Source organism: Euphorbia lathyris, chromosome 3 (genome assembly GCF_963576675.1).
Source record: "Euphorbia lathyris chromosome 3, ddEupLath1.1, whole genome shotgun sequence".
NCBI classification, from domain to species: domain Eukaryota; kingdom Viridiplantae; phylum Streptophyta; class Magnoliopsida; order Malpighiales; family Euphorbiaceae; genus Euphorbia; species Euphorbia lathyris.
This window is the reverse complement of record NC_088912.1, coordinates 62,598,544-62,670,632: the sequence shown is the minus strand read 5'-3', so window position 1 is coordinate 62,670,632 and position 72,089 is coordinate 62,598,544. Positions and strand designations below refer to the sequence as shown.

Sequence of the window (72,089 nt, the reverse complement as noted above, 5' to 3'; positions counted from 1 at the left end):
ATTTAATATATATAAATATTATTTATTTATTTATTACGTCATCCGGTTCGACCAATCCAAGCCATCCGATCCGACCAAGTGACCCGTGATCCAGTTACCAATCCGGTTTGATGTTCGGTCCGGTTCTGATAACATTGGGTGTAACCACAATGTTTATTTTTGTACTTTTCCCTATAAAAAATAATAACATTTTTATAACAATCCAAACATTATTATTAAATAATAATAATAATTACAATAATTATAATATACTAATAAACAACTAATTATCAAAATAGTTAGATATATTATATGATCCGTGCAACACGCGCGTTTTTTACTAGTTAAATATAGATATTGGAAATAAGGATGGGTATCGGTTCGGTTCGGTTGTAATTGAATTGAAATTGTCTTTAAAACTAAAACCGAACCGAACTGAATAAGTTTAACAAACGAATTTAACCGAACTGGAATTTATTGATTCGGTTCGGTTACTAACTGATGACCGGCCAAAATTTATTATAATAAAATAAAAAAAAGATCTATAACAAATAAAAATAAAATGTAAAACAAAAAATAGTGGTTATAAGTAAATATATTAAATAATTAAGTGAAATCATAAAAAGGAGTAAATATTATGTATATACATTTTTTTTACAAAATACGGTTCGATCGTCGGTTACATCGAATTTTTTTGAGCCGAACCGAAATCTTTCTCATTTTCAAAACCGAATCGAGCCAAACTAAAAAAATAATTGAACTAAAAAATAATTTTGGTTCGGTTATCGGTTAATTTTGTTCATCCCTAATTGGAAACATAAGAGAATATATCATTACATTAAATGCTTATATGCAGTCCTAAAAACATATTCAATGAGTAGTGTTTGGAAGAGTGATTGAAAGAGTGCATTATATTGGAGAGACACACGTTGCTTGCTTTTCTGTGATAATATTGCCACTTTTTGACACCCCTTTTTTTGACACCAATACTATATTTTTTTTAATAAAAAAATACAATTAGATATTAAAATATTCTATTATGTAGTGTGATACTAGTAATATTTATAATTAAAATAAATTATACATAAAATAATAATTTATCGAATGTAGGCTTCATTGGAGAAGTCTAATGGATTTCTCTAACCTCCAAGAGATGGGTAATGAACTCGGATCTAACAATAAGTAAATCAACAAATTTAGGTTTACCTCTTATAGCGCAGATCCGTTGAATAGCAGCGGAAATAATTGACATTGGCTCCGTATCATCGATCTAGTAGGTTATCACACCAAACGAGTAATCTGACTAAGACTGCTTGACTTGAGAGTTGAGAATTGACACTTGAAAGGTCAGCTTCCAACTTAGCACTCAGATTTACTCAGTTTCAGTTTTAACAATTTATAAGCTGAGTAAATACAACAAGCAACACATGCACATATATATATATATTGAGAGAAAGAGTTTAGAAGTTACTCAGCACGACTTATCCTGGTTCGGCCTCTCTGCCTACGTCCAGTCCCCAGTTCCTCCTGGGATTTTCAATCCAATACTGAGCTCTTTCAAGGTAGAGCACAAACCCTTTACAAGGCAGTGAGTATGCAAGAGTACGTCCTCTATTCGTCTACTCAGCTCCTACTAAGTACTACAACCCAGCACTTAGATTTTTCTACCACTGAATACTTACAACCAAGTACTCAGCTCAACACTCTCAATATTCCTATTGATTACACACTTGTTCTTTTTCAAATAAAGAACACTTTAGATGATTACAAAACAATCAATCTAGCATTTACACAGAGAATAGAAAGGTTGGTGTAAGATCTTTTTATATTTGAGTGCTTTCAAGATTTTCTCTCTTGTATTTTTCTTTTGATACTTCGGCTGATGATCCAAGAACTATCATTGTCCTTTTATAGATGAATTTCTGAAGATTGGATCATTTGAGATGATTTAGCCGTTAAGTCCAAAACGGCTCTTTTAGCAGACAACTTCTGGTCAGCTTCAGACTGTTCCGCCATTCCCTTCCTCTGTTTTCTTCAGGCATCAGGTTTTGTCTTCTTGCATCAGATTTGTCTTTTTGTGCCCGTTGTCTTTTACCAATAATCCATAGACCCATGATTCTTGGGAATTAGTCTTATGTGTGTTTTCGAGGCTTCAATTATTAGTGCAGAAGATTGGCAGACTTTGTCCTTTAGTGAACGGATCCTTCATGCTGTCCTGACTGTCACTCAGCTTCATTCGTTATCTTCGAATGTTCAACTTCCATGCTGAGTTCCTTCTTAGTCAGCTCCGTTCTGTTTATTCAATTCTGCAGGAGTCTTCTAATTTAGTCAGCTTCGTTCTGGCAACTTTGAAAGAGACTTCTGATATTGAGTTCTACTCCACTCAGCTTCTATTCTTTCATGCTGAGTTCCGTTCTACTCAGCTTGGCTTATGCTGACTTTTGTCCTGTTTAACTTTATATATATATTTTTGCACTCAATATTGAACAAACACATTAATACAATTAAATCAAAGCATTTAAATTTAATTGTCTCTTAATCATGGATGATTTTGTCAAATCAAAATCTTGTGGAAAGGTATTTCAACAAACTCCCCCATTTTGATGTTGGCAAAATACATAATTATGGAACTCAGTTATAAGTTACCCCATGATTGATTTATTTTTGAAATGACTCCCTCGTAAGGGTTGCACATATTGTCTTAACTTAATTCTAAACCTTCCAATATTTAATTGAATTATCCTTAAGACATTTGTGTATACTGACTTAATTTAATGTTAGATTTTTCAAGATCTGAGCTAATTTGATTTAAGTCAGTTTTTCAAAAATATTAGAAGTATGTTGCTACTCAGTTTATTACATAAGTATTTTAGTGTTAATGTATACTGAGTATGTTTTACTTCTTAATTTGTTTGTTCAATTTTATCGACCAGATTGAGGAAATAGTACTTGACATAGATTAAGCAAAAAGATAAAGCAAAAAACATATATGAAAGATTCTATGCTAAGTTCTAAACATTGACTAGACTATATATAGTTCTTCTTCTTCTGAGCTTGGTGGTCAGCTTGAGCTATTCCTTTACCTTTGTCTTTGCTTCCTGCAAGCTGAGTTCCTTCTTGACTTGTCTCCCCCGTTTTGCCATCATCGGGTTTATAAATGAATGTGTCGGTGCGAGCATGAGAGGAGAGGTGAGTTGAGTAACGCTGGAGCCTCTTAGTACTTTATCGCAAGCCATCAATTATAGGAACACTGTCATCTTAGACATGGCGAGGAACCCGAAGAGAACTGCTAATCATGATGAGCAGGCATTCATGAGATTTGCTAAGCCAGGTGAGCGAGTTGGTGAGCTGACCAAAAGATTGGTGGTACATCTTGAGCAAGGCAAAGTCATAAAATATGCGCTGGGCATTGTTGATGCGCATTGCCTTCATAATTGCTTGGGAAAAGCTCAAGAGTTGATTGTTGGTGACTGGATCAACATCCATTTGTGCTTTGTTGATGTTGAGTAAACTTACTGCTTCACTCAGTTGGTCAATTGTGCACTGAGAGGAGGAAGATACTAAGTCACGCGTATTGGTCAGCTCAGCATTAAGCTTGGTAAAGCATTCTTGAAGTTCAACAGAGGTGGCAAACTCAGCATTGCCAGGTGTGCTTGATTTGGTCAGTTCTGCAGTTAACTTAGCAAAATATTCTTGAAGTTCAGCGGAAGTGGCATACCCTGGATTAACTTCTGATGGTTGTTGGATTTTGCCTTCAAGCGAGTTCAGATGGTTCACCATTGTGAGAACCAATTCAGTCAACTTTGTTATTTGGTCTTGCCTTGGTTGCTGAGTTTGAATGGTGGTCATAACACTTACTAGATCCTTGAGTCCTCTTAGTTCATTGAGAAGCTGAGTGATTCCAGGCAGTTGAGAGGACTCAGTATGAGAAGATCTAGCAGCATCAGCTTGAGGAGGGTTCAATTCTTGAAACAAGGACTGAGCAGAGGCAATGATGCGTCGGCCTGACTCAGTGGCATTCAAGTAGGTGAATTGAGCCGCATTTGTCTCAGAGGCTAGAATTGAGCTTGAGGGTGGAGGAGTTGGCTGTTTGCCAAATTGATTACCCTGATTGGTGACTGGACTTTGATGCAGATTATCTTCAGGAGCTGAGTTGTCAACATGCTGAGTTGGCGGTGGAGTTTGATTAATCATGTTGATTTGCTCATCTTGAGTGGGTGAAGTTGAAGCAGGATTTGTATCATCTTGAGCAGTTTTTGGATTCTCCGGAGTCTTAGCTTGTTCCTCAATATGAGTAACAGAGGCTTGGTTTTGCACAAGATCCGTTGGAGGAGACTCAAGCTCAGCATCATGAGAGAAATATTTGAACTGAATTTTGGACATTTCAGCATCAATATCTTGAGGAGGAGAGTCTGCAAGGAGATCAATAACTTGAGTTTTATGGGCTTTCTTCTTAAGCCGCTTGAACCTTTGTTCCTTGGGAGGAGAAGGGTCAGCATCAATGTTCTCCTCATCAGTATCAACTGTCTCTTCTACCATAGTGGGATGCTCATGTTGCTCAACATGATCCTCAACAGCAACATTTTCTTCTTCCTCAACTCTTTGCTCAACATCACCCTGAGGTTGCTCAACATCAGCATGTTCTTCCTGCTCAGTATAGACGTTTTCCTTAACATGAGTTTCTTTCTCGGCTTCCCTTTCTTTTTCAACATTTGCTTTCTCAGCTCTTTGCTCAATTTCTTTCTCAGTTTCCTTTTCTAGGTCAGTTCCATGACCTTTGGAGGATACAACCCAATCTAGGGGATCAGCTTCAACTGTCTTTAAGGTATTAACCTTCTTCCTTTTCATCAAAGGGGATTCCGGTGTTCCCTCTTCTTCATCCTCAGGCTCTTCTGGCCTTTTTCTCTTCTCTGCCGACTCAGCTTTCTCCTTAGCCTTGTCAGCTTTAACTTTTTCTTGAGACACTAGTCTCACTTTCTTTGGGACAGCATGGATGTCTTTGGAGAATGTTTCAATGGCCTTTCTCTTCTTCGTCTTCTTTTCCTTAGGTGACTCAGCAGGTGCCTCTACTTCTTTCTCAAGCTCATTTTCAGGCTCAATTTCTAGCTCAGCTTCATCATTTTCCTCAGCATCTACAACTTCTTCATATCCTTTCAACGGTTGATTGTACAACAGTCCAACCAGCAGAGCTGTTGTGATCTCACTTCCCAAAGTGTCAGTTTCATTTATGGTCTCAATCTGTTTATCCTCAATGATCTTAGTGATCAGAGAACCCAGCCTGAGCTTCTTTCCACTGCGTTGAAGGGCCCCAACCAGAAAGACGGGCATGTTAAGTGGAGTGTAGGTCAACATGTGCCATATGAAGCACTGTTCAAAATTGGAGGCAGATGAGGCTGAGTTGAGTTTGGGGAAGATGAAGTTGGTCAGCATATAGTGAGCCATCTTCTGTTCTTGCCCCATACAGGTGCTAGGTATTTCACCTTTATGATCTTTGGGTTTGCAGAACCCCGTAATCTTGTCAAGCTTCTCCTTTGGTACCTTCTCTTTTGTTGTCCTAAATTCTATTCCTTCGTTTGGTAAATCGAGCAAAGTAGCTAGATAGGCAGGGGTTATGGTGATTTTCTGACCTTTGACTGTAGTCTCCAAATAGTCAACATCTTCTTCATCAACAAACATGTTGGAATAGAACTCTCTGACCAGTCTAGGGTATGTTTTTCCGGCGAGTGAGAAGAGACCGGTCCATTTGTTCTTCTTGATCCAGTCGCAGAATGGCTTCTCAGAAGTGACGAATCCTGGAGAAAACCATCTGCACTTCAGAACCTCCAAGTTGTTGACCTTTTTATGGACCTTGATCATATTCCTTTCTATTTGCTTTGAAGAACCAGCGGGGTCAGCTTGAGTGGGTTTGCCAGAGGTTTGGCCAAGCTGAGTGGTGACGTTAGGGATTTCATTTTTGCCGGAAGCCATTATTACAGATGAAGGTTTTGAGGTTTAGAGAGAGAGAAGCGTTCGATTACAGAAGATCGTAAGCGTAAAGAGTAATGAGTGGGGATTCTTCCACTACTTATAGAGTTTTGAGTCATTAATGAACTAGCCATTTTCATCTTGGGACTTTAATCGACAAAGATTCTGCCATTTATGACAGGTTCGGCGCATGGTTATTCATTATTGCTTGCGTTCTTCTAGGCATGATTTGTTACACGTGTCATTGTTTATCGGTGCAAGTGGGCTTTTACTCAGTTTGCCAGAATATGAGTCGTTTAAGATATTGAGTATTTAATTCTACGTAGATGGATTTCCTATCTCTTAGTAACTCAACATACGTTAATCACACAGCATGTACATTCACTCAGCATAAGGTGATTACTCAATATGTCTATCTACTCAGCACAGAATATTTACTCAGCATATGTATCTACTCAGCATAGACTATTAAGCTCAATGTGCAGTAGTTACTAGATTGATATCAGTCAGCGTGACAATCACTCAACATTTATTCAAATACTTAGAATTATTGAAGAGGATTAGACATACCGATAGCTTCTCTTAGTATGTTAAATTGTTCACGAGCCAAGGGCTTGGTGAAGATATCTGCAAGCTGTTCATTTGTTGGCATATAGGTCAGCTTGATCTCACTCTTTAGTACGTGATCTCTGATGAAGTGATGCCTTATGCTGACATGCTTCATCCTGCTGTGTTGAATGGGATTCTTGGATAGATCAATGGCACTTTTATTGTCACATTTGATCTCTATTGTCTCAGTTCTTACTCCATAATCCTCAAGCTGTTGCTTTATCCATAGGACTTGAGCTACACAGCTTCCAGCAGCAACGTACTCAGCTTCAGTTGTAGACAGTGCAACTGATGACTGTTTCTTGCTGAACCAAGATACTAGACAGCTTCCAAGGAAATGGCATCCTCCTGAAGTACTCTTACATTCTAGCTTATCCCGTCCATAGTCAGCATTAGTGTATCCTATGAGTGTGAAGTCATTTGAGGCTGGATACCACAAACATGCATCAACTGAGCTCTGCAAATATCTAAAAATTCTTTTTACAGCAATTAAGTGAGATTCCCTTGGGTCAGCTTGATATCTTGCACAATAACATACTGAGTACTGTATATCAGGTCTACTAGCAGTGAGATAAAGTAAGGAGCCTATCATACCTCGATAGAGTTTACTATCTATTTACTTACTTCTCTCATCTTTGCATAGGACAGTATCAGTACCCATGGGGGTTGATATGGGCTTACAATCTTCCATATCAAATTTCTTTAACATCTCCTTGGTGTACTTGGACTGACTAATAAAGATGTCGTTCTTACCTTGCTTGATCTGAAGTCCAAGGAAGAAGTTGAGTTCTCCTATCATAGACATTTCGAACTCAGTCTGCATCTGTTTGCTAAACTCTTGACACAAAGATTCGTCAGTAGCACCAAATATTATGTCATCTACATAGATTTGTGCAAGTAGGGTATGTTTACCCTTTTTTTTAATGAACAAGGTTGTGTCAGCTTTTCCTCTGACATAATTCCTGGTCAGCAGGAAGTTGGTCAACCTTTCATACCAAGCTCTTGGAGCTTGCTTCAGGCCATATAAGGCCTTCTTAAGTTTATAAACGTGGTTTGGAAATTTTGGATCTTCAAAACCGGGAGGTTGATTAACATATACCTCTTCGTTTATAAAACCATTAAGAAATGCACTTTTAACATCCATTTGATACAATTTAAAGTTCATAAAACTAGCATATGCACACAATATACGTATAGCTTCTAACCTAGCAACTGGTGCAAAGGTTTCACCATAATCAATGCCCTCTTGCTGACTATAGCCTTGGGCTACAAGTCGAGCTTTGTTCCTGATTACATTTCCATGCTCATCTAGTTTGTTTCTAAAAACCCACTTAGTTCCTATGGATTTTTGATTCCTAGGTTTAGGTACTAGATCCCATACCTAATTTCTCGTGAATTGGTCAAGCTCTTCTTGCATAGCATTGATCCAATACTCATCATGCTCAGCATCAGCAAAGTTCTTTGGTTCATGAACTGATACGAAAGCAACGTTGCTAAGGAATTTCCTAAGCTGGTCTCTAGTCATTACTTTGTTGTTTGCATCATCAAGGATAGACTTTTCTGAATGTCCTCTTGGAATTTTTATCTCCTTGGGTAATGTTGAGTTGTTTGGAACAGGTGTTTCTACAATCTCTGCAGGGACAGATTGGTTAGCAAAGGTAATTTCAGTTTCGATTTTACCTTTGGTCAGTTCTTGTGCTGGTGACTCAGCATGTCCATTCTGGTCAGCAGAAGCTGAGTTGGGTTCTTCCTCTGTGTGTTGAGTTGTTCTTCCTGCAGGGTCAGTTTCATCGAAATCTACATGGACTGACTCTTCTACAACTTGAGTTCTTTTATTATAAATTCTATATGCTTTGCCGTTTGTTGAGTACCCTAAAAAGATTGCTTCGTCAGCTTTGGCATCAAACTTTGCCAAATTATCTTTAGTGTTGAGTATAAAACATTTACACGCAAAGGCACGAAAGTATCCGATATTGGGCTTTCGTCCTTTCCAAAGTTCATAAGGAGTTTTCTTTAATATAGGTCTTACCAAGGCCATATTCAATATGTAACATGCTGTATTGACAGATTCTCCCCAAAAATACTTTGGAAGCATATTTTCACTCAGCATTGTCCTGGCAATTTCTACTATTGTCCTATTTTTCCTTTCAACAACTCCATTCTGTTGAGGAGTTCTAGGGGCAGAGAAATTGTGGTCAATACCATTAGTTTCACAGAATTCATCAAACATTTGGTTTTTGAATTCTCCACCATTATCACTTCTAATGTGAGCTACTCTTATGTCTTTGTCATTTTCAAGCTTTTTGACTAATGAAGTAAACATCTCAAATGTTTCATCTTTGCTACTCAGCAAGATGACCCAAGTATACCTAGAGAAATCATCTACAATAACTAAGGAAAATTTCTTACCTCCCATGCTGAGTGGCTGGATAGGTCCGAAAAGATCCAAATGTAGTAATTCCAATGGTCTTTTGGTTGAGACAACCTTTTTGCTATGAAATGACTTTTTGATTTGTTTACCTTGCTGACAAGCATTACAAAGTTGATCTTTTTCGTACTTTAATTTGGGTAATCCTTCAACTAATTGCTTTCTAGCTAGTTTGGCAAGGAGGTCCATGCTGACATGCCCAAGTCTCCTATGCCATAGCCAGGAGTTGTCCTCTTTAGACACTAAGCATATACTTTTTGAAAATTATTTTTCCAAACTCAACATGTAAACATTTTCTACACGAGGAGCTGTTAAAATCAAATCATTTGTTTTTCCCTCGAGTATCTGACACTTAGTATCATCAAATATAACCTTCCTTCCACTCTTACAAAGCTGAGCTACGCTTAGAAGATTATATTTGAGACCTTTAACTAAGGAGACTGACTCAATTTTAGGGTTACCTCCGATAGTTCCTGAGCCAACTATCTTGCCCTTCTTGTTGTCTCCAAAGCTTACACTACCTCCTCGTTTAAGCTCTAGTGTGATGATATGAGTTTCATCACCTGTCATGTGTCTTGAGCATACGCTGTCTATATACCAGAGTTTTGATTTCTCCACGCATGTCAAGCTGACCTGCATTTTAAACTATTCGTTTTTAGGTACCCAATTCTTTTTGGGTCCTTTCTTGTTAGTGTAAACAGGTGCAAAGTCATATTTTAACTTGTGACGACATACTTTTGTAGTATGGCCACTTTTACCACAAAAGCCACACATAGTTACCCTTTGAGGGTGATGTTGAGTGTGGTCAGCATTGTTGTGCTGAGCATGCCAGCATACCTTGGTAGTATGACCTTTCTTACCACAGAAGTCACATTAGACAGTCTGTTTGTTATGCCAGCACACAGCTTTTGTGTGTCCTTTCTTTCCACAACAGCTACATTGAGTAAACTGTTTATGCTGACCAGTACCTGAGTACTCAGCATGGGGTTTATTCTTAGTCGAACCTTTTATTTGGTTCTGTAAAGTTGTGACATCCTTTCTAAGTTTCTTTGACTCAGTTTGAACCTCCGTGACAAACTTATGTAAGATTTTCATGTTGGTATGTAAATCTGAGTTGTCCTGGAGGAGATATCGGAGGTCACTCAGCTTGACCTCCTCAATCTCATCGCAGCGCCTGCTGAGTGCCTTAATCTTTTTGTTACACTTCTTAGTTAGTGTATATAGGTCACTCAGGGCATTTACCATTTCGTTTCTAAGCAAAAGTAAGGATGTTACCTCATTGTTGTTTTCCTCCTGCTCAGAATCTCCAGAGAGGTCAGCTTGCTCAGATTGAGATTGGTCAGCTCCATCATCTGCCATAAAACATATGTTGGCTGTTTCATTTTGCTCAGCTTCAGATGATGTCGACTCATCACTGTCACCCCATGTGGCCACCATTGCCTTTTTGCTACCATTCTTATCTTTCTTCAGATTAGGACAGCTTGACTTAATATGCCCAGTTTGATGGCCCTCATAACATGTGACAGGCTTGGAGCTGTCCTTTTTGTGTCTGGTGTCACTAGACTCAGCTTTATATCTGTCTCCTCTCTTGTATGGCCGCTTACTATTTCTTTCACTTCTTCTGAACAGCTTTTTCATTTTTCTAGTAAACGTGGCCATTTCCTCATCATCAGTTGACTCAGCTTCTGTGGAGTCAGCTTTCATCACTAGTGATTTCTGTTTCTTATCCTCAGATTTTTCTTTAGCTTCAAAGTTTTTCATGGAAATTTCATGAGTCAGCAAGGAACCGATCAGCTCATCATATTTGTATGTGGTCAGGTCCTGAGCTTCCTCTACAGCTGTCTTCTTAGCTTGCCAGCTTTTGGGAAGACTTCGTAAGATCTTCTTCACTTGTTCTTCTTCAGTGAAATTCTTACCGAGTCTTTTAAGCTCATTTATTATGTTGGTGAACCTGGCATTCATTGCTGAGATGTCCTCATTGTCAGTCATCTCGAACAGCTCATACAATCGTATGTGTTGGTTCACTTTGGATTCCTTGACCTTGCTGGTGCCTTCATAAGTCACTTTTAGCTTTTTCCAGATCTCCTGTGCTGACTCACAACCTGAAATCTTATTGTATTCTGCAGCATCTAGAGCACAGTGAAGCATATTGATAGCCGAAAGCATTATTTTGTAATTTTCTGAGGTCATCCTCTGTCCACTCAGTTTCACTCTTGATAACTTTCTCATTATCAACAGTTTTATAAGGTATATATAGACCTTGAACTATTGCAAGCCATGCACTCATGTTTGTGGCTTGAATAAAGTTCTTCATCCTATTCTTCCAGAATGTATAATTAGACCCAAAGAATAGGGGAGGTCTAGTGATTGATAATCCCTCAGGGAGTATCTGTGTTGTTTGGTTTCCTGGGAGGAAATGAGTGCTATTCTCACCCATTTTTCGGGATCAGCTCAAGATTTGTTAGATCTTTGAGTAGTGAGCTTATGCTCTGATACCACTTGTTGGTCCCTAGTAATTAGTTCCAAGGGGGGGGGGGTTAGGAACTAATGTAACTTTTTCGCTTTTAATTATGCTGACTTAATGTTATTTTAAGAGTTTGATAACTCAGCGTGTTGGTCAGCACAGACGATTGATTAGTCAGACAGTTTTAGTTCTATGCTGACTAAGACTGCTTGACTTGAGAGTTGGGAATTGACACTTGAAAGGTCAGCTTCCAACTTAGCACTCAGATTTACTCAGTTTCAGTTTTAACAATCTATAAGCTGAGTAAATACAACAAGCAACACATGCACACACATATATATATATATATATATATATATATATATATATATTGAGAGAAAGAGTTTAGAAGTTACTCAGCACGATTTATCCTGGTTCGGCCTCTCTGCCTACGTCCAGTCCCCAGTTCCTCCTGGGATTTTCAATCTAATACTGAGCTCTTTCAAGGTAGAGCATAAACCCTTTACAAGGCAGTGAGTATGCAAGAGTACGTCCTCTATTCGTCTACTCAGCTCCTACTAAGTACTACAACCCAGCACTTAGATTTTTCTACCACTGAATACTTACAACCAAGTACTCAGCTCAACACTCTCAATATTCCTATTGATTATACACTTGTTCTTTTTCAAATAAAGAACACTTTAGATGATTACAAAACAATCAATCTAGCATTTACACAGAGAATAGAAAGGTTGGTGTAAGATCTTTTTATATTTGAGTGCTTTCAAGATTTTCTCTCTTGTATTTTTCTTTTGATACTTCGGCTGATGATCCAAGAACTATCATTGTCCTTTTATAGATGAATTTCTGAAGATTGGATCATTTGAGATGATTTAGCCGTTAAGTCCAAAACGGCTCTTTTAGCAGACAGCTTCTGGTCAGCTTCAGACTGTTCCGCCATTCCCTTCCTCTGTTTTCTTCAGGCGTCAGGTTTTGTCTTCTTGCATCAGATTTGTCTTTTTGTGCCCGTTGTCTTTTACCAATAATCCATAGACCCATGATTCTTGGGAATTAGTCTTCTGTGTGTTTTCGAGGCTTCAATTATTGGTGTAGAAGATTGGCAGACTTTGTCATTTAGTGAACGGATCCTTCATGATGTCATGACTGTCACTCAGCTTCATTCGTTATCTTCGAATGTTCAACTTCCATGCTGAGTTCCTTCTTAGTCAGCTCCGTTCTGTTTATTCAATTATGAAGGAGTCTTCTAATTTAGTCAGCTTCGTTCTGGCAACTTTGAAAGAGACTTCTGATATTGAGTTCTACTCCAATCAGCTTCTATTCTTTCATGTTGAGTTCCGTTCTACTCAGCTTGGCTTATGCTGACTTTTGTCCTGTTTAACTTTATATATATATTTTTGCACTCAATATTGAACAAACACATTAGTACAATTAAATCAAAGCATTTAAATTTAATTGTCTCTTAATCATGGATGATTTTGTCAAATCAAAATCTTGTGGAAAGGTGTTTCAACATATAGGACTACCTTCGGCTATCTAAGACATGAGATTTTATTCAAGCAACTCTGATTGAAATCTCAGATTATAAACAATCTTTTATATACATATTTATCTACTCATATGTATATTTCTATCCTGCAAGCTAATGAACCTAGATCCATTGTTACTGCAAGACATCGTCAATTATTGAGCAAGTTATCGTTTACTCAAAAATTCGCCTCATCCTTATCTTTGTCACCATAATTAACAAAATTAGGGTAAGCGCTCGTGTGTGTGAGATGCTACTCTGTCTGACATCCTCAATTGCAAACATGTAACATATAATATTTACATATATGTGTATTATAGGTGATTCAAAAAGACACTTTATTGAATTTGAAACACATGTCACAAAAGTTACATATAGTAGAAATATGTTTAGATCCTAAGTAATCCCTAGGACCTAATATGTTTCAACAAAACATCTTTCTTAACAGGTTTCGTTAGAGGGTCAGCAACCATGTCATGAGTCGAAACATATTTCACACAAACTTCTTTGCGTGCAACTAATTCTCTAACAAAATGATACTTAATCTCAATGTGCTTTGCTTTACTATGAAACCTTTGATCCTTAGAAAAAGCAATAGTAGATTGACTATCACTATTGATTATTATTGGAGAGCTTGTTGTAACAACGTTTCGGTGATCCGTGAATCTATTCAACCAAATGGCCTCTTAGGTTGTGGATGAGTAAGACACGTACTCAACTTTCATGGTGGATAATGCTATACATGTTTGTTTCTTGCTACTCTAGGAAATTATCCTATTTCCGAGTAAAAAGACGTAGCCGAAAGTGGATTTTCTTTCATCCAAGTCTCCTGCCTAGTCTGCACATGTGTATCCTTTGAGTAGAAGATTCTTCCCTTGGTAACATAAAGAATAGTCCACCATTCCTTTGAGATACCTTAGTATTGTCTTTATAATAAACAAATGAGCTTGACCTAGGTTGGATCGATATTTGCTTACCATCCCAATAGCATGGCAGATATCAGGCCTAGTGCATAACATTGCATACATAAGGCTTCCAACAACATTCATATAAGGAACATTTTCTATTTTCTGGATTTCTTGTTGTGTTTTAGGGCACATATTTGAGCTTAGAACATGATCTTTGCTCATTGGGTTATCTATGGGTTTACAATCTTGCATATTGAATTGCTCAAGAACTTTGTTGATGTAAGTCTCTTGAGATAAGGTCAACAGTTTCATTGAGTCATCCCTTATGATCTTGACCCCAATGATATATACTACTTCTTCCATTTTTGGATCGCTTGGTATAAACATAGTGGTCTTATTCAATTTGATTGAAGCCATTTGATGTCATCTCATCATGAAAATGAAGGTGCCATTGCCTTGAAGACTATTTGAGGTCATAAATCGATTTGATCAACTTGCAAACCTTTTGTTTACAGCCTTCTTGAACGAAACCTATAAGCTATTGCATGTAAATTTCTTCTAATTCTCCATAGTTCATATGGAGTGGAAATTACAGATTTGGAGGGCACTCGATTTCGGACGTAGGTTGTCGTGAGCAACGCATCTCCCCAAATGAAATGGGTAAGTTAGCCTCAACCATCATTGACCTAACCACATTGAGAAAAGTTTTATTCCTCCTCTCGACAACACCATTTTTTTGCGAAGTGTATCGAATTGTCAACTGATGTTTAATTCCTTTTTCATCACATAAAGCATTGAATTCATTTGAAAGATATTCCTGACCTTGGTCAATACACAAAGCTTTGACTTTTCTATCTAACTAATTTTCATCTAAGTTCATGAACTTTTTGAAACAACTTAATGCCTCCGATTTATGAGACATGAGATAAAAGTGACCATATCTAGTATAATCGTCAATAAAGGTGATGAGGTAGGAGGCCTCGTGCCTAGCCCTCACATTCATTAAACCACAAACATCTGAATGGATTAATTCACCACTAGAAAACTGTCAAACTGTGACGGAATAATGTGACGGGATTATTTTTGTCACAAATGCAAGACGAAATTCCATCACTAAGCATTTCATCAAAGCTTGAGACAGAAATTTAAAACGGAATGAAATTTTCTGTTAGAATGAACTGACGAGCGAACCTGCTTAACGGAATGTGAAGACGAAAATTATTCTGTTTTAGTGCGCTGTCATTTTTGGAGATGATTTCTATCATTTCGTCAAAAGGAAAAAATAATTTCATAATTTTATTTTATCTAAAATATTAAATAATTAAAAAAATATAAAGTTGTTAGGGTTTTTTCTCTTCTTCATTGGTTCATTCATGTACACGTTCTCCCTTTAGACGATAGCTCCTCTCGACGGATTGCGACCAATTCTAGGTTGGGTTCACCATCTTCACTACTCACTACAAGCTTCAAGCTTCTTTGTATATTCCATAAAGACCCACCACTCCACTACTTAGCATTGATGCTTCTTTCAGTATCAATTTCTATCTTCATCTTCTTCACTTCGGTATTTGCTATCAGGTACATTTTCAAGTTTCTTTCTTCTCTTTGTTTGATATTTTCTTTTGTCTTCTTGCTTAATGGCCACTTTAACAACAATCAGGTTTAACTCAAGCCCGAATTCGATTACACATGGATTATCGCAGAGGACCCTGTACAACTCCAAATTGCAGATTCATTCTTCCTAAAAAATGCGAGGGTTGTGATAAAATCGTTGGACTGAGTTGTTTGTCAAGTAAGTATTGCGGATAATATGTTTACCGATGCGATTTTATTTCTTAATCGAATTCAAGATGTCCGTTATACATTTCAAGAAGGAGGAGTTTCATTTTCTGCTCATGTTCTTGTTCTTTCTACTTCTGTTTTGTTGTTTTCATCTTATTTGGATGTATTATTGGCTCAATTGAATCATATTGAAATCTAATTGATTTAAATGAACGAATTTGTGTAATTTTTTACATAATTCAAATAATTGAAACTGTAATGCTATAAAAAGGAAAAAGTGAGATTTAATCTCTAATCATAATATTAAATAGTAAATCTGAATATTTAATCTATTGTCGACAAATAATAGCAACACTCTTGATTTCCTTTTTTCCATTTTCTCCCTTGATTGTCAATACTAGTTTTCAATTGTATTTTCATCTTTTTGCTCTAAACATCAACCCGTGATCCTTAAGATGTTAGAATCAAGAAGATAGAGTTGCCTATTTTGACAGAAACATTACAGTATTATAGATATTGAATGACTTGGTTGTTTCAAATTACTTTTAATTAAGATCAGACTACTTTGAAAAGAATGCTTTGAATAAGAGTGTTTGACTTAGGGGGTCAAATGTTCAAAGCATTAGCTCCACCATTCTCTTTTATATCATTTATTGCAATATCAATCTCAGTCTATGCCGTTTATAATGAATTCCTGAATTATAATTGCGAGGAAGATGGGGTTTATGGAGCATACAAAGCATTTTAGAATGTCAGAGAGTTAGTGATTTTCTAATTCTAGTAGCCTATTTTTCAACCCCTATTCAGCTTCTTTACCTCACCAGCTGCTCAAACCTTCCATTCAAATGGGTTCTTTGTGGATTGACTCATTGCTTGGACTTATTATGAACCACACTCTTTTCAATTGATGTTGTTTCTCACCATTGCCAAATTCCTTACTTCTATGGGTTCATGTGCTACGTACTGCAATTACACTTTTAAATTTGATTCCTCTTTTTCTCAAATAGAAAGTCAGAGAGCTTTTTTTAAGCAAAATGTGTTAGAATTAGATCAAGACTTTGTTTCTATAGTTTGATAGGAATGTTTTGAAGTAGAGATTTTCAGTCTGATTTTTGTTTTGTTCTGTGTATGGAAATGCTCATGAGATTATCAGGAAGTATAGGCTTATATGTTGTAGTCAGTTCTTCCAATCAAGGTATGGATCATCAGTTGCAATCTACTTAACTTATTTGATTTGTTTAAGAAATAAAAATTTATAATTGGATTTCACCTAATGCATATATTGGTATCTCTGGTTTTGCCTAAAGTACTTATGCTCAAGATCTAACTTGTCTGTCTATGTCCCCCCTCCTTATTAGTTACTATGTTATGTGAATATGGTCGCACAAATGCTTCCTACTAATCTGTTATGCATGGGTTCAACAACTACAATTTAATATGTGTATAAGTCTCATGGTTTGGATTAACTTCAATAATTTATTTCACTATCTGTGATTTTTAACTATTGTGTTTTCTTATTGCTCGAATTATAACCCAGTTGTACCATTTTTTCCTCAGAAAAAATGAATGCCTTCTTGTAACATGTATTCGTTGTTTGTAGTGTGTAACTTTTTTTTGTGTGTGTAACATCGGAATACATTTGCACCATTTATTTCCCAACTTTTGCTTTGTATCTTGGCTTATATATTCAACTTAAGTCAAAATGTGTTAGTTGTGTGTAACTTTTATTTCGTTAGTTCAATTAATTGGTTGTTTGTTGATTATGTTCTGTTGATAAAAATATATTCTTTTTATGGAACAGATGCATGCGTTTCAAAGCATTTTGAAGGGGCGTCATCAAATGTTTTTGGTATTCATTAAGCACTTTTTGAAAGCTAATTTTGTATAGGATCTAAAAACATTTTAGATTACTAGAATATTATGCAACTAATTAGCCTAATTTTGTAATTCTGATTTTATATTTTTTTGATTTATATTAATATAGTTGAGTTTAAATTATATTCCTATTTAGAATATTGTTTGATTTATATTAATATATATACATGAATTATAAAATGAATATTCATTTAAATGTATTATTTAGTATTAAAAAAATAAAAACATTATATTAAGACGAAATTCTGTTAGCAAATCGAATTTATGATGGAACAAAGATTGTGACATTTAGTTCCGTTGTGTATCTCGTCATAACTTCATGACGGAAAAACCGTCAGTAAATACGTGGCGACGTCCTAACATTTATTTCCGTCTCGAATTCTGTCTCATAGTGTGATGCAATTCCATCACCAGTCCGTCACAATGTTCCGTCACAAAAAAACGTAACCGAAATCTACATCGATTGGTATAACCACGGTTTCGTTCCGTCACAAATTTTATCTCTAAGACGATTTATTGACGGAAACATGCATTTTATGACAGAATTTTCAGTTAGTGTTTGACAGTTTTCTAGTAGTGATTATAAAGGGTAGTGGGCTTTAGCCTTTTCGAACGATTTTCTTAACATTTTTTCTTTTAAGCAAGTCTCACATGGTAGTAATTCGATGTGGTTCAAACTACTTAAGAGGCCTTCTTTAGCTAATTGATTCATACGACGATCTTGGCCTATGTGATTCAAACGAACATGCCATAATAATACATCTTTATCAATAGAAGAAGAAAAGACATTATTAAGGGAAATGGATTTATTATAAGTACTTAACTCAACATCCATGGCAATCAAACCATTCGTAAAATAACCAAATCCATAATAGGTATCTAACAAACACAACTTCAAGCTATTATTGTTAAAAAAAAACAAATTAAAACCCATGTTCATCAATTGTGAAATAGAAATGAGATTTCAACGAATCTTAGGGGCATAAAGAACATCATGTAGGAAGAGAGTCTGACCTCCTTGTAAAACCAACCTACAAGTACCAATCCCTCGAACTTCAACCTTCGAGTTTTCCTTCATTGGAGAAGCCTAATGGATTTCTCTAACCTCTAAGGGACGGATAATGAACCCAGATCTAACAATAAGTAAACCAACAAATTTAGGCTACCTTTTGTAGCACAAATCCGTTGAATAACAGCAGAAGTAATTGACATTGCTTTTGTATCACCGATCTAAGAGGTTACCACACCAAAGGAGTAATCACTATTGATTCACGAACTAAGAACGAAACTCGAAGATAAAGGGAGAGAGAGGGGGCGCATAGGAGAGAGAGATATATTCTCTTTCTCCATTATCATGTGTCAAGGTTTTAGCCTCCCTAACTATCTATTTATAGCTAGGTTAAAACCCGGACCCTAACCTTAATCCTAATCAGACTAGGTTATGGACGTGCCATAAATGGATCAGTAAATGGGTCAAAGCCCGTTTAATCCATTTATCCCTACATACTATAGTGGTAATTTTTGAAATTTCTTAAAATTGAAGTATTTTTAAAAAATATTTGTCAAAAGCAAAGCGAAAGAGAGAAAAAATAAAATATTATATTTTAGGATTATGCGATAAGTTTTTTTTTTTATGAAAATGCATACATCATTTCATAAATAAGAAACCAATAAGAACAATAAGAAAAGTAAGCAATAAAACCTTATATAAGTAAAGACTGTGCCTAGTACAGAATCCGTAAATGTAAGAAAAAAACTACAAGAGCAAAATAAACCATTAAAGAAAGTGTTTCTTCAATGAAGGATTTTCATGAGCAGGTAACTGGCAGAACATTAATCAGGAAGTTAACAATAGCGGTCCTTTGATTTATAGGAAAAGCATCATATAAGATGTGGACATAAGTAACAGATGCAAAAATCCAACCCCTAAAATTGTGCCTATCATGAATCTAAAAAGTTGGAAAGAAATGAAAAGTTTAAGATTATTTACCTTTCGTTTGCACCGGGATTCCTTTTTACACTTACCCATGGTGGAACGAGATTGCCGAAAAGAGGTTCGCCTTCTTCCTCCTCTTCCTATCGCCGTTCGCTTTCTTCTCCTCCTCTTCCTTTTGTCGCCGTTCGCTTCTCGTTCTTTCTCCTCGCCGTTCGCTTCTCCTCCTGTTCTTATCGCCGCCGTCCGCTTGCCGTTCTTCCGGCTCTTCCTATCGCCTCCTATCTGCGTTTGATATGTTTGGGAGAAGAACGGGGAATGGGAAAGACAAGGGCAATTTTGTCCAAATACAATGAAACTGTCTACATTTGTAAAAAAGTCGGAGAACTAGACTGAATATGTAAATGAGTTTTAAAATAGGGCTACTTTTGTAATTTTCCCAATTTTAAAATGAGTAGAGTAATTATGTTATTAAAATGATAATGTAAAAATAAAAATTTAAATAATAATAATAAAAAAAATGTGTTTGGTCAATAGCACATGTGACTAGAGTATTTACATTTTTAAAGTGAAAATGTAAAAAAAAAAAAAGAAGAAAAAAAAGTGTGTTTGGTCAATAGCAAAGGCGCATGTGTCCTGTGGGCGTGTGGGATTATATCTCCGACGCATAAATTAAAAAAGAAAAGGGAAAATTACAAAACTGGGTCAAATGGGAGGCCCATTTACATATTAAACCCATTTACTAATTCTACTACATATCTAGACTGATTTTGTGTGACTTTCCAAAAATACCCCTGACCTTCCCACTTCCACCACTTGCGAATTGCCGCTCCCTCTATATCCTTGGTTATGCGAAAAGTTGCTCCAACATTAATGATTTCAAGACTTTTGATCTTCCTTTATTCCTTTAAATTGCACGAAATCTGCACCATTTAGTCAAAATCATAATGAATTTCTCTTTTTCATCTCTTCATCTCTTGATTCTGCAACTTTCCAACCCTAGAAAACGAGTAAATGGGTTTTCATCTTCCTGTTCGTTGCTTGGTTTCTTTCTTCTTGTTACCATCAAAGAAATGGTTTTTCTACGTTATTTCCTTTGTTCTTCCCATGTTATCATATTGTTATTGTCGCTTTTGGGGATGAAATGGGCGAAAAATGTAAGTATCTGTTTGTTTTTTCTGCGTTTTTTCATGAATTCACTTCGCAATCGATGGTTTCGCTAAGCTTTGCGAAGAGAACGAGCCTGAAAAGTGATGATCTACTTCGTGAATTGATGATTTCGCGAAGTTCTGCGAAGAGAAAGAGTCTGAAACGTATGGATCTACCTTGCGAATCGATTAGTTCGCGAAGTCTGCGAATAGATCCTCACGTTTCAGACCTCGCAAACTTCGCGAAAGTAGCGATATGCGATGTAGATAGTCACATTTACATTCGCATGCTTCGCTAATTTTCATTTCGCGAAGCCAAAATCGTCTTTTTTCCTAACTAATACGGTTAATTTTTTCTGTAGATGGTTGAATACGTAACATCCCTTTCTGGAAGGCGGTGTACTGGGCTGCAGGGGAGATGATTTTCCTTCCTGTATAGGGATGAACTTCCCCAAGATTGACACATTCACTCCTGAAATGATTCGTTAGGAGAGGTTGTGTCAATCTCGGGGTGCACCATGGGACACGTCCATCCTATGGTGCCAATCTTCAAAGTGGACCTAACTTAATCCGGTGCCAATTTTGAAGCGGATGCGTAATCTTGGTACCGGATTAGTTAGTTTCACTTTGAAATGATTAGTTAGTAGAGTTCATTGTGGCAATCTTGTTGTAAATTTTGATAATGTTATGATTTGAATGTTGTTATTGTGGCAATCTTGTTGTAAATTTTGATAATGTTATGATTTTAATGTTCGAATCCGTTGTTGTTTGCCAATTTTTGTTATATACCACTTCGCGTATTAGCTTCAAATCATATCCAGCATTCGCATATGCGAACTAAATTCATCAAGCAAAACAAACTCCAGCTTCGCAGGCTTCGCATATGCGAACTAAATTCATTAAGTAAATTAAAACATTAACTTCGCAGGCTTCGCATATGGGTGAATATGCGAAGTCAGACGGGATGGGGCGAGCTCCACGTAAATATTGAAGGTATTTTTGGAAAGTCGCACAAAATCAGTCTAGATATGTAGTAGAATTAGTAAATGGGTTTAATATGTAAACGAGTCTCCCATTTGATACAGTTTTGTAATTTTCCCAAAACAAAAAGAAAGCAGCAGCTTATCAACGAATAGCCGTTTGATGAAAGGTTAAGGAGTGGTGTGGGAAGATCACCGTCAGCTCACTCTCCAACTCTTTGCTTCTTCTTGGCCAGGCGTCCTTCTCTGTATGATCCTCCTCCTTTTTATTTTATTTCTTTTTCCACAATAAATTTCAAATTTTAATTTTCTTTTTGTCCCATTTTAAACTAGAAAAGGAAGAAAAGAAATTTATAAAATGGACTTGCAAATCAAGGTAGCCCAAGCCGTACATGTCCTCAATCATGACGCCGACCCCTGTAATCGGGTGGCCGCCAATCAATGGCTTGTTCAGTTTCAGCAAACTGATGCTGCCTGGGAAGTTGCCACTTCTATTCTTACCTCCGATCACTCTCATCTTCGTCATCAATCTTTTTTCTCCGATTTCGAACTCGAGTTCTTTGCTGCTCAGATCCTCAAGAGAAAGGTTCTTCTTCTTATTATTATGCTGTGCTCTATAAATGTTTTGCTTTTCTTTTTCTCAATGAGGGCATTCTATTTCATCTTCCATACTGACGAGAGGGTTTTAGGGTTGACAGGATTCTCGTCTAGACTAGGTGATAATACTCGATTTTAATTGAGCTTTCCTTTTTTAGTAGGCTGCGTTCAAATTGGTCATGGTTACATAAAATTTGGGACTTCACATTTCTCTTCTTAGGCGTTCTGTAAACATTCATTTGACAAGTTGTAATTTTCTTTCTGAATTGAAGACTTTTGTTGATAGTTCACAAAAAGTGGAACGATGACAATGCTCCTCTGTGACATCTTAAGCATGATATGCATAACGAAAGAAGCTTAGAGTTTATCTATCAACCGCAAGATGAACCAAAACCATGTGACATCTGAAATTAACCACCACCTTTCTTTTGGCTTACTTTCTATAACTACTTGAGTCTATTTGTTTAGGTTACGTTAATATGTTGGTCTTTCCTTAAATAAAATTCTTATTATGGCCATAATTAAATGGATGTGAAAGAATAAGGAAACTAGTGAATTTCTCGAAATCCTTGCTTATCTCAGCCATTGACAATGTTAATGATGAAATAAGATGTTCCAACTAATTGCTAGCTAGAAAAGCCAGAGGGGTTGTTGAGATGCATTCAATTGAGTTGGATATGTTTTATTGGGCCTCTAAATGCAAGAAACTAATATTGCATGTGTGCTTGATCAACGATATAGGTCTTTTTATATTGATAAATGTGGTTGAAGTGATTGGTTTCAAAGGTTTGCTTTATTTAGTTATTGGGCGTGGAGTAGTTGAAGGACACTTAGAATTGTATGAGTTTCACGCTAACAAGCAAAAGTAGGAAGTTATGGGAGAGTATTAAGATTCGGTAAATTCAATGGAGTAGGACAATAGACGGTAGGACTAAGAAGAAAGGTAAGTCTGAGATTATCCCATTCTTTTACAAAATTGAAAAAAAGAAGCCTTTTCTTGTAAGCTTAGCAGGACAAGATCCACCAGGTAGAAAATCAGGTAGTTCTTTCTTGGAAGGTAATAATGGTAAAAGTTCGACAAGGCTTTTTTTATTTTTTGGGAAAGATCAAACCCAATACCAAAAGAGGATGGATGATGATAGATATCACACTGAGAAACAAAAGAATTCTATTTACAAGGTTTTATACAATATTTTTGGCTTGTTGGAGAAATAAGAAGAGAGAAGTGATTTGATAACCACCTTTAATACTAAGTTTTATCATATAAAACGATGAGGAGAGTGAGGAGGATGTCACTTACATGGTGAATGCAAATTCAAGAAAGGTTTTACCTAATCATAATATCTTAGCTGAGTTGAGTATGAAAATGAGAAGATCATAAGTAGGTTTGTTATGGTCTACGACATGGAATCTGCACTTTTAGTTTTTATGGATCTTGATATTTTCCCTTGTGCATTCTTCAGTGAAGTTGCTCAAAGGAATATCCTTATGAGTTACAAAACTTGATTAAAGGTTGTTACTTTGCAAATTTTACTAGTGTGTTGAAGTAATGCTCCACTTGTCATTTTACATGCCTATTTATCTCAATAGATGCGGTAGACTGCTTTTTTAAAAATACTAGCTATCTATTGTACAATTGCCAACAAACTTTTAATTCATAATACAAAAAGTAGTGAACTTTCACAAGTACAGCAATAGAAGTCCAGTTGGACAAAATCCCAAGTTTGGTTGGGTTGCCCATGTTGCAGCCAAAGAAAAAAACCTTCTCAATTAAAGGTTACTTTGGCAACCATGTGACTGTTTTGCTAATTTTGAAGATTTTCTCTTTCCTAAAACAAAGGTGTCTGTTTTTCTTTGTCTTATTTAAACTCTTCACTTTTTCTCTCTCCTTCCAATGAATTGCTCAATCTTCTCTTTGTTTTTCTCATCTAAGAACTTTGAGATGTCTACTTGGTCATTTCTGATGCTCTTTGTGAATTTCATTGTATTTCTCTTTCCCCGATTATAGACTAGAATCTATAAAATAACAGGAAAATAAACACGTGCTATTTGTCATTGTTTTTTAATCTTCCACACTTTATGTAGTACCTTCAAGACCACCTCTTCTTCCCACTTTATATCCCTTTTAGAGTGAAAGAAGTTCGCATGTAAAGCATCCCAACCAAATCTTTAAATTCTTCTTTTCTCTATTATATCAATGTCTGCCACTATCTCCGTCTTTAAGCTTGCTGTTGCCAGTACCAAACTTCTCTCTCTAAGCTCCCTCTCTTGCAAACTTTCATTTGCTTTCTCCCTGTCAAATACCAAATCAAACCCCTCAAATTTGAATAGTTCTTTACTAGAACAACTTCTCCTCCTAAAATCTGTGCCACCAATTTTGTTAATGTCAAATTCTCTGATGCCACACCTCTTATTTTTATGCCAACAACTAGTTATAGACTCACACCACTTTGTCACTCATTTCCATGAAGAAATTGGTCCTCATCACTATTCTCAGAGCCTTCATCCCTGGTTGTTCGAAAAAATACTTGGAATCCTGCAGAAGTGTGCTGAACTAGAAATAAAAGGAGTTGATGCAATTGATGCATTTCAGTCAACAATGCATTTGTTATGAGAGCTTGAAAGAATTTGGGCATTAAGGATTGAGTTGTGCTTCTGTTTGATGGAAATCGGGAAGTTACAAGGAAATAGGGTGTGAGCTTGATTTTAGTAAGAATAACTTTTTGGAGACTTTCGTCAAAGTTTGCATAATGTAATTGCCATATCTCAATCTAAGGAAGCTTTGGTCTGATGCTGTCCAATTGAACTTTCACTATAATTTTTGTTCACGTGTTTCTGTTACTAATTGAACTAATTTGACAATTCTGTGCAAACATAAATGTTCAAGGACTGCCAATGAAATTAACCTTAACATTTTCACTTAAATGGTTGATGTGGATAATTACAAATAGACTGCTGCCACTGTAGGTGATATGAGGGAAGCAGCAGAAAATTGTTGGGTGAAGTGGAATTTTCTTTTGGTTGTTTGTTTTGATTCTTTTGAAACTCTAAAAGGGTGGAATATAAGTTTAAGTGGTGCTTTTATTTGTTCAAAATGGGGGAAATTATAAAGAAAATATGGTCTGACCTTGATTTGAGTAATGATCACTTTCCGGAGACTTTCTTGAAAGTTCTACGTAATGTGATTGCCACATCTCAATCTGGCCAAGCTTTGATCTGATTCTGTCCTTTTGAACTTTCACTATAAGTTTTGTTCGCCGTGTCAGAGATTAATATAAGATCTATAATTGAGCCTTAACTATCAGCTTAAGCTTCTAGTTCAATTGGTTTCATGACATGGTATCTGAAATATAAGATCTATAATTGGGCCTTAACTATCGGCTTAAGCTTTTGATTCAAACGGTTCCATGACACACTGGTGTTTCTGTTACTTAAGGAAATGAATTTGACAATTTTGTTTCAATAAAAAAAAAAACTTTAAACTATTGCCAGTATAGGTGAGATGACAGAAGTAGCACAAAATTGTTGGTCCGAGTGGAATTTTCTGTTGGATTATTGGTTTTGATTCTTTTGAAGCTCCAAAAGGGAGGAATGTAGGATGCAGTGCATTTCGTATTTGATAATATGGCATTAAAAAGAAATTAGATGTAGCCATGCAAATTGGATATCTGCTGAATCTTAAATAGTTAATTTAATTGCATTTGCTTTATTTAGTATGCTGCAGTCTTAGATTGTCAGGAAATGAAATGTGGACATTTAAATTAAATGGTCATCAGCTTCAGCTTGGATTGTTGGGAATTATTTTTGTGCTTTGTATCACGAAAGCTTCGATAATTTAGTTGATATTTGATGAATGATACCAGCTCCAGGCGATCATAAACAGGAAAACCAATGAAAGATGTTATATACACACACACACACACACACACATGAATCAGCAGGGCCTTATGTTTACCCTGAAGTTTCTTATTCAATTTGAGCTTCTGGTCTTCCTCGTTCAACTTCCTTAGGAATACTCATATGCAACAATGACTCTTGATTTGCATTTTCATATTGCAGATCCAGAGTGAAGGAAGTTATTTGCAGATAAGTATTAAAGATGCTTTGTTAAATGCTCTTCTTGTGGCTGCCAAAAGATTTAGTTCAGGCCCTCCTCAGGTGCTTCAATTTTTTCCTTCAAGTAGGGCACTTGGTGCTCCTCAATTTGGAACAGATGCCGTGTCTGGGCCAACTGTGGGGATGTTAGAATTCGATTATGTGTTTTTTCATTAGTGCTGCATTTATGAAGGAAGGTGGGGTATGTTTTTTGATGATCTCTTGGGCAATCTTATTGACAGCTTTTGACACAAATCTGCCTTGCCCTTGCTGCCCTTATTCTTCGTGCTGTTGAGCATGGAAAACCTATTGAGCAGCTTTTTTACAGCCTTCAGACTTTGCAGAACCAGGATGATGATAATGTTGCCATTCTGGAGATGCTTACTGTCCTCCCAGAAGAAGTCATTGACACTCAAAATACTGATAGAAACATTAGTCCAGCCCATAGGGGCCAGTATGGCCTAGAGGTTTGTGTTCTTTCTTTTTGTTTTCGCACTTCTGCTTCACCCCGTCTTCCACCTTGTTCATTTGTTTTACTTTTGAGTTCTGTGTCTCCTTTGGTCTAATGTAATTTGATGCAGCTTCTTTCACATACTCCAACGGTTCTTGAGTTCTTGTTGGAGCAATCTCAAAAACCATATGATGGTGGTATTCAACTGCATGAAAAAAACAGAAAAGTTCTCCGTTGCTTACTCAGTTGGGTAAGGCCATTATTGACAGTTTGTTTTATGTTTCCGTTTATGTTACCAATTGATTGATTTTCTGTTTACTCTGGAGTGGAATTGTTTAAAGCATTTTTCATTTTCTTTTTGTATAAAAGTATTTTCCTAAGATTTCATGGTTCTTCATGAATATCTTTATTAGAGTTCTGATATTCTTTTTCTTCTGTTAAGGTACGAGCTGGGTGCTTCTCAGAAATTCCTCAAGCGTCCCTACCAGCACATCCACTTCTAAATTTTGTATTCAAATCTTTGCAGGTGACCATGATAGACTTAAATATTTAACTTAAAGACGCGGACATTAACTCACGCAACAAAACTTTTTTTCCCTGGTGGTTATAGGTTTCATCTTCATTTGATTTAGCAATTGAAGTGCTCGTTGAACTAGCCAACCGACATGAGGTATGCTCGTGGCGTGTGAATGGATCTTTACACACTTTGAAATTCAAAATGCAGATATTTATGTACTCATTTGTTCATGACTTGATGTGTTCAGTATAATTAGTGAGCAGCTAAATACCGCACTCAAATTACTATCACCGCCTTCATTTGGACTTTTTTGCCCTTCTCATAATTTTGATCAAAAACTAAAAATTTTCTCTCCAAAATCATAAACCCGAAAAACAATAATTGAAATTATGAAAATAATTGATGTGTAACAACCTGAACCACGAAAATGGACGATTACGAGTCGGAAACATTAAAATTTATGTTTTTTTATCAAAGAACTCATGAAAATAATACATATTTTTCATGACGATTTTGTATTTTTTGTCACAAAAAATTGGGGAATTTTGCATTTTTCGTCATAAAAAATTGAACGATTTAGTATTTTTCGTCACTAAAAATTTTACGATTTTGCACATTCAAAATTTGGCCTAAACGGATGCGGCATCCGTTCGGCCCATGGTGGGGGCGGACGTGACACTCCGCCCCACCAATGGTGAGAACGGATGGCGCATCCGCCCGGCCCATGGTGGGGGCGGATGCGCCATCCGTTCTTGCCATGGGTCGGTCGGAGTGCCGCGTCCGCCCCCACCATGGGCCGAACGGATGCCGCATCCGTTTAGGCCAAATTTTAAATTTTTCTCAAATTTTGAATCAAAAATTATGCAAAGGGTAAAATTGTCAACAGATGGCGGTAGTAAGGAATTTAAGGGCGGTAAATAGCAATACCCTATAATTATCAGTTTCCATTTGAAGAGGATTTTAGATTTCAAATATTTTGGGCTTAAGTAGGACTAAAATATGGCTTGCGCACTTGAATCTCAGTGAAGCTGGAGATGCAGATGATTATAGAGTAAGATGCAATGGCTAAAATATCTAATCGGACTTTTTTGCTTAATTTTATATTTGTGATTGTTTTTTCTACATAACTAGGGTAGGATAGAAGAACGTTGGATTTCTTGATGTGAGATTTGTAATTTATATGAAAAATGATTTATCGATGCAGATAGAAAACTCTAGAGACATCAAAACTCTAGAGACATCAAGGTTATAGAGCTAATAAGCCTAGAAGCATTAGGACTAACCTTTTGCATCATTTGGTGCTTCATGAGCTCTATAAATGCAAGGAAGTTTCTTTCAGTAAGTTAGATTCTCATCTAGTACATCATCTTCGAAACAGTAGCGTGTTCTGTAATTTCATATTTGGTGGAATAGGCTCTATGACTTCGGAGTTGATTTTGTCTCATCTGCACTCCTTGATTGTCTAAAAGAATGTTAGTTTCAGGCTCCACTTATTCCACAAAAATAACTTTTCTGCAGAAAAACAAATGCTGCAAAATTTTACTTTTTGCTTTGTTAGTTTCAATATTAAAATTTATGTGAAGATTATTTTCTGTTAGCTAGTGTATACAACAACAACAACAACAACAAAGCCTTAGTCCAGAAATGAATCGGGGTCGGCTAACATGAACCGTCATACGAAACCGTGAAATCAAGTCGTGTTAGCGACATAAATTCTCTCCCTCCACTCTGTCCTATCCACTACCATATTTTCCTCAATCCCCAATAGACTCATATCACTCTCAATCACCATCTTCCAAGTTTGCTTCGGTCTTCCCCTACCCCTCACCATTGCATCCCTTTGCGACCCTTCAGTCCTCCTAACCGGCGCATCAAGCGCTCTTCGTCTTACATGGCCAAACCACCTTAGTCGGTTTTCCCTCATTTTATTCTCAATAGATGTAACCCCTACTTTTGTCCTAATTATTTCATTACTCACCCGATTCTTTCTCGTATGCCCACACATTCATCTCAACATACGCATCTCTGCCACCGACATCTTATGAATGTGACGGTGTATATCAGATTTTTTTCTTTAGCTAGTCCGGATTGGCCCCTAAAAGTTTTAGTTGACCCAGAACTTGTTTGGGCCAAATTTGCACTGAACATTTTCTTTTACTACATAGCCCATTCTTTGACAAACTTTCTTGTGTGAAATACTATGTTGCACGGAAACGGATACGGAAACTGATACTGGGAAACGTAATTTCTGAAAAACATAGGAAACAGAAACGTGGGGGAAACGTGTAAATATTAAAATTATAGGGGCATATTTATAAATATTAAAATATAATAATACATTAAAAAAAACAAGATTGAAGAACAAGAGGAAGAAAGTTCAAGCTCAATCGAGATTCAAGAGACAAAGATTATAGGAGAAAGAAATATGGGTAAGTTCTTTAAATTTAAGGATACAAAGAATGAATTATCTCTCAAATAGGAAGTTACAATTTTTCTAATCTTAGATTGAATAGGAATTGCAAAATAGAAAGTTTGAATTTCCAGAATTTTAATCGAAATAGGTAGGGAAAACCGTTTAAAAATTGAGAGACGCGTTTCATATTTTGGGTAATTACGGAAACGTGCCCGGAAACGTTTCTATCAGTTTCCGAGCGTTTTAGTTTCCCACATCTGCCGGAAACGGGGAAACGCATGTCATGAAGAGTTTCCGTGTTTAATAGGTGAAATATAATAAAAATAAAAAAGCCTCTAAATTAATGTTAAAAAAAATCATTGACATATCCTACTTTTTTCTTGGAGTGTAAAACTTCAGTTCTCTCTTTCTTGAACACCAGAAATTGTAATGAATGAAACTCATATTGATGAACTTTTGAAGTCCTTTTATGTTGACAGCCAAACTAAGGACCATAGATCCTATGCTTTTGTGGGTAAACGAATCTTTTTAGGATGTCTTCCTAGGGTTTATTATGTATAAAGGAAGAGACAGTGAGGGAAAATGAATGAAAAAAGAAGAGTTATTTTGCAGGGTTTATTAGGTATAAAGGAAGTATTAGAGAAGCAAAAACCAGGGCTTTTTCAATAGAAGGAATGATTTTCAGTAGAAGGAATGATTAGTAGTGATTGGCAGGGCAAGTGGCAGAGATAGAGTGAAAGAGAAAGATTGTGTGCAATGTTTATAGAAATAAACTTAACTTCACCTACTGGTACTGGATTCTAATGAGAAAAAAAAGTAATTCCTGCCCGCCCTAATTCCAATGGTTATCAAGTTCACAATTTCCATTTTAAGAGGTTTCTGATTTTGTTTGTAGAAGAAAGAGAGAATTTTGTGAGAAATGGACAAATGGGTTATGTTATCATTTCCCAAGGGAAGAGAGAGAAACTAATAGGGAAAAATTTCTGAATAAAATCTTATTCTACTATGTTTATATATATATATATATTTTATCTTCACCATTCAGCCATTAAGTGTTATTCATGCGTGTAGAAGGTAAATTGCTAAAAGAAAGTTCCATCGAAATTTGGCCCAAGAGGTCATTTTGACTAGTAGCCATTTTTCCTTCTTTAGAGAAAATAAGACTACCGAAGTGATTGAACTTACCAGGACTTTATATGTTTCTATTGCAATTGAAAATAAGGGAAAGCTTATATTAAAAAGGAGTGATTGTGGTAGTCAATAATGGCCATCTTTTACCTTTCAAATACCACCTGGTGACAGTCAAAGTTGATGTATATGGTTGTATAGATAATGATAAGTTGATGAATTTGCAATGACTTGTGTTGTTTGGACTATAAGATGCCATTTTCCTTAAAGATGGTTTAGACAAAATTTCGGCAGAGAAAACTTTTGGCCATTAATTGATTTTCATTTGCACTTCTATATGAGGCAAACTGCCCTGACTTTTTGTTGGAGTAGTTTTTGAAGTTTGGGGTTATTCCAAGTTTAGAAATAATAATGTTTTTAATACATATTTATAAGATTTCTGTTGGATAAAATTCTAGCAAATATGTTTTTCTTCTGCCCATTATATGCCATGCTTTATACTACATATATTTAAACTTATTGACATGCTTATATTATCAATAAGAGAATATGATGGGACAATACTCTTGGATTAAATTGGTCTAGGAACTTGGGACAACTTTTGTTGGTGTTTTATGTGTACTGTAACTATTCATACTTTTGTAGGGGCTACCACAGGTTTTATTATGTAGAGTGCATTTCCTTAAAGAGGTACTCCTCCTTCCAGCGCTCAGTAACAGAGATGAGAAAGTAATCAGTGGTCTTGCATGCTTGATGTCGGAAATTGGGCTGGCTGTACGTCTTCCATTTGTAACTTATTATGATTTCTGTTTACCAATTTCTATATCTATGTTTTTTCTTGAGAACTTTATAGAATTTTTGATTTACACTAGGCATCATCTCTGATCGTGGAGGGAAGTGGTGATGCGCTTGCATTGGCAGATGCAATATTGAGGTGATATTTTCAATGTTTTAACTTCTAACAAATTTTCATTTGAGTTTTGGAGATGTCAAACACATATTTTAGGATTTGTTGATGCTATTAGATCAGTTTTTCTTCACATTAAAATGTGATCTTCCTTCATTTTACATAAGTTTGATTCTCTCTGTGCCATGGTCTGGGCACATGCTACATTTTTTGCCTAATGTTTTTTCTCATTTTAGCAGTTGTGTGGCATTTCCAAGTGAAGACTGGGAGATTGCAGACTCAACATTGCAATTCTGGTATCGTTATCCATTTATCTTGTGCCAGTCAATATGACAGGCAACACTACATATCCATACATATTTACATATATTCTCTTTATTCTTGTATGTTGTTTCTTTTGTGAAGCCCTTTAATTATGGTATCTAGAGGTTAGGTTGTTTGGATGCATTGGAACATCAGAATGAATTAAGATGTGTTCTAAGAGCCGTGCAGGATCCAGTAAAGTGGAAAATTCAGTTTTTAACTGCTTTGATATTTGTCCATATTCAATCGAACTGTTCAAGTCAAGGAATGAATTTATTATTTTCCACTTTAAGGATTGTGAATGTAATGATTATAAAAGATGTCAAAGCCTATCAGCCAAGGAACTGGATATTCTTATATTTTCTGGAGGAACAAATACGAGAATTAATGTTTATCAGAAACCTCTTGTGAGCCTCAGGCAAGAACCATAAAAGATATCAGTGTTCTGAGTTAGATTGGAAGTGCAAATAAAGTTCTTTACTGCCTAAAAAGATTTGGGTTTAATATTACAAAGCTGGAAAGAGGGTGGATTGGTGATCATGGTTGTATGTAGTCGTGTGAATTATGTCCCAAGGATGGTCAGTTGGATGACTATAAATGAGATTAAATGGGGCTTGGGGGAAATTATGGTCTCATCACAATGAATTGTTGGGGTCGGAATCTATATATTGCAGAAATTATAATGTGAAGCTTATTATAAAACAACTTTCTAGTTGTCCGTGTGGCAAACTTGATCAGAAACAAAACTAACTGAACGTGGAAACTCTTAGCTATCTGGCAGATCAAAGAAATTCTGAGTAAATTATCCCAATGGTACCTGAATTTTACCCTAGTTCACACTTTGGTACCTAGATTACATTTTGTCCCAAAAATATACCTGAAGTAACGATGACCGGACAATTTAGTATATTTTACCGGTCCATGCGAGTTTGATGAGTAAATTACAATGATGGTACCTGAACTTTACCCTAATTCATACTTTGGTACCTAGATTTCATTTTGTCCAAAAAATACACCTCAAGCAAAGATGACTCAACATTTTAGTACAATTGACTAATCAGTGATCGTTCAACGCGAGTTTGACCATTTTAAATTAAAAATTGAGACCCATTCATTATTCACTCAATTAACATAAAGTATTGTAATTTTATGTTAATTGAGTGTATGTTTAGTTCAAAATGGTCAATCTCACATTACCCGGTCACTAACCGATTAAATGAACTAAATTTTTCAGTCACCTTTACTTGAGTTATGTTTTTAGGATAAAATAAAATCGAGGTACCTAAGTGTGAATTATGGTAAAGTTCAGGTACCATTGGTGTAATTAACTCATGAAACTCTTATTGACCGGTCATTAACCGATAAAATATACTAAATTGTCCGGTCATCATTACTTCAGGTATATTTTTAGGACAAAATGTCATCTAGGTACCAAAGTGTGAATAAGATAAAGTTCAGGTACCATTGGTGTAATTTACCCAAACTACTTTTAGTGATACACAATAGCAAAAATGAAAGCTTAATACACTAAGAAATTGTGTGATATGGTTGTTTAAAGAATATAATGACTTGCTTGAGTAGTTGTGGAGCTGTATTTTCTCTTATAAATGCAGTAGAGTATTTCTTTTGTTAGTTTCTAGGAGCTTTCTAGCCTAGGACTTGTATTTTCCAGCACTGATAATGGATGGTTGTATACTTTGAAGTAATGGTATAATAAGCATGACCTTTTTCAATTTGCAAAAAGTTGTAGGTATTCGTAGGCTTAAAAGACCACAATGAAGAACTATATTTCCTTTTCTGAAAGAACATTTAACAAGCTCTTATCAAAATGAAAGAATTTCCAATCTCATTTAATATTTTCTCTAAGCAATCCTTCTGGAAGTGCAAAAAGTGGAGCGTTTCAGAGAAGCCATATGCTCTGTTCTATCTAGAGTAATTAGACTGGAAAATGGCAGTCTTTAATCTAGCATCAAGGAATCTGTTGTCATCATTACACTTTTGGTTTGAAGTATTCCATGTCTTTGATTTGTCTTTTCAGGTCTACTCTGGCAACTTATATACTCAGCCTTGAAGCTGAGAGTGCGAAAAATGGGAAGCACGTGCAGGAAGTGTTTTTTTCAGTTTTTTCAGCATTACTTGATGCACTTCTGTTGCGTGTCCAGGTGTTCTCTATTTGCCTTTTTTTTAATGTTTTTTTTTTTGTTTTTTTTGTCCTTCTGTTGAATGGGTAGAAAGAAAGAATGTGGGAGAGTTGTGTGAAACTTCTGGTGAATAGCGTGGATTTGTGTTTTACGAGTTGTGGTGACATTTGGGCCAGGGCTTATATTCTTATTTTACAATTAATCATTTTTATTTAACATGCACAACTTTGTATGTTGAAGTACAAGAGAATATGATGCCTTAATTGAATGTAAGTAAGTCAAATGATATTATCTTTTTTTGGTATATTTAGATTGAATGTTATATTTAAGGAAATTTCGGCAGAGTCTTATAGCATTCACTGAAAATTAATCATCATGATGTAACAATAATCACAAATTCATATGTTGAGGTAAAAGAGAATGTGATGCCTTAGTTGCTAATAGCTACGTCATATGATATGATATTTTCGGGTGTAATTAATGATTGAACTCTAAGTTTCAAATTTTGACCATTGCTGAAACTTTACCCTTGACAGGTTGATGAATCCACATATAATGATGCCAGCATAATGCTTGACCTGCCAGATGGTCTTGTCCAGTTCAGGATGAATCTTACTGAACTTTTGGTAGACATTTGTCAACTAATAAGGCCTTTGACATTTGTACAAAAGGTGCTTTTTTAAAATGCTTCTCACGTGCACAGGCGCACAAAGCAATTTGTTATGTGAAATATGTACAATGTAGCTTTGAATTAATGAGATAGTGCTTTGCTGTGTTATGAGCAATACAAGTTTGTGTTTTCTTGGTCATGGATAATGTTGTATTATAGGAAAATACTGTGGTCGGAAACTGTTGGTTGAATGATTTATTCACAAACATGCTTGCATAAACTATATTGGTGGTTCATCATTCTTAGGGCAGAGGTGTAAAAATCTCTTTCGCAACCTTATTAGAGTCTTAAGATCCACGCTTATCAGATATGGATCTGGTGACTGTAAATCTCAGTTTATTCTGTTTCAGTGATTTTGTTTTTTGTCTGCCAAAATATTTTAGATGTTCTATGCTTTGGTTAAATGAGTTGCATACTTGGCTGTGTTTGTCAAATAGTTTCTTATTTGCCATACTAGGTGAAAATGAGAGGATTTGCTTCGGTATGCATCAGGTTTATAGAGAGATTAAGCACCAATAGCCTTATGCATCTGGTTTATAGAAAGAATTGAGAACCAATAACCTTAGTCTTCCTTCCTTCGTTTATTTCTTTATTTATTTCTCTCTTTTGTACTTTCGAAATAGTAGAATATTTGGAGACATTGGGGACGTGACGTGATAAGGGTTCAATTGTGGCCTTATGACATTAAAGTAGGGGGCATATGTTGGCTTAGAGAATTTGCATTTGTACAACTAAAGAACTGGATTACTGATCGCCTTTGTTTTTGTTTCTTATATCCTTACTTCTCTTGTGAAACTATTTGATTTTATTTTCCTTTTGTGCATTATTTGGATCCTGAAGCTTATATATATTATATATATGTGTGTGTGTGTGTGTCTAGAGAGAGAGAGAGATGATCTTCTTTCATATACTGGATCATTAGATGCATATCTTGGATGGACTTCATTACTTATTTCTTTTGTTTCTCTTTCTCTTTTCTTCTCTTGTGAGTTGTGTTGAAGGCATATCTTTGGTGATGGGGCTTCAATAAGGGAGAGATTTTTGTGCACCCATTTAAGAACCTGTAAATGCTAAAAATCAATTCAAGAGTTCTATTTCAATTGAGAGAGAGGAAGTATGCATAAGCTGGGAGAAGAGGCTTAAATTACAAGAGATTGATCCCACTGAATATTTTAATGCAAAAAAAGTATTAACCTTCAGAAATCCCACATCAACCTTTCCTTTTATGTGAAAAGAACATTGTAGGATAGATTCAACTAAAATTGCAGATGTTGACATGGAAAATAAAATCATCACCTTGCCAACTGACTTAGAGGTTGTTTATTTTGGTAAACTACATGTACCTTAAGAAAAACTGTATTTCATTTTGTTGAAACTTTTGGAGTTCCAGGATTTCGTTATTAGGCGAATCTATTGTATAATTATTCTACTTGGGATAATGTCTTTGTTTTTGGGCATTCCAAAATCCAGGTCTTGTTTGCATGGATTGATTATTGGACCACCTTGATCAAACTGTTATAATTTATTTTTGGCAGTAACTTTTTCACTGTGGACTGTATGTCGTTATTCTAGGTTCACAAGGAAGTATCACATGTGAACTAGAGTGTGTCGAGGATAAGCATGGACCTTGATTATGTCGCCTAGTCTTTCTATGTGGATGTTAGTAGAATGGAAGTCTATTATTTGGTGTGGTTAGTTTACAAGGTAGCAGGCTGTTAGTTCATTCCATATTAGGTTACGTACTTGAAAAATTTCTTATTCATCCTTTTGTGCTAAAACCAAAGAAGTCGAGTATGGGATCCAAAAAGTAAAGATTTTGAAAAAACGTCTTGGAGTTGGTGGTCCTACATTTTTTTTTTTGTAGTTTTGATCTATACCTGTCCTTAAAATAATGGTGATATTCTTATTGTAATCTTTAACTCTGTTGTAGCTTTTCCTTGGTGGTTGTGAATCTGCAAATGTGCCAGTCCCTTGGAAGGAAGTGGAAGCCAAGTTATTTGCTCTTAATGCAGTAAGCGCAGTTAACTACTATGGGTTTTTTGCTCTCATTTTCCTTTAGGTGATTGTTTTCTAATTAATCCGTCATCCATGTTGGTTGGTCATAGACTCCATAAGCTTACAAGTTGAGGTCATGTTGCCTAATTTTAATAATTTGAATAGGGGTTTGTTTTTTTGTTGAGTCATGAATTTTTTTGTGGACTGATATACTAATTTGAATAGGGGTTTGTTCTTTCTGTCAATGTATGCAATAATTCTTATCATATATATGTGTGTGTGTGTGTGTGTGTGTGTGTGTATATATATATATATATATATATATAGTCCATATTGATAGAAAAAGCTAAATGAAAATTAAGGTGAATCTGATGAGAGAAAACTTGTTTGTTTCCACTTGATGTGTTTTTAGCAGTCTTAGTAACATACCACATTAAGTCAACTATGTAAATTGTTATTCCTCCATCTCAAATGGTCAAAAGTAGGACTGCGCTCTAGTATTTACTTCAAGTCTTCATTCCCAAATGAAAACAGCAAAAAAAAAAAAAAAAAAAAAACTTTTAGATATTTGAAAATAATGCAACATCTCATCTTGTTCATTCACCTAGTCAGATTGTTCTTCTGAAGCATGGATGTCTATGGGGCTTTTTTTTTTTTTTTCTTTTTTGTAAATTCTGGGCTATGAGATTGTGCCATAGACTTGGTGCATATGTTAGAACTTGTGTGAATCAAATACTCATATTTTCTTTTCTGGAAAACCTGAAGAGGTGACCATGTTAAGAGATATTAATAGTGCCTAAACACATTTCTTAGCCTCTTAATAGTGTCTAAACATATTTGCTATTGCAGACTAGGCATGGCCATACCTAGTGCTAAATAGGAATAATAATTTTTCCAAGTAAGAAAAATTCAGTTTATAGGTGTAACGGTTAACCTTATATATCCTAAGTTGGGACTTACTTGTTATTCCAAGATGATAATTTTGCAGTTCCATAAATAGGATCAAAATCAAAATAATTTTCAAGATTTTATTTTTGACTTACCTTGTCATGTCTGCATAATTATTTCGTAGAGAAGTATGTGCATATATATAGTTTCTTTCCCGCGTAAAATTGTCATATTAAAAAATATGCTCTACATGATTATTCTATTCTTGCTAGCATGTTTGTAATTCATTTCTGCAGTTTCATTTCGGACTGCTCAAGATGCTTATCCACCACCAATTGCTTACATGTGATTGACTCGTAGTTGCGCTCTTGACCGACCCTTTAGAAGAAACCCTTAATTACTAAAATGATTTTGAGCTTATAAAGTTGGAAGCTCATTATTCAGTCTTGCAATTTATAATGATTTTAATTTATCAGTTCTGAATTTTGCATTCCAGGTTTCTGAAGTAATTATCCAAGAAGTGCAGACGTTTGATTTTTCAGCGATCATGCAGTTGGCAACATTGTTGTCTAGTACGCCTTCTGACAAGCCCAAGGGATTTATATGTATTGTATGTCGGCAGTAAATAATTGTTCCCTAACGCTTCTTAAAGAAAATTTAGTGTTTTTCTAGATGTGGTTGATTGATTCTACTGTCTAAGAAGCTTTTTCTTTTTAGGTATACAGAGCACTTGCAGATGTTGTTGGCTCATATTCCAAGTGGATATCTACTTTTCAAACTAATACTAGTCCCTTACTGTAAGGATGATCTTTTTGCTTTTTTTTTTCTTTTCCTAATTAAATTGGTAGGGAAGGAGAAATTTGAAGGTCATGGGATTTGAACCCATGACCCCTCCCCTACCTTCACAATGGAAAGCACTACCAGTAGGCCAAAGCCTAGTGGGTTAGGATGCTCTTTTTCTTTTCCTTCATGATGTATGCTAGTACTGCTATGTAAACATGAACCTATATTTAGTTTACTTGCTGTCTGACTATCTTCAGTATCACCTGCTTTTTGTTTTCTTTGGTGCTATGTTTTCATTGTTATCATTTCTGGTTTACGGTTTACCTATTTGAAAAAAAGAGTCTTTGTATGCATCTTGCATCTGCCTCACATTCAAGTTTTCTCTTCTATGCTAACTATCTATTTTCAGATTGTTTCTTGCTGCGGGGATTTCAGAGCCTCAGTCATCAAGTGCTTGTGCCTTGGCTCTTCGTAGATTTTGTGAAGATGCTTCTGCAGCGATTTATGAACCATCAAATCTAGAAATCCTAATTTGGATAGGGGAGGTAATGCGTATTTTATATTATTTATGGCTTAAAATAGTGAATCTGCTACTTCAGTTACTTAGTTCTTCTTACCTAAATTTTCTGTTTAATACAATGTGTTTGAGAAATATTATTAGTGTTGCTTGATTACAATTTAGTGGCTTTGCTTCCTTGTGGATGTATGAGTTATTCAACCGTTTTTTCATTAACTTGAATTAGTAACTAGTCATAAGAGAGTATGAAGTGAACACGGCTGTGTTATTCATCAAGCTAATGATTTGGACATATCATCATCGTTTGGCCACTTATTCGTTAAATCGTTTTTGTACATGCGTATGAGGATCCCATAGCTGTCAATCTACCTCTTTCTCTGCAATCAGTCATCACATGTTAAAGGATTTTAAGTGGTAGCATTTTTGGTATTGCTCGTGCTCTGGCCTTGTTGCTGATGTCATCAAATTCAAACAGGAGGCTATCCCTTAGCTGAAAAATGATTTTGCTATTATAGTCACTACTCACTAAAGCTTTTGTCTAAGATGTATTGCATTGCAGTTCCCTTCTCTCTCTGCTTTCTCTTTCTGTGGGACACTGGTATTTGCTTATGGGTTCTAGTCAACGGATGCAAATGTGCTTTAGTTGCCTAGGCAAGTGGAAAGCTGTATCGCTAATGCGATTATATCTGTTGAGATAACCCTTTGTTACTGTCAGATATTAATATGAAATGGACCTTTAACTATTAGCTTAAGCTTTTAGTTCAATTGGTTCCGTGACATGGTATCAGAGCTTCTTTGACCAAGTGGTCAAGGGTTTCCTGGCAACCTCATTTGTTGATTGAATTGCAGGACATGGTATTATGGGCCAGTGTTGTGCACGCTTCAAGCCCAGTGGGCATTCACGTGTGTGGGTGCGTCAGATATTAATATGAAATGGACCTTTATATATTAGCTTAAGCTTTTAGTTCAATTGGTTCCATGACAGTTACTAAATATGTCAATGTGCTTGTTTTCGATGGCTTCTTAATGTCTGATCTAGACTGTCTATGGCAGTGATGTTCTTCTCAAATGTTGCTTTCGACATTTATTCTGTATCAAATGGGCATCCGTCGGCTTGTTAGAGTGGGGAGGGAACATTTGTTTCCAATTCAAGCATCTGTATCTTCTGTTATTTTTTGGCTACATCTCATTTATTCTTTTTGTTTCAGCTAGATACAACAAAGCTCTTACTAATTTTTCCTGTCAAAATGTATCTCTTGGTTGTATTGTCTTATTTATGTGGAATGTCCAAGATGGAAGTGAGATACCTTCACTATCCATGCTAATATTCCATATGATACAAAGGATATTCATAGATAGGAAATTGGGTGTGATGTTTGCAGTCTTCGAGTAGATGTTTTAGTTTGACTCTCCATTTTTAAGCACTTGCTAAGGAAGCATTGGGAACTTCCAAGACTATGTTGGGAAGGATTTGGAAAGGTGGAGACAGTTTCCAGGAAAGTTTGCTTGATAGTGAAGCATTATTTATGTCTAAGGATAGGAATAGATCATGCTCAATAGCCTTGTAAGTTGTAAAGGTCCAATTGGTGGTCTTGATAATGTCCGAAAGCAGAATATCATGGGTTGTAATTTTTTCTCCTTGAGGAAGCAGCCAGAGTGGTTTCTCCTATGTGTTAGCATGATGAATGGAGTATAAAGTCGTGGGAGAGCATTTATAGTCATTAATGGGATTTGCAAGGTTGTATGGTGTGGTTGGAGGGGAGTTGTTGTGGTAGGTATTCTGTGTGGATAAGAAGATAATCTTCCTTTGATACTTCCTAAAATCTTTTGCATGCTCAAGGTTTTTTTTTTTTTTTTTTACCAATAGACTCTTTAGGTTTGGCATAGATCATATTTTGTTGGTTGATTTTCTGTCAGATTTCTAAAATTCCTTCTCATGTCCTTCAACAGAGCCTTGTTGCTTTAGATTCCCTTTTCATTTCTGCCTCCCTGACAACTTCAAAACCGAAGAAAAAGAATTCCGGCATAAGTAGGAATTACTTAATCTATTATCTGAAATGGGCTTTTGTGTTTCTCTTTTTCACTTGTTTCTGTAGGGACAGTTATAATTTTTTTTTTCACATCTTTAGTCAATCCAAAACTAACCATTGCTAATTGCTGCATATTTGTATTTCCTTTCTTCCTTTCTTTCTAAACGAAAAATAACAAGATAAGTCTAATTTCCTTGTCTTTTGCTTCCTCAGGCTTTGGTGAAGAAACATTTACCTTTGCAAGATGAGGTAGAAGTTGTTAGTGCAATTAGCATGATCCTTCGCTTTGTTCCAAACAAAGAGCTAAAGAGCAACTTGTTGGCTAGACTGCTTTCTTCTAGCTATGATGCTATAGGAAAACTTGTAATATTCCAACTCTCTCATCTGGCATCTTGTCTTATCTACAGTATCATCATCTTCTTCTTTTGTTTTTTGCTATTTCATGTAATATCTGCATTTTTTCCTTTTTTAGCAACTGCTGCTTTGTGTTTCAGGTTGAAAAGGAAGGCAATCACTCTTTAAAACAAAACCCTGCTAATTATACACAAATGTTAAACTCTGCAGCTAGAGGGTTATACAGGTACATGATTGACCTTTCAAGTTGTTCACTTATGGATATGTGCAAAACTTACCATTTGTGATATCCTATGTTATTTTGTCATGAATGACAGGAGTTGAGGTCATGATTTGGTTTCAATGTGAACATTATGAGAACTCAATTTTGTTTTTGCCAAATTTTGTAAACATAGTTGGCACTTTCTTGTGTACCTGAGTAAATCTTTTCCAGCCGTTATTTTTCTTTAAAAAAAGCACTGTAAACTTCTAAAATAATAGTAAAATTAGTGGAGTATCTCAGAAATACTTTGTTTGTGAGCAATTTACTTTCTTTTAGTGGATAAAGTCATCATTTTTAACCTGATAAGTATCCTATTTGCTCCATTCCTGGTCCAATTTTAATGTCTGACTGATTACAGGATAGGAACTGTATTTGGTCATCTAGGCGCACCTCTGCCAAGTGTGCCTGGTGGAGATGATCCTTTATTTGGAATGTTGGGGATCTTTTGGCCCTTGTTAGAGAATTTATTTAGATCTGAACACATGGAAAGTAGCAATTTATCTACAGCAGCTTGCCGGGCTCTTTCAGAAGCAATTCAGTCATCTGGTAATTGGAGGGATTACTTTCTTTGTTTTCCTTGCACACTTGGATCAATATTATGTCGCCTAGTTTACATTGCCTTTGTTCTTAATTGAAGTTTCTTATTGCAGGTCAGCACTTTGTTATGCTATTGCCTACTGTATTGGATTGCCTATCGACTAATTTTCTGTCATTTCAAAACCATGACTGCTACATCAAGACTGGTAACTCTTGCAATTGTTGGGATCTGCTAGCACTTTTCTTTTTCTGTGTATATAAGAAAGTAATTTTTGGCACTCACATGTTTGGAAAATTATGTATCTCTAGATATTTATGTTGCAAGGAAACCTTGACATTTTGGAAATACTTCAGGCCACGTTTATGTAATTTAAGTAAATTGGAAACTCATTTCTTACAATCTGAAAACTCGTTTCTTAAATTATAATGTGCTTTTAGGAGACCAAGCATTATCAAATATCCTAATCAATTCATCATATGCCAATCACATGCGCTGAATCCATTGTTTTTTTTATAGATTATTTCCTTCAGGCTTTCATTTTTTATCCTTTCCTATTATGTAAACTTACATGTAATTTTTTCGTATTTTTTGTATAAAACATTACAAATAATTTTAAAATTCATAAATATACACCCATATTTTTATTATTTACATGTTTCCCCCACATTTCTGTTTCCTATATTTTTACAATATGGTTTCTTGGTGTCGGTTTCCATTTCCATGCAACAGATATTTGTTGATTTTGATGATGGATATATATTAGAAGCTCGAGCCTTTTGATAAATGAACAAATTATGCCGGTCACAAGTTAGAATTACATACCAATTAATTTGCCATCTGTTTCTCCACTTCCAGCCTTTATTTATTTTGTTGATTTTTGTGTGTGTTTATGGTGGATGTGGCATCGTCAGCTTCTGTTGTAATTGAAGAATTCAGTAATAGAGAGGAGTATGGACCCTTGTATGTCACAACTTTTGAAAGGTTTACACAGGCATCATCAGTAATGGGTCTTGATTCATCATATATATGTGACCAAGAGCCAGATTTAGTGGAGTCCTACACGAATTTTGCATCTACATTTGTTCGTAGCTCTCGTAAGGTTTAGTATTCCATTTTGTCTCATAGTATTGTCTATTGCCTCATTCTTTTCGATAAAATTGTAGTTCAAAATCACAGATAAATGAAGTTTTATAGTTCATTGATACTGTTGACTACAGATTTGATCAACTTAGGTTGTCTGATATCTCAGGAAGTATTAGCAGCATGTGGTCCACTTCTTGAAGTTTCCTTCCAAAAGGCAGCCATATGCTGTACTGCTATGCATCGTGGAGCTGCACTGGCAGCAATGTCCTATTTGTCATGTGAGTTCAAGTAATAAGTAAACTGCCATCTTCTAATATTTGCGTGGTTATGGCTAAGAATTAGTGCAACTGATGTTTGTGGCATTTCTAGTTTCTGAATTAGTGATATATCAGAAATTTTTTAAAAAAAAGTACGGGTTTGGCTCTTATTTAATAGGCAGCTTCCAGAAGAAGGATGAAAATAAAAGTAAACTGTTAGGAATCAGCAGTAGCTAGTTATATTATAATAAATAGTTATTTTAGTTTAGATCGTTAATATTCTGCAAGTATGTTGCAGGGAGTCTCCTCTTCAGCAGCGATTCTGCGTTTTGTGTCCGTTTGAAACGCCTAGAAACCAGTACAAGGTTTCTGGGTTCTTTCTATAAATATTGCGTTTTTGGTTTAGGAAACCGTTTTCGCTAGCAAACACAATCAAATTCCAATTCCGATTATGATTCTAGCTAATTAATACTTCCTCTTTAACTACAACTTCTTAATTGATGATAATTCATATTCCACAATTTCTAATTATTCCTATTCTCTGTTGTAATCATTGTAGAGTATAAATATCAATTTTTTTATTCACTTTCATTGTTTTATAATTATTATGTATTTTTTAATGTTTACTTTAAATATAATATTACAATTTTCAAATATATTATTATATCTCTAATATTCATAAATGTCACTATTATTTTAAGATCTACATCTTGGTCCACGTTTCGGTTTCCTTTGTTTTTTAGAAATAATGTTTCCCGGTGCTCAGTTCTGATTCCTTGTATATTTCTGTTTCCGTTTCCATGCAACTTAGGCCCCGTTGGTTTGCCGGAAAAGACTTTCCTGATTTTCGAGTGTTTGTTTGGCTAGGAAAATAAGTCAACAAAATTTTTTAGGTTAGTCAACATAAAAATATACGAAGAAAGTGAGGAAAATGTTTTACCCTTTTTGTAAACCTACTACATTCCTTCTTACCCTTTTGAAAACACTAGTCACTCACCATTTTTTCTCCATTTTCCGGTGTTGTAGCCAAACAACGGAAGATATTTATTTTCCAACAAATTTTTTTCCCTTACCCAATATTTTCCAGAACACAATATTTTCTGGCAAACAAACTGGCCTTAATTTCTGCAATTAGGTTTGCTTTATTTAGGCTTTGCTTATTTCCCTAGTCTTATTCTGTTTAGGATTCTTTAATATTTTATTTCCCTGAGCTCTTGAATTCCAATTAAGAGTATGAGACTAAATAAGAGTAGGAGTCCTAGTTATTTCTTCTTTTGTAATCCTATTTGAAGAACGTTGATTTCATTGATAAAGTATTATTTGACCAGAAAATTATAAGAGAGACAGAGTTCTCGCTAATGAGCTCTAGAGATCCGGAGTTCTCTCTAACGAGCTGCAAAATCAGTTTCGACTTTAAGGTTCAAGGATCCAAAACTCGATCCAAAGCCAGGGATCATAACATAAACATTCTTTGTAACGTTAAAACACATGCAGTTCTTGCATGCGATATGGTTTCTGCAACAAATATTCATAAATATATTTTATTTATTTATTTTCTTTTGAAATTTTGGATTTGTTTCATTTTTTATCCAGGTTAGAAATGCAAATATAATATCTTCTGGACCATTTAGATAAATCTAAATTTCTTTGCCCTTCTAGGTTTTATGGAGGTCAGCCTGGTGTATTTGTTGGAACCAATGAATGTTCTTTCAGAAGGATCTTATGGTGCCATAACAATTCATGTCATTTCTCATAGTGGTGAGGGACTTGTTTCAAGTGTGGTGTATGCTTTGCTTGGTGTTTCAGCAATGTCACGGGTATGTTGTACTGCACTTTTTGTCGGTTTACATAGTGTTCTTATTTTATTTTATTTTATTTTATTCTAAACACTATGAGTGAGCATTCAGTTAAAAAAATTGTACTTCTGCGCAAACTAATTTTCTGGCACCCCAAAGTTATAACCAAACCAAACTGAACTAATTAAAGAGCCAGGTATGACTAAACAGATATATTTTGGCTTTGGTTTATCAATTATTACTGAAAAACATATAATCCTATTTATTACTATAAATATCTATATATTTACAAAATTAGATATACTTGCAAATTATATCTACATATCTTGGGTTCGATTATCGTTGCGACTTAAGTGATTATTTAGTAATAACTAAACAGTTCACTGTCCTATCCTAATCCTCTTTTCAATTATTGATTAAGATGCATGGTTATTTTATTGGGATTAGCTTACTTGTCTCCTTTTGGACATGCTCCACAAAGATTGATAGTTATGAAGTTTTGATTCATGGTGTATATCAAAGACACTTTCAACGTGACATTATAAAACAGCAGTTAAGACAAGTTTTATAAATTTGCACAGGATTAAAGTTTCGCTCTTGTTTGTTTGTTGTAAAAGGGCGGCCCGGTGCACTACGCATCCCCGCTAAGCGAGGGTCTGGGGAGGGGTCCCACCACAAGGGTGGCAAGCCTTCCCCTACCAATTTTTTGGCAAGAGGCCGCTCCTAAGACTCGAATCCGTGACCTCTTGTTTATTTGTTGTATTAGAAATAAATTAATTTACCTATTTGGCAATTAAGGCAGTACAAGTTGCGGTCTAGAATATATTTGGTTGCCAAAGAATATCCTATTTGCTATATAATCAGCTGTGGTTTGATACAATCAACCCTTTTTTCTTTCACTGATTTAATTGCAAAAAAATGTACGATGCAAACAAAAGAAGGTTCATCCTTAAGTAAAAGGGCATTTGGAGAAACCAAGAAATTATGCTGTTTGTCTGCAATTCTGATATGTGCCAAGTAATTCAAAAGAAATTTAGCCTTGATTTTCTCATTTGCGCTAATTGTGTTAGCTCGCTACTTGTTTTTTTTTCATCCGTTAACTAGAATGAGTACAAAGAAAACCATGTATGTAAATGCATCTTAAAGAGTTTCCAATAAGTATTCTGTGGCTCTTTTCCTGATAGGTTCACAAGTGTGCAACTATCTTGCAACAGTTGGCTGCGGTTTGCAGTATCAGTGAAAGAACTAGTTGGGAACACATTCTCTGTTGGAAATCTTTGTGCAGTTGGCTACATGCTGCGGTCTCTCTCTCTCTCTCTCTCTCTCTCTCTCTCTCTTCATCTTTACTAAAGTTTTGGATTTATGTTGTCTGAAAGAAATAAGTATTGATTGCTCATATGTCATTGAAATTTGTTGGAGTTGGGTATCTTTGAGTTATTTTGGAGTTCACAATTATCTCTATCTGTTTTCTGCTCAGGAGCTGAGTGTTTTTACAATATTAGAATCAAACTCATCTCATCACTTCTAAGTTTAGATATTTTTATTCAACTATCTCGTCGTTTAATTTCCTTTCATGATACACAAACTCTTTTGTGGCAAATAAATTTTCAAATTCATCTTGATCTGTGCGAATAGGATTGAGTTGAAAATTCTCAAAATCAGCTGAACCATGTAACAACCCTCACCAAAGAAGCTTCATTTCCTTACTGGTTGTGATACATGCTAATGTTGTTCATTTCATGTTGATCAATCTTTACTGGCCATGGAAGTTGTGTTGGAAAAAAGCAGAGCATGCCTGTGTTTTGGGTTTCCATTGTATTATATTGTTCCAGTTAGACTAACTATACTAACTATTGAAGTTGTGGCAGGTGCAGGCTCTTCCACTCGAATACCTGAAGCAAGGGGAAAAGGAAACTCTTGTACCTGCTTGGTTGGATGCCCTTGTTGGCGCGGCCTCGGACTATCTGGATAGTAAGAGCTGCAATGGAGGAACAAATGGTTACGGACACATGCAAGGGAAAGGAGGAAGAGTGTTGAAGCGATTAATTAGAGAATTCGCTGATAGTCACCGTAACATCCCATCTCTAATTTAACTTATCTCTGCATCAAGTCCGTAGCTTCAACAGCTACTGCTGGCAGAGTTAGTTGTACATTGTTTTGAGCCAAGTCCCCAACCATATTGTAATTGCTGCTAATTATTATTTACTTTCCTGTACAGATCCCCTAATCCCCAATTTTGTCAAACATTACATTACTAACCATTGTACAATTCAATACATTACTTACATATAGTTATTATTTTTCTCATTAACATGAGTGAATTGATTTGAGCAGCAGCGGCTTTACTTTAGAATATATATATATATATATATTATTACCAAAGCACAGCGAAATTGAGAAGAGTAGTTTTGAGTAGACTTTAGCCGAGTTGGCATTATGATATATTTTTATTTTTTATTTCCCCATTTTAGTCGTTGAGTACTCTTTTTCTGTTTCGCAAGTTTTATAATTGTCCATCTATTATATTTTTGCCACCAAACCCATTAAAACCCCGGCTACCCAGCAACTGGACCGAGCACCAGCGATAGCAGCAAAACAATAACAAAAGGGTTTTGCTATTTACCATCCCCAAATTATTTATCACCGCCTTCATTTGGACAATTTTGTTCTTTACATATTTTTTTTTTCAAAACTGAAATTTTTTTAGAGAGAATCTGCCAAAATTTGGCCTAAACGGATGTCGCATCCGTTTGGTCCATGGCGGGAACGGATGCCGCATTTCAACTATGTCGTTGAATAGATTTAGAACAGGTTCGTGCACTTAAAAATTTGAAGTGACATGGCAAATCAATATGTGAAGAAGTTTTGTGAAACAGTTGCTATGCCTTTCACAACCTCGCCAGTGTTTGAAGCTCTAATCAAACTAATAATCCTATGATGGTAAAATGAAAGACATTTAAAGAAAGTGGTATTGACGATTTTCCTTTTCTTCAGCCCTCTTTATTTTTTTTATTATACTGGAATTTTGTCATCTCTATAGTTACTTCCTAATCAAGTCTCTAAATATTCTTAATCACCATCTTTGGATTTTTCTGTCTACCATTGCTTCCTAATTAAGTTTACCTAAAAAGATGCATCATATTTCCATTTTCATGTTAAATATCTTACCATTATTTGCTATTTGTCTTTCCTTTCATCTCTTTTTGTGCTCTTAGTGAAGTGACATGGATGAGTTCAAAAATGGTACTGTTTACAGCTAAAAGATTGGTAGAGTAGACAGAATTAATGCATCACTTTAGCTTATTCTTTCTATATTTTTGTCAAGAATTATCTGTATAGATTAGATTCCGTTGTGAAGTTTGTTAGGGCTAATGGTGAAACAAAGTTTGAATCTAAAATGGGACAATTAAGTTTCCCAAAACCAAAGAATGAATTTGAGCAAGTGATGGATGGAGCTTAATTAAATGTACAAGGAAACAATTAAATTAATGTTATAACTAGCCCAACGTACATGACATAAATATGCTCTAATCAATAGAAATACTTTTAGAATTTTTTAAGAAACTTTTTTAGAAAGAGAAAGTAAGTAGAGAGAGAAATGGTATTTTATTTGATTTTCTGTCTTTTAAATTAAAGTTTTGGATTCTTATTAGTTCATTACCAACAACCGAAACCTTTTTTTTTATCTCACTTTGGGTCATAAATTCAGAGCCGGAAAGGATTTGGCGGATTAAAATCGAGGACTGCATTAGAGGCACGCTCTAAGGGTATTTTTGAGAAACAAAGTGATATTTTATTGCTTTCCTAACTAGATTTAATTATTCTTAAATTTCTAGCTTTAATTTGAGGTTGTTGTGCGGTATTAATGAAAGATAAAATAATAAACAATCGAAAAACACAGATTTACGTGGTTCACCAATGTTGTGTTGGCTAGTCCACGGGCAGAAGGAGAATAATATTATTAGGAGGCGAAAAATCAGATTACAATGATTAAGTTACATAATGGGGTATTTATAATATCCAATCTAACCTAATCCAACTAGGAACCCATGATCCCAATTCCACTAGGAACCCATGATCCTAATTCCACTAGGAACCCATGATCCTAATCCAACTAGAATCCGAAACCCAATACTACTCCGAATAGGAACTAATTCAAGGCATTACGACAAATCTCCACCTTGACTTGAATCCTCCTGAAAACATAACAGATGCACCCATGATAGTGCCAGATGAACAGACTTCTCCCTCTGCCTCAGAGTTGCCCATAGGCAACTAGTAATCTCTGATGTTTAGCAAGTCCAAACAGTGTTGAAACTTGCTCTGCAGAACGGGCTTGGTAAACATGTCGGCCGGATTGTCAGCAGTGCCTACCTTCTTCACATTGACCCTCTTCTCACTTCTCAGAAAATGATACCTCACATCTATATGCTTGGTCCTCTCATGATGAACCTGATCCTTGTCTAAACAAATTGCACTCAAGCTGTCACAATACACTGTAGCCTGATCATGATGTAGACCAAGATCACTAACCAGTCCTTTAAGCCATATCCCCTCCTTAGCAGCTTCAGTCAGTGCCATATACTCTGCTTCTGTAGTAGACAAAGTCAATGTAGGTTGCAAAGTAGCTTTCCAACTGACAACTGAACCGCCAAGAGTGAAAACATAACCAGTCATAGATCTTCTACTGTCAACATCTCCAGCATAATCAGAGTCTGAAAAACCTGTCACCAAACACTCTGTATCATCTCCATAAATGAGACCAACGTCAGATGTATCTTTTAGGTACCGAAAGATCCTCTTCACAACTTGCCAATGCTCCTTGCCAGGTTCACCCATAAACCTGCTAACAACACTAACGGCCTGTGCAAGATCAGGTCTAGTGCAGACCATTGCATACATCAAGCTTCCTACTGCACTAGCATAGGGAACTCGAGACATGTACTCATTCTCTTCAACAGACTTAGATGCAAAAGCAATAGACAGATGTGCACTTGCAGCACTAGGAGTATCTATGGGCTTTGCGGTAGACATGCCAAATCTTGACAAGATCTTCTGAATATAGCCCTTTTGTGACAGAAAAAGTTTCCTTTTGCTTCTGTCCCTGTAAATCTCGATTCCCAGAATTTTCCGAGCTGCACCCAAATCCTTCATCTCGAACTCTGCACTAAGAAGACCCTTCAACTTCTGAATGTCGTGCTTCTTCCTTGCAGCTATCAACATGTCATCTACATACAACACCAGATAGATAAAAGACTCATCTTCCAATTTATTATAATAGACATAGCAATCATATGGGCTCCTGATGTAGCCCAGCTGCATCATGTAGCTGTCAAACCTCTTATATCACTGCATAGGAGACTGCTTAAGTCCATACAAGGACTTCTTCAACTTGCAAACATAATTCTCCTTCCCAGGAATCTGGAAACCATCTGGTTGGGTCATGTAGATCTCTTCCTCCAAATCTCCATGCAGAAAGGCTGTCTTTACATCAAGTTGCTCAAGCTCCAAATCCTGATGTGCAACTATAGCTAGAAACACTCTAATAGAGGTGTGTCTGACTACTGGTGAGAATATCTCATTATAATCCACTCCCTCTCTTTGATTGAAACCTCTAGCAACAACTCTAGCCTTATACTTGACTCCCTCTGCAGGTGATATCCCTTCCTTTATCTTGAGAACCCACTTGCAAGTAATAATCTTTCTCCCTAGAGGTGGTATGACTAAATCCCATGTTTGATTCTTATGAAGGGATTCCATCTCATCTCCCATAGCAGCAAGCCATTTCTCAGAATCGGTGCCTAAAATAGCTTCTTGGTAAGTTGATGGTTCACGAGTGTCCACCTCTTCAGCAACCTGTAGTGCATAGCCCACCATGTCCTCATACTTCTTAGGTGGCCTAACTCCAACCCTCCTTGGTCGATCTTGAGCTAAGCTACGATGTGTAGCTTCAGATGGTTGAGAAACTGATAGTGTAGACTCTGGTAGCTCTATTTCTGCTTCTAACTCTTGTTCCTTCAAGCCACTCTCACTCTGTATGACCTGAAACTCCAGCTGTTTATCAATGCTATCAGTTTCTGTTGCAGTTGTAGGTATCACAATGGGTCTAAGCACAGATTTTTCGTCAAAGACTACATTTCTGCTCAAAATGACCCTTTTCTCTGATGGAGACCAGATCCTGAAGCCTTTAACTCCATCTCCATAGCCTACGAACACTCCCTTCTTGGCTCTTGGCTCTAGCTTACCCTCATTAACATGATAGTAAACTGTGCACCCAAAAGCTTTCAAATTTGAGTAATCAGCAACCTTTTCTGACCACATTTCTGTAGGCGTCTTGAGTTGTATACCGGTGTGTGGTCCGCGGTTAATCAGATAACATACTGTGTTCACCGTTCATCCCAGAATCTTCTTTCTAACCCAGCGTTAGAGAGCATGCACCTCACCCTCTCTAGTAATGTCTGGTTCATTCGTTCAGCTACACCATTCTGTTGCGGTGTATTCCTGACTGTGTGATGCCGAACAATCCTTTCATCCTTACGAACAGAATTCCAGACCATTATCAGTTCGCAGCCTCTTTATCTTCTTTCCTGTTTGGTTTTCCACCAATGCTTTCCACTGCTTGAAATTCTTGAAAGCTTCACTTTTATGCTTCATCATGATGACCCAAGTCATCCCTGAATAATCATCAATCAGAGACATAAAATATATGTGACCTCCCAAAGACTCAACTCGAGATGGACCCCAACAATCAGAGTGGATGTAATCAAGTGTGTCTTTTGTTATGTGAATAGCTTTGGGAAACTTGCTGCGATGTAGTTTCCCAAAGACACAGTGTTCATAAAGCTCCAGACTCTTGACCTTATGACCATCAAGAAGATCATCCTTTGATAGAATCTGCATCCCTCTTTCGCCCATATGACCAAGTCTCATATGCCATATCTTTGTCATATCCTCCTGGTCAATCTCTGACGATGCAGCATTAGCTGAACCTGTAACAGTGGAACCTTGCAAGAAATACAAAGTACCATGCTTCATACCTTTCAGAATCACATCAGAACCTTTATAGACATGTAGAACTCAATCTTTTCTTGACCAGCTGAGACCCCTACTGTCTAACAGGCTCAGAGATATCAGATTCTTCGTCATCAATGGAACATGCCTGACTTCGTTCAACGTGCAGAACTTACCATCATGTGTCCTCAACTTGATCGAGCCTATTCCAACTGCTTTGCAGACATGACTATTAGCCATTGAAATGCTACCTCCACCTACCTGCTTATAAGTTGAAAACCACTCTCTCCTTGGAAAAATATGGTAAGATGCTCCAGAATCAAGAACCCACACATCAGAGTGATGAGTGTGTCCATCAGCAACTAGAGCAATATCATTTTCAGAGCTGTTGTCGCCATCTGCTACAGCAGCAGAACCTGGTTGATTTTCTGATTTCTTCTTCTTCTTTGGACAATCAGTTTTCCAATGTCCTTTCTCCTTACAGTAATTACAGGTGTCGTCTAGCTTGGGACCCTTTGAGAACGGCTTCTTAGACTTTTTCTTTCCACCATTTCCCTTTCCCTTACTGCCGCTGACAACCAGTCCAGAGGCCTGATTATCTGCACCTGTATTGCTCGCCTTATGGCGCAACTCCCTGCTATGAAGAGATGACCTAACTTCTTCCAGAGTCATAGAATCTTTACCAACAATAAATGATTGAACAAAATTCTCATATGAAAGCGGTAAAGACACCAACAGAATCAAAGCAACATCTTCATCTTCAATTTTCACATCAATATTACGTAATTCTAGTAATAATGTGTTCAATTGATCTAAATGATCCCTGAGTTGCGTACCTTCCTGCATTCGCAGGCCAAACAGACGTTGTTTCAGAAGAAGTTTGTTCGTTAGAGATTTCGTCATGTATAAGCTCTCTAACTTCATCCACAGACCGGCAGCAGTCTCTTCGTCTAAGACCTCAGTGATGACGTCATCTGCGAGGCACAACATAATTGTTGAATGTGCCTTTTCTTCCAGAATTGTCATCTCAGCAGTGACTTCTTCCGTTGCCTTCTTCAACGGCGTCCATAGACCTTGTTGTTTTAACAAAGCCCGCATCTTGATCTGCCATAGACTGAAACTATTTCTCCCAGTAAACTTTTCGATTTTCACGTTCATCGCAGACATCTTTCTCTCCAGAAAACAAAACCCCGATCGGAAACCGAAAGCTCTGATACCAGTTTGTTGTGCGGAATTAATGAAAGATAAAATAATAAACAATCGAAAAACACAGATTTACGTGGTTCACCAACGTTGTGTTGGCTAGTCCACGGGCAGAAGGAGAATAGTATTATTAGAAGGCGAAAAATCAGATTACAATGATTAGGTTACATAATGGGGTATTTATAATACCCAATCTAACCTAATCCCACTAGAAACCCATGATCCTAATCCCACTAGAAACCCATGATCCCAATCCAACTAGGAACCCATGATCCCAATTCCACTAGGAACCCATGATTCCAATTTCACTAGGAACCCATGATCCTAATCCAACTAGAATCCGAAACCCAATACTACTCCGAATAGGAACTAATTCAAGGCATTACGACCGAGGTTAATCCGACTATTTTCAATTTTTGGAGATTTTTTAAAGTTAATTTCTGGGAAAGGAGGATTTTCCAACTCTATTCATCAAGAACATAAGTTGAATCCTCTTTCTTGGGCCCTTTTTGTGTAATTGTTATTTTTCAAGTCCATTTTTGAAGTGTTTATATACTAAATTCAAGCAAAACTCTACTTTTCGAGAATCTTGGGTTAAAAATAAGTTATAGCATTTTCTTTCTTGGATTATTTAGCCTATATTTTGGGGTTTTTATTATTAAAAATAGATTCTTTATAAATAAATTCTTATATTTTTTCTTTAGGTTCACCAAATGAAATATTTGGTTCATTGGAATATTTTTTTTGGAATTATTATTTATTTATTATAATTTTCTTAGCCTTTATTAAGCTTTTATTGTGACAAAATAGATTTCTTTCAAATAAAAACCTCATTTTATTCCTAAGGGTTTTTAGGATTATTCCAAATAATAGTCAAAGCATTAAAACATTTTTTGAGAATATTTAAGTATTTGTTTTGATTTTCTAGTTTTATTCAAGCTTTTTATTTTTAATAGGAATATTATTAATAAAAGTCCCACTTACTTCTCAAAACCTCCGAAAATATTCAAAGGAATATTCCACACTTGGAAGACTATTTTGAGAATATTTGGTTAGTTATTATAATTTCCTAAATTTTTGAGCTTTTATTTAGCTTTTATTTCACAAAGATAGAATTTCATTAATAAAAGCCCTATTTTCATTCTCAATAAATTCAAAGAATATTCAAATGAATATTATTCAATTCGAAATTTAATTTGAGAATATCTAGGTAATTATCACGATTTTCTAGATTTCAAATAGTTTTATTAATTGAATACGAAAACATATATATGGTTTAATACATGTCGGACCCTAAACCTCAACACTGCCTAATAATCCACCAATAATCACAATTTCACTTATATCCAATAACTGGGGGACAACCCAATAGCTGGAGGACTGAGAATAACTCAACCGATTTCGTACCCAGCTCCACTTAAATCCAAAATTCACATATCATATAGCCCGAGAATATCTCAACCGAGTTTATCCATATATCATAACATTCACAATATTAGTATCCTGGTATCCCGATATTACTCATGCACACAAGATCCTGATGTCGTCCATCAGGTAGCATGCCCATAACACGTATTTAGACCATAATTATATATATAAACCGTAAATTAAAATATAAATCATACTTTAAATAACATGATACATCATTAAATTCTTGGATGCTTATTAAATGTCTTTTGTGAATGGAAATGCTAAATTAAAACGCATAACATATAATTAACTCATTACGAGAGGTTTGACTCCTTTAATATTTCATGTGATTAGAAGTCAATTGTAGTCAAAGGCCTTCCTCTCGGCGACACATCTATCTTAATTATGTACAATTATTTTGTTAAACCACAAGAATCTAGACCGTAGTGCCTGTATTGGAGACTGTTATTATAGTATGTATGTTTGAGTGTAACTTAAAGTCTAATATGTTCACATGAATGTTAAGTATATTTTTATATGTGTTAAATATATATGGTTTTCAGGCTTGCTATGGGTTCTGGTAGCTTAAGCTTACCCGTTCCCTAGCACCGGTCATGATTCCCGGGACTGGTTGTGACAAAGTTGGTAAATTTTACTTTCAATAAAAAATAGAATTTTATCAATATAAGTCCTATTTCCATTCTCGGGGTTCCATGAATGTCAAACCCGATTTTCTTTCCATTGGAACATACTCCGAGAATACTTAGGTAATTATCATAATCTTCCAAGTTTTCGCCAGTATAAGCGGTATTCCCGTCAGTGATTATCTCGGCTGCTATAGGATTTTCGAAACGAAGTAACAAGAGTACAAGGTTTCGGCGTATTCTTCGGAATATGGGGGATAATCAACTACGAATACTTTGCACTTTATTTTCAATAAAAATAGAATTTTATCGATATAAGTCCTATTTCCATTCTCAGGGATTTCAAGACTATCAAACCTGATTTTCTTTCCATTAGAACATACTCCGAGAATACTTAGGTAATGATCATAATCTTCTAAGTTTTCACCCGTATAAGTGGTATTCCCGTCAGTGATTATCCTCACTGCTATATAGGGCTGTAATCGAGCCGAGCCGAGCTTTGGCATGTTCAAGCTCTGCTCGCTATAAAATTAACGAGCTCGAGCCCGAGCCGAGCTTGCTATAAAATTAACGAACCGAGTCCGAGCCGAGCTTTGGCTTGCTCAACGAGCTTGAGCCGAGCCCAAAATCCTCTTTTGGACTTGGTTCATTAAGAAAATTATCTAACCATGAATTGTTTGTGAGTAAATTGTTAATTATATTTGTGAAGTTTGCTCACAAATAACTCTTTAATTGTGTACATAACAAGCTCACAAGCAAAGTTCGTGAATAAATAAACAAGATGCTTACAAATAGTTCGTCTATTACTCATTTATTATGTTTGTGAACGAACTCATCTAATAGCAAATGAAATAATATTAACTTTAGATATTTGTGAACTAACACAAAACTATATAGTTTTCTACAAAACTAAAATTTGTTCATAAATGTTCTAATCGAGCCTGCTCGCGAGCTTTTGAGTCGAGCTTTAGCCTGCTCAAGCTTGGCTCATTTACGAACCGAGCCAGTAAATCGTGTTCACGAGCGGCTCGTTTACAAATCGAGCCGAGTCGAGCTTTTATCGAGCCGATCATCGAGCCGCTCATGAGCGGCTCTGTTCATTTACAGCCCTACTGCTATAAGAGTTTCAAAACGAAGTAACAAACGTATAAGGTTTCGTCGTATTCTTCGAAATATGAGGATAATTAACTACGAATACTTCGCACCTTATTTTCAATAAAAAATATAATATTATTGATGAAAGTTCTATTTCCATCCTCAATAAATTCCAAGAATATTCAAACGAATATTCTCCAATCCGGTATTTAATTTGAAGATATTTTAGGTAATTATTACGATATTCTAAGATTTTCACCAGTAGTTCATTTCAATCAAAAATAGAATTTAATCCACGGAAGTCCTACTTCCGCTCCCGGGGATTCCAAGAATGTCAAACTCGATATTATTTCCATTGGAGCATACTCAAAGGGCACTTAGGTAATCGCCATAATCTCTCGAGATTTTCATCAAAATCAATGGTATTTTCATCAGTAATTATCCCGACCACTATAGGATTACCTGAATAAAGTAACAAGTGTACAAGGTTTTGGCATATTCTTCAAAATATGAGGATAATTGTCTTTTAGAACGAATTTTCTCAAAACTACTTCTTCAACGTTTGTATGATCTTGAGCATCATTTTGCTATTTCTTCAATAGAAAGCTTTCGTATAAACTCCCCTATCGATCTAACTTTGAATACATTTTTATTCATCGTATCTCAGTTTTCAAACCAAAGTTAGATTAAACTACCATGATTGCAATTTGTTTGAACGTACATGAGAATTGGAAAGTCCCTACTTCTTAAAATAATAAACACCATTGATCTATTGCTTTGTCATCATAGTAAAATATCTAGGGTTGAAAGTCCCGGCGTCTGCTGTACCGATTATTTCTCGGTAGTAGAAAACAACCGAGTGGAGACTCTTATTATTCTTTAGGGACATATGTTTATCCCATTCATAACCAAAACATCTTATATCAAAGAGAAATCATTGAAAGATTTCATCATTTAAAAGCCGCGTGACCCATTCTTGAAGAAACACGAGGAGTCATGAATGGTGAACATGAGGAACCAACAAAAAGGGAATCGGGGAAAATCACATCCCTCGTACCTATAGGGAAATCCTCATATGCGAACTATCCCGCCACTCACACTAGGCATGAGGCCTACTACTTTATAACTTTCATAGATGAGTATACTAGGTATGGTCACGTCTATTTGATGTCTCACAAATTTGAAGCATTTAGCTATTTCAAGAAGTTCATGAACTTTGCTAGGAGTCAACTAAATAAAAAGATTAAGGCTTTAAGAACTGACCGTGATCGAGAATACCTCTCAGATGAGTTAAAAGACTTATGTGATGAGAAAGGAATAGTAAACTAATTGTCTATTTTGTACACTCCGCAACCAAATGGTATTGCCGAGAGGAGAAATCGAACTATTCTTGATATGGTTAGGTCTATGATGGTTGAAGCAAACTTTTCCATCTCCTATTGGGGAGATGATTTGCTCATAGCAACATACGTCATAAACAGGGTTCCCTCCAAATCTGCCACCTTGACTCCATATGAGTTATGAACAGGTCATACACCCGACTTAAGTATTCTTAAACCATGAGGTTGCACAACTTTTTCCCACCATACCTCGAGAAATTTTGGGAAACTAGGCCTGAGAGGTAAAAAGTGTATCTTTTATAAGATACCCAAATGTATCAAAGGGATATCTCTTAGTGGGAGAAAATGAATAAGGTCATGTGACAAAAATAAACTCACATGATTTCGTTTTTCTAAAGAACGAATTCCCTAAGTTAGGGAAAGTGGCCATGATCTCACATTGTTTAAGGAACTTGATTCAAACAGGTCTCTCTATTTGAGTAGGAGGAATTTGGAGGAAGAATGAGGACCTAATGCAGTTCAAGACCTTGATAAAGTACAATCCTCGCCTAATCGGTCAGTAATCTTCTCTATATCTCGTACTTTCTCATCTAAAACCGTTAAAACATTTGAAAACGTGAGACATAAATCTCAGTAAGCAATTATCAACTACATAAAGTACTTATACTCAAAATAACTATATATATACACTTTAATTTCCAAAATGCATCATATAAAATTCATATTCTTAAAAATGAACATTTTTCGAATTAAACCGTAATAGAATAATCCAATGATACATTTAACAAAATCTGCAACTTAAAATATCAAGCTTGCTATCATTTCTCAAAATGCCACACATAGTCAAAACGTAAATCATTGTATAAAAATACTTAATATAAAACTCATGTTCAAAATAGCTATGTATACTTATTTATTTAAAATCTCAACTATACAAAATAAATAGGTTTGCAATTAACCATTTACTCAAATCAACCGTAAATCCATAAATTCTTCATAGATCGTATATCAATAAATACTTCATAAACCGTATATCAATAAATACTTCATAAACCGTATTCATCCGAGAGATAATCCCCGTATGTGTTGGGGTTTAGTGTCCTATAGACAATTGTTCTAGGATACAAACTTAATGTAAATGAAGTGTTCTTTATATCATTTGTTTTAATGAGATATATGTTTTATAACTATATAAAGGCAATCCCTTTTAAGCACTACATAAAGTCTAATAAAAGGAAATCCGTAAGTTTGTTTAAAGTGATCATAAAGTGTTCATACAAGCATGAAGTGATGAGACAAAACTTTATAATAAACTGATGAACTTAAAACCACCCCAAGTCAAGTGATATGTTTAGGATTGATATATCACTGTTGAGACTTGCATGTAACAATGTCTTATGTCCGACAGAAAGTTGATCTCACAAGCTTCATATATACAGATATCTGGACAGTTACATGGATTCGATGAAAAGTAGTTCATTAGGATTGGGGATCCGATTTGAGATAACAGGATGGGTAGATTCATCCTTGTCACCTGTTCATCTCATTGGTATTAATAGGTATAACTAATCCTCAGACTCAAAGGAATATTAATTGGTATTCTGGATTACGGAATGTGACGCTTTGACTCTGGTGTAACATGATCCTTAACAGAGATGACTCTGGGGTGTGAACAGTAGACGTTGGGTATCACAGGAAGTGATTGCGGGATCGTTATATATTGGATTGAGCATTTATCACTCCCGATAAATGGGAGATACATCCAAGGATCGCTTGTGGAAGACTCGACTCTAAATCCTTGCAAGGTGATAGCTTAAGACTTGAAATACAGATTTCACTTAACCTATCTATTTGAGTTGACTCGGCCTGTACAAGTAAAACGAACGTCTCGCTATATGTGACTTGACATCATCCATAGTCATAAGATTCAGTTCAAGGATGTAGTTGATAAAGGATCGAATTATACTGTAACTAATACGGAAAGGTTAACGACAGAATCAACCTGTCTTCTTATGGCTCTGGGGGAATGATTACGGACTTGCTAATCACATACTCTGTACATCATTCCGTTATGCAAAGATTAAATTTAATTCTTTGAAAATTAATTTAATAGTTGCATACGGCCAGAAGTAATAGGAACCTAATGGGTCACACATAAGACTTGGAACCTAAAAAAGAGATAGATGTTAATTAATTGATGGAAGCCCAACTGAGCCCAATAAGGCCCAGTAATAGAGGGGGGGGGGGGGGATTTATGTATGTAAATACATAAATAATTAGTTTGATTTTATTAATCCTAATTAGATTAGGATTATGAATTAAATTAATTAAAGGATAAATAAGTTAGGAGTTTTAATTAGATTATATTACTCCTATTATTATCCAATAAGGTTATTGATTATTATCTTTTATATTTAGATATATTAATAGATAATATTTAAGAATTCTATTCCGAATTAAATTCTTATTCAGTAACCTAATCCTATCTAACTAGGGTTTAGATACGAGAGATTATAAATACTCCCCCATATGCTAATTTCGAATTGGCCATAGAAGAACCGGGAGAGAGAATTTCGACACCCCTTGTTGAGGACGAAATAATCCACCGCTTCCTACCGATTCAATTGATTTCATCTCTTTCTCTTTATCCTTGATCTCGTGTTGATTAATTAGAGGCAATCTATTTTGATTGCTATTCATCGGTTGATTTCTAATCGTTTACTTGTTTTGTTTCGTTGTGTTCATGAAAGAAGAAAAACAAACAAAAGGGAGAAACTCGTTTTACTACTCCTACATCAGGTCAGTTCACGATTTCACGGATTTCCGGAGATTGAACCGTCGGATCGTCGCGATTTTTAGAGAGGAGCTTCTAGACATATTCTTCCACGTTTCCACCATTCGGATTGTCGTTCGGAGGTATGGAAGGTATTTTCGGGTAGGGGCAGATTGGTAGACAGTTTCTATCTCTTATGAAGTTGTGGGCACTTCGTTTGCAACGGTAGATAGAACATCTAAAAGGCATTTCTTCTTATCCTTCTTTATATGAAATAACGATTAACGGATCCTAGGGTTAATGGAAATAGGTTAAAATTTTTATATTTCCGCTGCTATACCTTAGCCTAATTTTCAACAGTATGTACCAATCTCCACAATATAATAGAATCAAGATATCTCATAATTTTACCTAATCCCGCATGGTCTTACTCAACACTTATTTGTCATACCCGATAGGTCTTTCAACTATGTACATAGACCGTATTTCTCATTAAATACGGTCTTTAATAAAAACCACATACCTGGATTACTCTTGATGGATATTAAAAATATTATAATTTCATAATATAACTTAAAATCAGAAATATATATATGTAAACATATGTATATAACTCATAAATCAATATCATAAAGTTTTCTCAATACCTTTACTCAATCAATTTTCAAAATATTAAATCATCATTCATTATTGAACTAAAATCACCAATAAATAGTTTATTCATATATTTATCAATACTAACTTCAATTTCTTAAAACTAAAGACATAAATCATCATATATATACTTTATTTCAATAAATCATAAATTCATCAAAATTATTATTTTGACAATATTTGATTAAAACTAAAATTTATTTTGAGAAATAAATTTATAAAAAATCACTTAATATATATATATACATTTGTTCATAAATCAATTATCAACAAGGTTTCTCAATACAATTTTCTTTAAATTCTACTCTTCAAAATATCAAATCTTACACAACTATTAATCAAATATACTAAGTTCGTCAAAACAAATCCCAAAATATGTACATATAAATATATATTATAGGCTGAAATTGACATGCAATTACATATATAATTACTAGAACTTAACTTTAAACTCATGTTAAAAACTAAATCATAAAAACTCCAATTAATCAAATGCATGACAAAAATCCCAACAAAAATTTGATTTTCTGGAAAATATAAATTTACATATATATATATATATACACACACACACACACACAGAAAAACTCAAAATGGTAGTTGATAGTTACTTACATTAGCAATAATTGAGAGAAAAACACATCAAAACCTCAAATCCATCACTATAATCTGCCTAGGCCGAATCCCATGATAGAAATCTCCAAATCAAAATCACACTGTATAAAATGTGTATTAGGATGTCTAGAACCTACTATAAAAAAAATCAGCTCGATCGGACCATGCAAACTCTGGATTTCATAAGATCATTGAAGATATATAATTTGGGATAAATGGAGAAGATGGAGAATATGAAATTGAAAGTGTTTGGGAAGATAACACAATTGATATACACGAGTTCTATGTATTGAAATGTGTTATTTATGTTCCAATAAGGAAAAATATCATTTTTGGACCCTCTAAACTTTAACTTCTTTTAAAACTTACCCTAAATTTTTAATTTTACACTTAAAATATGAAATTAGTCTCCAAACTATATTCATAATACCCAATTAACTCATCAATTAAGGACACAAATGTGATAGATTTGGAGTGCGGTAAGATTGATTCAACTAGAGTGTTCGAAAGTCTTAATCTTAAGGTGACCATTGCTTGAAAGACCTCTTTTGACGATACAGTTGCGACAACGCAACTATCATCTGGTTATGAATCATTTTCATCATCATTGTTCATTATTGACTGGATAATTTCTTCGTCTGTATACATTTTACAATGAAAAATTATCTATAAAATAATAAAGGGGAAAGTTCAAATAAAACCCCTGTGGTTTCACTAATTTTCAGATAAAGGACTATGGTTTACTTTTTGTCAAAACGAAGACTGAGGTTTCGCACTTTTAATAATGCTATTAAAACTATATTTAACGATCTGAAAATGAAAATTTTCAAGAATTAAAGTTGTTCAATATCATATTTTCTATGGAACTACATTTTCGATTTTAAAAAATAATATTTTTTGGAACTTTCTCTCTCTAAACATTAACTTTCTCTCTCTTTACCAAAAAAGTTGAAAAATTAAAGTTACTTAGAATATTAGTAGTTCTTAACATATGTCATTTTTGAAGTTGTTAAGGGTGATTTTAATAGTATCAATCGAAAAAGTCCTTATTTTGCTAAAGTTGAAAACCCCAGTCCTCGTTTTGACAAAAAGTAAACCACACTCCTTTATCTAAAAATTAGTGAAACCACAGGGGTTTTATTTGAACTTTATCCAATAATAAATATTGATTTATTGATCAATGAATAATTTATTCATTTATCGATAAATAAATAATCTCGTTTAATGAATATTTTTTCTCGGTCCCAATGATATGCATTTATCGAGGTTTTACTGTAGTTTAAATAAGGTTAAAATAGTAAAATGTATTATTTTATCCCTATCTCTATCCCATGTACCAAACATTAATAAGAATTCTCGACTATCATATTTTTATCCCAATCCCAACCATTTATCCTTATCCTTATGCCAACCTTTATCCCTATCCCAATCCCAATAGAATCCAAACGTCCCGATAATATATAGAAAATTATAATATGTTAGAAAATTGATTTTTATAATATAACTTAATTATATAACTTTTTTTTGCAACTAATTATAATTTTCATGTACTAGCCAAATTTAAAATCCTCTAGCCATTGGATTATTTTGAATCCAACGGCGATAAGTGTGAAAACGGCCATTGGATTATTCTGAAAACAAAGCAAAAAGTCAAGAAGCAAAACCCTAAGTAAGTGTGTCGTCGGAGTCGGAGTGATTTGCAATTGCAATTGCAAGAGAAAGGGGGGGAGAAGAGAGTGAAGACGTATCATCATATCCCCAACCTCGGTATGATTTTTTAGTTCCGTTTTTCATCTTTACATTGTTTGGATCTATTTTCTATCTTAAAATGTTAAGACTTTGTTATTGCCTGTTGTCTTTCCAAGATTTGCTGTTAATTTCCGTTTCTACATATCTGTTGGATTATTTCATCTTTGTCTAGACCATTTGTATGTTCCAGACTGCAATTGCTAGTACAGGATGTACTACTTCTATTGCCCACTCTTTATTCCCTTATTTGTGCACAATTTTTATGTATAAAGAAAATTGGAATGATTGGTTCTCCCTCTTCCTTTCTTGCACATTTGCCTAAATGCTTGGTTAGGTTTTGGAAAGGAATAATATGATTTTTGATGCGAGTTCTTGCTGGTATGATGTTAAGTTTTTGGGGTTTATTTTTGAATTACTTTTTGATTGTTTTAATAACAACTGAGTATTTGTTATTGGTGTAAACCATGTAGGGTAGTATATATCTTTTTGGGATCCATTATTACCCGAAATGGCAGATGGACACGAATCTGATAAGAACATTGAAATATGGAAAATCAAAAGTTTGATAAAGTCATTGGAATCAGCTAGGGGTAATGGGACAAGCATGATATCTCTTATCATGCCTCCCCGTGATCAAATATCTCGGGTTACAAAGATGTTGGGAGATGAATATGGAACTGCTTCTAACATTAAAAGTAGGGTTAACCGTCAATCTGTTTTGGGTGCCATTACATCAGCCCAACAGAGATTGAAGCTTTATAACAAGGTTCCTCCCAATGGATTGGTGCTTTATACCGGAACTATTGTTACTGATGATGGCAAGGAAAAGAAAGTTACAATTGATTTTGAGCCTTTCAAGCCTATAAATGTTTCACTCTACCTTTGTGACAACAAGTTTCATACAGAAGCGCTGAATGAGCTCTTGGAATCTGATGATAAATTTGGGTTTATCGTAATGGATGGTAATGGCACCCTGTTTGGGACATTAAGTGGTAACACACGGGAGGTGTTGCATAAATTCAGTGTTGATTTACCAAAGAAGCATGGAAGAGGAGGGCAGTCTGCTCTGCGTTTTGCTAGACTTCGTATGGAAAAACGACACAATTATGTGAGGAAAACTGCAGAGCTTGCCACTCAATTCTACATTAATCCTGCTACCAGTCAACCAAATGTATCTGGGTTGATCCTTGCTGGTTCAGCAGACTTCAAGACTGAGTTGAGCCAGTCAGATATGTTTGATCCTCGTTTACAAGCAAAAATATTGAACGTGGTTGATGTTTCATATGGGGGAGAGAACGGTTTCAACCAAGCTATTGAGCTGTCAGCTGAAATTCTATCCAATGTGAAGTTCATACAGGAAAAACGGTTGATTGGGAAATATTTTGAGGAGATTAGCCAGGATACTGGGAAGTATGTCTTTGGTGTTGATGACACATTGAAGGCGCTGGAAATGGGTGCTGTAGAGACCCTTATTGTGTGGGAAAATCTAGATATAAATCGATATGTGGTGAAAAACAGTGTAACAGGTGAAATAGTTGTAAAACACTTGAACAAAGAACAAGAGGCCGATCAGAGCAATTTCAAGGATTCTGCCAATAATGCTGAATTTGAGGTTCAGGAGAAGATGCCTTTGCTTGAATGGTTTGCCACTGAATACAAGCGATTTGGTTGCTCGCTTGAATTTGTTACCAACAAATCTCAAGAAGGCTCGCAGTTTTGCAGAGGGTTCGGTGGAATTGGGGGTATTCTTCGCTACCAGCTCGATATGAGAACGTTCGATGATTTGTCTGATGATGGAGGAGTTTATGAGGATTCAGAATAGTGCTATATGTATCCATTGCTGCAGACTATGCGGCCTGATGGTGTTGCCTCAGGCTTGATGCATATGATTTTCTTATTCTGCTGCTTTAAGCTTCAACGTTTTATTGTTTTCTTGCTCTTCATTTTTCAGCCTGAAACTTGTTGAAAGACACTGATTTTGCTGAATGAATTTACTCTGGGCTGACTCTATACAACAATCAGAAGATTCAGAACTGAGAAATTTTGAATGTGTATGTATGTATACATTATTATGTTGCAGATTTGGATTATTTTATTTTATGGTTTCAAATTTTCATTTTTAGTTCAATTAATTTGGTTTATTCAAGTTCCATGGCTGACTTAGATGAACAGTATTAATCTGTAAGTATGTGGCTTATTTGCACCTTGTTAAAATAACAGAAACAGTTTGAAAAAAAAGAGAGTGAATTTTGATCCATGCTTTTTGGCAGGAGATTTCTATTATAATTTCAAACATAGAATTTTAAGTGATACTTTTACTGATTAAACTCTTGATATTTTTTGATAGATAATGAAACTTTTGATATTTTAGATAGATATATTAAATTATTGAACAGACTAAGCTCTTGTTCTATCAAGTCGTTGATTAATTTTTTTTTTTTGATACATTAAACTCATCAAACTCTTTTTGGACAATCCATTATGTTTGATTTAATAATTTCAATTCGATTTAGCATGCTTGAATTATCATGTCACTGTTTTAACACGTTACCTCACAAATCATCATATCCGATAAATTTCTTTTTGTTCTTACAGCATGCTATGTAGCTCCCAAAATCAATCTCCAAACTAGCTTTATCCCAGCGTCTAAAGTAAAACAATCAAAAGTCATTTACTTTAACTTTTTGCTTTAGAATAAGCACCAAATGAAATTATGCCATATAATTGCACAGTTCAATATGAACTTAAGATGTTCAAAAAAGTAATTGATTGAAAGCTTGATATATCCATTTTAACAATCATGGACTTAATTAATAAAGACTAAATTGCTTAGAGGCTCAAATATGCATTTTGCCTAATAAATAATAACTCAACTTCACTATTATCCTTGCTCTCAATTAAAATTTGATTTATATAACTGGCTCAAGGTGTTCTTTAAGACTTTAACTAGATCTCTTTACAAGCTTTTAAAATTAACTTTTGGGTTAAGGTGCAAAAATATCCTTAACGTTTTGGGTCAGGAGCAATTTTACCCCTAACGTCTAAAATGGTACAATTTTACCCCTAACGTTGGAAGCAATGAGCAATTTTACCCCTAACGTTAATAAATTGGGCCAATTTCAGACACTATTATAAAACACAGATATTTTTGTTTCTTATTCTGCACCAATTGTATAACAATTCGTTTAAAAAAAAGATTTCATATTTTTTATAATTTAATAATAGAATTGGAGATTAATATTTATAAATTCGGTGAATTTTTTGAATTTTTTTGTCTAATTCGTACAAAAAAGACAGTATATATGTTTTATTTTTTTTATTTTTTTTTCACATCCCAACATATGCTTGTGATTTGTTACTGATAAAATGACGCACATGTGAAGTGTAAATAACAAAATTCATGACCGAGAAGACAGTTTGATGAATTATTTCTCAAATTAAACCAATTTATCAACGTTAGGGGTAAAATTGCTCCTGACTTCCAACGTTAGGGGTAAAATTGCACCATTTTAGACGTTAGGGGTAAAATTGCTCCTGGTCCAAAACGTTAGGGGTATTTTTGCACTTTACTATCATATTAAAATTAGAAAAAAAATAAGAGTAATTAATTTATTAGTCCCTATATTTTGACAAAACACACTGTTTAGTCCTTGTATTTTTAAAAACACATGGTTAGGTCCCTAACCGTTTTTCAGTGAACTGTTTAGTCCTTCTGTCTGTTTGTTAGATTTTTTAACGTTTATGACTTCGGAAATGACTAAATTATGCTTTACTATTTACCCTCAAACTTTAGAAGAGGAAATCCAATTTAGAAAAAGAAGTCGTTTGTATGGAGAACAATAAAAAGAACAGACCCAATGCTTACGAATTTGAACGATTAAGAAGAAAATCAAGAAGAAGAACACTCAAAGTTGATTTCAGATGCATTAGAGTTTAAAGGAAAGGAAAATAAAGGAAAAGAATAACACAAATCCAAATTGACTAACAAAATTTTCATGAGAGTCTAACGGCAAGGACGAAACAGTTCACTGAGAAAAACATTAGGGACTAAACAGTTCATCGAGAAAAAGGTTAGGGACTTTATCATGTGTTTTTGAAAATACAGAGACTAAACAGTGTGTTTTGTCAAAATATAGGGACTAATAAATTAATTACCCAAAAAATAAATATAAAGAAATTTTGATATTTACATCATTACAAGGTTAAATTCTTCAAATTAGAAAAAAAAATAACAAAAATAAAAGGGTTAATATACATATTTGCCCCTGTATTATTACGAAAAAAACAGATATACCCTTATATCAAATAAATTCACAAAACTATCCCTATATTTTTCACAAACCTACAATTATATCCTAATCTAACAGAAATGTGATGTGGCATAAACGGTACAATTCTAAATGTGTAATTTAATTTTTATTTATTTTCTTATCCAATCATTTTATTACACCTACTCCTTGACCATCTCCCCTCTCTACCCTCTTTCTCTCCTACGCATCAAATTACTGGTTATTAACAGCCAAAACACAAACAGTACATTGTACATCATTTATAACTTTCACCGGATAATCAAAATCAAGAATACAAAGCCCCAATTAACATCCTCCTTCCGGATCATCCCCAAAAAATTGAAGCTCAAGGCATTTCTCGAAGCTTTCAAAACCAGAAGCGGCCATTGAAATGGAAGAAAAGGAACAGAGAATCGAAGAAGAGGAGGAAGAAGAAAAAGGAACTACAGGTGAGAGAGAGAAGAAGGGAGAGTGATGGATTTATAGAAATAGAGAGAGAGTGAGATTTGGGGGAAGAAGGAGATAGAAAGGGGCATGCGGGTGTGAGGCACCAAGAATCATGATTGAAGGCACAATGAAGTGAATAAGATGATGATATGGTTTTGATAATTTACAAAATACTACAAATTAGTTTTTATTTTTTTGGGGGTTTGAAATCTACAAATGAAAAATTGCAGGAAAGTGCTGGATTTTATTGCCACACCCATGGATTTGGATGATAAAAAGAGAGAAGAGACACAGTATTAAAGAAGGGACGAGAGAAAGAGGGTAGGGAGGGAAGATGGTCAAAGTTGATTGGCTAAGAAAATAAATAAAAATTAAATTATTTATTTAAAATTCTACCGTTTATGCCACAACACAAATCTGTTAGATTAGGATATAATTGTAGGTTTGTGAAAAATATAGGGATAGTTTTGTGGATTTATTTGATATAAGGATATATCTGTTTTTCCGTAATAATACAAGGGCAAATATGTGTATTAACCCAAAATAAAAATAAAGAAATTTTGATATTTAGTATTTACAACATTAGATAATTAAAAAACTTAAAATATAAAAGTTTTATAGGGATTATTACTAGAAATTATAAATATTCTATAAAAAAAAAAAGTGCAAAAGTACTCCTAAAGTTAACAGTCAAGAACAATTTTACCCTTAACGTCTAAAATGATACAACTTTACCCCAAACTGATAACATTGAGATATTATCCTGAGGACCAAAAGAGATATTCACCTCAAAGTACGCCATGTAGTGATCCCCAAAGGGAAGCTGGCTGGCGGATCTCCACGGATCAGCTCCAGGAGATCCGCTGGCGGACCTATAAGGCGAATCTCTCCATTCGCCTCTATAACGGCTGGCCGCCGACTCGGCCATAAAAGATCATTAATGAGCTATTAATTAGCTAAACCGCCAGGTTAAGAATAACCTGTAACTGCCATTAATGAAGCATTAATGGAGACTTTCTAGTTACCTGAAGGTTACAACTTTCCAGCTATATATAGCCCGATCCCCTAGGCTATCAAGGTACACATTCTCACAATTCTTGTCAATTCCGTTGGTTTCCTTGATCCATCTTACTGACTTTGGCATCGGAGTGTCCCCGGCCGATCCCAACGGCGCCTCACAGGGAAGGGCTCCGGTCAAGGATTTTTCCTCAAGTTATCATTGGTGCGGTGAGCGTGGAAACCTTAATCAAGCAAAGGGTTTTTCATTCACGCTAAAAACGCAATGACCAACGGAGGTCAAAATCCCTCCTCAGGGATTGAAACGCCGTTAGTTACACCATCCAGTGCTGGTCGCACTGATACAACTGCTCCTACAAGACATGTCGACAGTAACATGCCTACAACAGCTTTTATCAATATGTGTGCTCAAGATATTGAGGCGCGATATGGACTTGAGATAGGAAATCGCCTTCGAACATACATGACTCTTCCTCCGCGTTGGACGACGACGTCTACTTCGACCGTTTCATCTTTGCCTTTGTTAAACTTTGGCCTTGGACCGGGTGCCCATAGCTCTTCGTTCCTTCAAGCTCACAACACGGATTCCATGTTAACTGCCACGACATCAGGTGGCGAGCGACCAATTAATCGGGAGTTATTCCCTGGTGAAGGAAGTCAAAGAAATGATACGACCCTTCCTGGCGGATCAGGGGGCCCGGGGTTGAATTTTGGAGGGCCCAATATACCCAGGCGTCCACGGACGAATTTATCCCTTGGCGGATCTAAAGGGCCAATTCACAAAAAGCGTAGAAAAGAGAAAGGCAGGCGGACAAGGTCACCTTCGCCCCGACGAGCGAGATCCTCCCAACGTGGAAGATCGCCCCCATCTACTGGCCGTAGGCGAAGTAAAAGGCCAGAAAAGACACCCCATGCAAGTGGACCACCACCGCCGCCGCCTTCAGGAACTGTTGGGTATATCCCGTCAGGAGGCCAGGGGGGAGGAAACGGTCCGACTCCCCCAAGTGGAGGAAATGGAGGAGGAGGTGGTGGTGGAGGAGGAGGCGGAGGAGGAAGTGGACGTGGTAATGGAGGAAGGCGTTCGCCATCAGATCCATCGTCTGATTCAAGTTCTTCTTCTTCTTCTTCTCCCAGCAAGTCGCCACGAAGAGGCCGTCCCAGGGCGGATCCAGAAAATTTTGATGATAGAGTAAGGGCCCTGGTGCTCCGTATGAATGAAGAAAATGCCAGGCACAACCCGTTCGCCAATAGAGATTCGCCTTTTGCGGCTTGGATTGAGGCGGAGGAGACAGAAAGAGCTTTTAAGATTCCCAATCTCGCAATATACACAGGCAAAGATAATCCAGAAGCTCACGTTCGAAAGTATCGAATACTGGCCAGACTCAACCGAGCCACTGAGCCCGTGCTCTGCAAAATGTTTGTTACCACGCTGGGGGGCCAGCCTATTTGTGGTTTCAATCTCTACCTCCGGGCTCGATAAACAGCTTCGATCAATTGAGCAGGGAATTTTGTGCTAAATTCGCCGCTTGTATTCCTGCAGTGGTGAAATCTGGAAAGCTTTTTGAGTTAAAGCAGAAGGCGAATGAACCCCTTCAGGAGTATGTGGACACTTTCAACCAATTGTGCATACAAATCGTTGATGTGGATATCTCCGTAGCTGTGGAATGTTTCGTAAGAAACACTACCTGCAAGAGTTTGCAGGAAGATCTCATCCGAAAGAAACCCACCAGCATGGCGGAGCTGATGGAGTGTTGTAAAGACTTTATAGAGGTGGACGACATTCGCCGAGGTTCACCATCATCGCCAAAAAGGGACAGGGGCGAATCTCGTCCTCGAGATCGGGACAAAGACAAGCGTCAGGATTCTTCCTCCCGAAACAAGCGAAGAGATTCTAGGAATAAATCAACGTTTGTCACCTCCTTCACAACTCTCAATGCTTCTAAGAGTGAAGTTCTTATGTGGATCGAGAACAGCCAGCACAAGCGGAGCATTTCATACCCCGAAGCAAAGGGAGGGGAGTATACCAATAATGGTAAAAATCCTAAAAACTATTGTAAGTATCACAGGAAAAATGGCCATGACACTGATGCATGCTGGGAGTTAGCTCGAGAAATTGAGCGTCTCATAGAAAGGGGCAAATTGGATCGGTTCATCCAAACGGAAGGCAAGAGAGGAGATGGTGACAGATCCAAGGAGGACCCAAAGAAGAAAGGAAAGGGTACCATCAATGTCATAGCAGGCGGACCTGGGTACCAGCCAACGTTGAAAAAGGCAAGGACTACCGCCCTTGACAGGACGTCATTAAATCGCCCCTTTTCAGATGCAGGTCCTGAGATACCACCCCATGCGGATGCACTGGTCGTCACTATGATGGTTGAAGGCTGGGAGATGAAAAGGGTAATGATTGATACTGGAAGTTCATGCAATGTCATTACCCGAGGAGCTTTCGCCAAACTCAGGATTGATCCTGTTCAGGTAGAGCCAACCGTGGTCGATATCTTGGGAGTAACAGGACATACTAT

General features: G+C 35.8%; 2 protein-coding genes across 8 annotated transcripts; both read left to right on the top strand.

Moving 5' to 3' along the window:
* The first annotated feature begins 21,717 nt into the window (after positions 1-21,717).
* Positions 21,718-47,611, top strand: LOC136222054 (transportin MOS14). 7 transcript variants are annotated; one of them, XM_066009528.1, is made up of 25 exons: positions 21,718-21,843; positions 21,934-22,181; positions 26,252-26,350; positions 26,530-26,754; positions 26,869-26,988; positions 27,181-27,264; positions 27,349-27,408; positions 31,442-31,570; positions 31,669-31,730; positions 31,940-31,999; positions 34,045-34,168; positions 34,684-34,818; positions 36,748-36,828; positions 38,197-38,310; positions 38,418-38,497; positions 38,893-39,028; positions 41,244-41,393; positions 41,525-41,610; positions 42,005-42,192; positions 42,297-42,389; positions 43,096-43,283; positions 43,434-43,545; positions 45,184-45,341; positions 46,505-46,621; positions 47,189-47,611. In XM_066009528.1, exons 2-25 carry the CDS (start codon positions 21,954-21,956, stop codon positions 47,411-47,413), a joined length of 3,054 nt encoding a protein of 1,017 aa, XP_065865600.1. In that variant the 5' UTR covers positions 21,718-21,843; positions 21,934-21,953; the 3' UTR covers positions 47,414-47,611. The 7 variants fall into 7 exon arrangements, 6 of the variants coding, with proteins under 6 accessions (XP_065865600.1, XP_065865601.1, XP_065865602.1 ...); XM_066009529.1 differs by having other exon boundaries at positions 21,759-21,843; positions 21,929-22,181; positions 31,943-31,999; XM_066009530.1 differs by having other exon boundaries at positions 21,759-21,843; positions 21,929-22,181; positions 47,195-47,611.
* Positions 47,612-63,676: 16,065 nt separating this feature from the next.
* On the top strand, positions 63,677-65,930 carry LOC136223325 (eukaryotic peptide chain release factor subunit 1-3). The gene is made up of 2 exons (XM_066011253.1): positions 63,677-63,832; positions 64,285-65,930. Exon 2 carries the CDS (start codon positions 64,323-64,325, stop codon positions 65,634-65,636), a length of 1,314 nt encoding a protein of 437 aa, XP_065867325.1. The 5' UTR covers positions 63,677-63,832; positions 64,285-64,322; the 3' UTR covers positions 65,637-65,930.
* The last annotated feature ends 6,159 nt before the right edge of the window (positions 65,931-72,089 follow it).

What these genes read in the sequence shown, in the direction of transcription:
- LOC136222054 (XM_066009528.1), top strand. Translation starts at nt 21,954, where the DNA reads ATGGACTTGCAAATCAAGGTAGCCCAAGCCGTACATGTCCTCAATCAT. An exon ending in ACTAATACTAGTCCCTTACT is followed by an intron (nt 38,498 to 38,892) that starts GTAAGGATGATC and finishes ATCTATTTTCAG; the next exon opens with ATTGTTTCTTGCTGCGGGGA. An exon ending in ATGATGCTATAGGAAAACTT is followed by an intron (nt 41,394 to 41,524) that starts GTAATATTCCAA and finishes TTTGTGTTTCAG; the next exon opens with GTTGAAAAGGAAGGCAATCA.
- LOC136223325 (XM_066011253.1), top strand. Translation starts at nt 64,323, where the DNA reads ATGGCAGATGGACACGAATCTGATAAGAACATTGAAATATGGAAAATC.